This window comes from Nerophis lumbriciformis, linkage group LG04, assembly GCF_033978685.3.
Source record: "Nerophis lumbriciformis linkage group LG04, RoL_Nlum_v2.1, whole genome shotgun sequence".
Lineage (NCBI taxonomy): Eukaryota > Metazoa > Chordata > Actinopteri > Syngnathiformes > Syngnathidae > Nerophis > Nerophis lumbriciformis.
This window is the reverse complement of record NC_084551.2, coordinates 18536740-18608828: the sequence shown is the minus strand read 5'-3', so window position 1 is coordinate 18608828 and position 72089 is coordinate 18536740. Positions and strand designations below refer to the sequence as shown.

At 40.2% G+C, this 72089-nt stretch overlaps 2 protein-coding genes across 3 annotated transcripts; one reads left to right on the top strand and one right to left on the bottom strand.

Annotated features, from left to right (window-relative positions):
- Positions 1-13089: 13089 nt before the first annotated feature.
- Positions 13090-16864, bottom strand: LOC133597130 (prostaglandin reductase 3-like). Its single transcript, XM_061950021.1, has 2 exons — positions 16267-16864; positions 13090-14604 (listed from the first exon to the last, which is right to left on the bottom strand). Exons 1-2 carry the CDS (start codon positions 16554-16556, stop codon positions 13674-13676), a joined length of 1221 nt encoding a protein of 406 aa, XP_061806005.1. The 5' UTR covers positions 16557-16864; the 3' UTR covers positions 13090-13673.
- On the top strand, positions 16096-60332 carry tshz1 (teashirt zinc finger homeobox 1). 2 transcript variants are annotated; one of them, XM_061950010.1, is made up of 3 exons: positions 16096-16194; positions 17708-18212; positions 56194-60332. In XM_061950010.1, exons 2-3 carry the CDS (start codon positions 18173-18175, stop codon positions 59715-59717), a joined length of 3564 nt encoding a protein of 1187 aa, XP_061805994.1. In that variant the 5' UTR covers positions 16096-16194; positions 17708-18172; the 3' UTR covers positions 59718-60332. The 2 variants fall into 2 exon arrangements, with proteins under 2 accessions (XP_061805994.1, XP_061805991.1); XM_061950007.1 differs by lacking the exon at positions 16096-16194 and adding an exon at positions 17159-17545.
- The last annotated feature ends 11757 nt before the right edge of the window (positions 60333-72089 follow it).

The following is a 72089-nucleotide window of genomic DNA, read 5'->3' as shown; positions in this document are numbered from 1 at the left end:
GATATCCACACATTCTTGCCATCTCTGTCGTAGCATAGCTTTCGTCGGTAAAGTGTGCGGAACAAACGACTGACCATTTCGTCGGCTTTCCCCACAGCCTCGTATAGTACAAATTTTGTCCAATTTCTTGCCACTTTCGCATCTTTGGGCCACTGGTGCAACTTGAATCCGTCCCTGTTCGTGTTGTTACACCCTCCGACGACACACCGACGAAAGTGAGAAAATGGCGGATTGATTCCCGATGTGACGTCACAACGTGACGTCATCGCTCCGAGAGCGAATAATAGAAAGGCGTTTAATTCGCCAAAATTCACCCATTTAGAGTTCGAAATCGGTTAAAAAAATATATGGTCTTTTTTCTGCAACATCAAGGTATATATTGACGTTTACATAGGTCTGGTGATAATGTTCCTCTTTAAAGAGCTGCAGGTTGCTGACCCCCGGGGACTAAAGTGGACTAAAGTGTCCATAGGTGTGATTGGCTGTTTATGTGTGTCCTTTGATGGGCTGGAATGAAGACAAGTGGTATAGAAAATGGATGGAATGACTTCTCTTGTGTCAATCAAATTTTCATTAACTTCACAAAGGAAACATTTACCAACACAGCTCCCATAATGAACCAAATGATGTTATGGCGGTGTGTGAATGCGTTTATTCATCCCAAATGATCCAAAGTATCACTTCTAGGTTAATTAAGTTCTGGACACATTCATGCCTTATTGTAATTATAGCCGGAAAGTGGACAGTATTGCCTTCATTACACACAAAAACAATCACACATGTTACGAAGAGGACAGTCGGTGGAAGAAAACAACATCTCAGTTCATCAGCGGGGCCCTCCGCCGTCATGTGTCAGACCTCCCCACGCCTCTCTCCATCTCCCTCTGAACATCTTCACCGACTGCTAAGGCCACTGATGAATTCTTAAGCAGATCACGCTGATAATTGTATTTCATAACTGTCACTTGTATGAAGGCTGCCAGTGTGGCCAGGAGCTATTTGCGTCTCAGTGTGTCCTCCACATGGCAGCGACCACCACAATCACCCCCACCCCGCTGCCCCCCTTACCCTGTCCAGCGCCGCAATCACCAGGGATGTGTTTACTGTCTCTGGCGCTGAATTACTCAATCAGGCGGACGTGTTTGCGGATGACACCTTTATTACAATTAATCAGGGGGACTTGATTAAGAAAGTTATTTCTCCCCTTCATTGAGACTTACACAAGTTGAATATTGTAATTTATGTCCCACTGAGCTCTCAATGCTGATGATGGACCGGAGGAGCCGACAGATTTCTATTCGTTCTTGTTGGAAGAAGGCGAATATAGGGCGAAAAGTGTGTGTGTGTGTGTGTGTGTGTGTGTGTGTGTGTGTGTGTGTGTGTGTGTGTGTGTGTGTGTGTGTGTGTGTGTGTGTGTGTGTGTGTGTGAACTAGTGTTGTCCCCCTACCAATATTTTGGTATTATTTCGATACTTTTTTAAATAAAGGGGACCACAAAAAATAGCATTATTAACTTTATTTAAATACAAAAAAATTCCGGTACATTAAACATATGTTTCTTATTGCAAGTTTGTCCTTAAATAAAATAGTGAACATACAAGACAACTTGTCTTTTAATTTAAGTTAAGTTAAAGTACCAATGATTGTCACACACACACCAGGTGTGGTGAAATTTGTCTTCTGCATTTGACCCATCCCCTTGCTCACCCCCTGGGAGGTGAGAGGAGCAGTGGGCAGCAGCGGTGCCACGCCCGAGAATCATTTTTGGTGATTTAACCCCCAATTCCAACCCTTGATGCTGAGTGCCAAGCAGGGATGTAATCGGTCCCATTTTTATAGTCTTTGGTATGACTCGGCCGGGGTTTTAACTCACAACCTACCGATCTCAGAGCGGACACTTTAACCATTAGGCTACTGAGTAGTAAGTAAACAAACAAAGGCTCCTAATTTAGCTGCTGACATATGCAGTAACATACTGTGTCATTTTCCATTCTATTATTTTGTCAAAATTATTAAGGACAAGTGGTAGAAAATTAATTATTAATCTACTTGTTCATTTACTGTTAATATCTGCTTACCGTATTTTTCGGAGTATAAGTCGCACCGGAGTATAAGTCGCACCTGCCGAAAATGTATAAAAAAGAAGGAAACAAACATATATAAGTCGCACTGGAGCCCGACCAAACTATGAAAAAAACTGCCACTTATAGTCCGAAAAATATGGTACTTTCTCTTTTAACATGTTCAATCTACACTTCTGCTAAAATGTAACAATCTTCAGTTGTTTGGATGCTTTACATTAGTTTTGGATGATACCACAAATTTGGCTAAGGATCCGATACCAAGTAGTTACAGGATCTTACATTGGTCATATTCAAAGTCCTCATGTGTCCGGGGACATATTTCCTGAGTTTATAAACATAATATAACTTTTTCAAGTTAAAGTACCACTGATAGACACACACACACTAGGTGTGGTGAAATTACTCTCTGTGTTTGACCCATCCCCTTGTTCACCCCCTGGGAGGTGAAGGGAGCAGTGAGCAGCAGCTGTGGCTGCGCTCAGGAATCATTTTGGTGATTTAACCCCCAATTCCAACCCTTGATGCTGAGTGCCAAGCAGGGAGGTAATGGGTCCCATTTTTATAGTCTTTGGTATGACTCGGCTGGGGTTTGAACTCACAACCTACCGATCTCAGGGCGGACACTTTAACCACTAGGCTACTGAGGAGTAAGTGAACAAACAAAGGCTCCTAATTTAGCTGCTGACATATGCAGTAACATATTGTGTCATTTTCCATTCTATTATTTTGTCAAAATTATTAAGGACAAGTGGTAGAAAATTAATTATTAATCTACTTGTTCATTTACTGTTAATATCTGCTTACCATATTTTTCGGAGTATAAGTCGCACCGGAGTATAAGTCGCACCTGCCGAAAATGTATAATAAAGAAGGAAACAAACATATATAAGTCGCACAAACTATGAAAAAAACTGCCACTTATAGTCCGAAAAATATGGTACTTTCTCTTTTAACATGTTCTATCTACACTTCTGTTAAAATGTAACAATCTTCAGTTGTTTGGATGCTTTACATTAGTTTTGGATGATACCACAAATTTGGCTAAGGATCCGATACCAAGTAGTTACAGGATCTTACATTGGTCATATTCAAAGTCCTCATGTGTCCCCGGGCACATATTTCCTGAGTTTATAAACAAAATATAACTTTTTCAAGTTAAAGTACCACTGATAGTCACACACACACTAGGTGTGGTGAAATTACTCTCTGTGTTTGACCCATCCCCTTGTTCACCCCCTGGGAGGTGAAGGGAGCAGTGAGCAGCAGCTGTGGCTGCGCTCAGGAATCATTTTGGTGATTTAACCCCCAATTCCAACCCTTGATGCTGAGTGCCAAGCAGGGAGGCAAAGGGTCCCAATTTTAAAGTCATTGGTATGACTCGGCCGGGGTTTAAACTCACAACCTACCGATCTCAGGGCGGACACTCTAACCACATGGCCACTGAGCAGGTTAAAAAACTAAAAAGAAGCTGTTGTCATGGCAAAAATATTGACGTAATCATAGTAGTATCGACTAGATACGCTCTTGTACTTGGTATCATTACAGTGGATGTTAGGTGTAGATCCAACAATGGCGTTTGTTTACATTGTGACGCCGGTGAGCTATGGTGTGAAGAAACTTACTTTATTTGTCGCCGGGCAAGGATTAGTGATTTAGAAGTAGCTAAAAAAGGGCTGGACTTTAGCCGCTCGCTAGCTAGCCATGTCTTAAAGTACCTCTTCCGGTGGGCGTTTCAGTGTTATAACTTCACCTTTTTTTTTCCTAACATGGCGCCGCTGTCGTGGCTGCTGGTGGCAGGAGCTCTGTGCTCTTGTGTCATCCTTTTGTGTTCCTGATGTTTTGTTTTTTTTGCCTTTTGGTTAGGGATCCTTTGGGACTGTGTGACAAGGGGTGGCACTTTCGCGACTTCTGCGGTGCTTTTTTGTGAACTTCTGGATCTGCCTCCCGGGAGCCTTTTGGCCATGGAGACCAGCTGCTGGGTCTCTGCCACACCAGAGTCCGTTTGGAGAGACTGGAGGAGATGCGGATGAAGAGACAGGGCTGCGGAGCTGGCGCTGAGCGCCGGGACGGACAACCTTCACAGTGTCTTGGCTGAATGGGCAGGGATCGGACACCTCGGTCTCCTTGGACGTATCCTCGCTCATCCATGCGGACTGGACACCGGCCGAGAGTTGGTGGGCGACCGAGGGTGGAGTCGGCTCTCTTGGTTGCTTTGTTGGGTCTGCTCCTGTCTCTGGCCATGCTCCCCCCACCCCAGCAGACGACGACGTGGAACACCGCAGAGGCCACCACAGTTTATATGTTTTTGTTGTTGTTGTTTTACTTTTGTAGCTGTGTGTAGAAGTGGCTGGTCATATCAGCTCTGCTCTTTTAATGTATTCAATGTCCTTTGATGTTTTCCTCTTACAACCATGTTTATGTGTGCTATGGCTATGAGGTTTTTTCTTCTTCTTTGGCCTCAGTCTGGACCCCCTCTCCAGGGGCCCAGGCTTTGCCTGAATATTTTTTTACTCCCCCCTCCCAGCATTTACCTGTTTCTCACTTTTTCTTAAAGGGGCACCGGAAGTTGGCAGACCCGTCAGTGATCCTGTTCTGTCTCCCTGTAATGTTTGTCTGATTTTGAATGGGATTGTACTGAAAATCTTAATTTCCCCTCGGGGATTATTAAAATATTTCTGATTCTGATTCTGATTTATCGTTAGTTTTTAGGCCAAAATGCGTCTGTTCTCCCTTTTCTGTCTATACACTGTGTCTGTTTGTAAGTACTCCGTGATTATGCGCTGCCGAACATGCTCGTCTGCTCGTAAAACCACGACGTGACGACGGGGCGCGGGTGTGTGGCGGACCGGTACTTTTCAGAGGCGGTATAGTACCGAATATGATTTCATACTATCGCGGTACCATACCAATACTGGTATACCGTACAACCCTAGTGTGAACGTGTGACCACAACGCAAGCAGGGCCACAACAGGCCTTCTGCCATGCACAACTCAGCAGCTTTTGCAGAGTTTAATAAATGACTTTAATTGGCTGTAGAGATGTGCTCCTTTAAGGAGGCTCAAATATTCCATTTCACCTTCTTTCTTGTCTCTGTCACACACATTCTAGCTCCCACGCGCACACACTTCTGAATGAAGCCATCTCTTTACCTTTACTCACAGTTCCTGGGTCTGCTGTGGCTAATTAGTTGAGTGGGGTTTTAGGTTTGGTAATTAGACAGAGGCGGGAGTGACGGGGGCTGTGGGAGTTGGGGAGTTGAGGGTGTCTGACTGACTGCAAAGAAAGAGAGTGGACTGTCTGGATCCTGGCAGCACCGAGCAGCCAGCGAGTGTCCCTTAGGCATCTGGTGGTGGAGCACCAGTCCACACAACAGCCGTGATGTCTTTGTTTTGCGCCACATGTTACTGCAGGGGAGAACTGTGGGGAAAAAATAGGTTTGTGGGAGTAAAAGGAGAGACCTGTGAGAATTTTGATCACTCTTAGGTTGGACATCATCATCGAGGACTGGAAATTAAAACTAGATCGAAGAGCCAGACAAAGTTGTAATTTTAGAGCTGTTAAATCTGGAATATAAACTATTGTATAATAATAATAATAATAATAATTAGCTTTATTGTCTCCGAGGAGACATTTGTCTTGGACATAAGACACAGCGTTTTGCATACACACATACACTGCAAAAACTGAAATCTAAGTAAGATTAAATAATATAAGGGTGATATTTGCTTATTTTCTGTCTAATACGATAATTCTTCTCACTAAGCAGATTTTATGTTAGAGTCTTTTAATTGTTTTAAGGGTGTTGGTCCTAAATTATGTCAGTAAGATATTACAGCTTGTTGCTGAGATTTGATGACCTATATTGAGTAAAACTGCTCCTCCACATCGAGAGGAGCCAGATGAGGTGGTTCTGGCATCTGGTCAGGATGCCACCCGAACGCCTCCCTCGGGAGGTGTTTAGGGCACGTCCAACCGGTAGGATGCCACGGGGCAGACCCAGGACACGTTGGGAAGACTATGTCTACCGGCTGGCCTGGGAACGCCTCGGGATCCCCCGGGAGGAGCTGGACGAAGTGGCTGGGGAGAGGAAAGTCTGGGCTTCCCTGCTTAGGCTGCTGCCCCCGCGACCCGACCTCGGATAAGCGGAAGAAGATGGATGGATGGATGGATGGATGCTTGAAACTAGAATATTAACTGTTGCAAAGCTGTGTCATCAACACTCACAAGTATAAAACTACTTTTTCAAAGTAATCATTTATTATTTCAAGCATGAAATACGCCTCCCTCGGGAGGTGTTTAGGGCACGTCCAACCGGTAGGAGGCCACGGGGAAGACCCAGGACACGTTGGGAAGACTATGTCTCCCGGCTGGCCTGGGAACGCCTCGGGATCCCCGGGAAGAGCTGGACGAAGTGGCTGGGGAGAGGGAAGTCTGGGCTTCTCTGCTTAGGCTGCTGCCCCCGCGACCCGACCTCGGATAAGCTGAAGAAGATGGATAGATGGATGGAAATAAAAAATCATGACTTTGACACAATTGTGTCTCATAATTAAAACAGATGACAGCCAAATGGACTTTGCTGTTTTATGTTCAATGAAACAATAGAACATACGTACTCATATAGTAGTACAGTTGGCACAGTACAGTAAACTGACAGTTAATATTCTAACATTTAACATGTGATATTTCTAACAATTTTGAACAGAAATAGTTCATGGACATTCAGATAAATTCCTCAAAATTACAATTAAAAATATTTTGGCCGGGGACCGGGCTGTATATATGCGCACTAATTGGCTGAAAGAGCACGCACTTGGCGCGATGATGTCATGTTGTCGATGGCAAAATGCATTTTTAGACCATATGATTTGCCTGAGCGGCTAGGAGACTGAGAGTAACAAGTGGTTGCCTTGTTGCCTTTCCATTAAGAACAATAAACAAGTTTTTAGTGTAATTTTGCTGGTTTCAAGAAATGTAATGCCGAGCGCATATCATTATGTCAAGATAATGGCACTAGCATTTAAGAATATTTTTCAACATATTGAGCAAAAAGGTCTCTTTTTTTTCTATCGAGAAAAATGCACTTTTTATTATTGAGAATATACTTATTTTAAGGTATTTTTGGGTTCATTGAGGTTAGCTAATTTTACTTGTTTTGGAAAGTCTTGACAAGCCAAATTTTCTTGTTCTATTGGCAGATAATTTTGCTTAGTTCAAGTAAAATACCTTTAATTTTTTTTTTTTTCTTCTTGTTTTTGAACACTGACTTTTTGCAGTGTACATACATACATACATACATACATACAGTTCATCCGACAATACAGTGACGGCAGTGAACAGTGCGCAGATATATCAGTTAGTTATGAGATCACACATTACACTCCCCCCGTATATATTAGGTAAGACTATTACTTTTTACTGGGACTGTCAAACAGTGACAATATGTCAACGCTAAATATATCCTGCGGCGTACCCCAGGGATCAATACCGGGAACAAAATTGTTCAATCTTTATATAAACGGCATTTGTAAAGTAACAACGTAATTAAAAAGAGTCCTTACTGCAGATGACACAAATAACAAATCATTGAAAGAGATGGTTTGACAAAAAAGACTTGGATCGCACTAAAACTAAAATAATATTATTCGGAAACAGCAGGTGAGAAAGACAAATACAAATAGATGGAGTAGAAATTGAAAAGGAAAAACATATCAGATTTGTCAGTGTAATGATAGATACAATTAACTCATATGGAAAATATACAACATAAGGTGGCAAGAAATGTTTCTATAATGAATAAAGCTAAATATGTTCTGGACCAAAAATCACTCCATATTCTTTACTGCTCGCTAGTGTTACCATATATGAGTTATTGTGTAGAAAAATGGGGGAATAACTACAAATGTACATTTCATTCACGTACTGTGTTACAAAAAGACCAATTAGGATAATACATAATGTTGGATCTGGAGAACATACAAGTCCTGTATTTATTAAATCCAAAATATTGAAATTCAATCAATCAACGATTTGGTGCATTTGCAAACTCCTAAAATTATGCACAAAGCAAAGTATACTCTGCTACCCAAAATGTACAACAGTTCTTCTCAACTAAAAGGAGAAATATAATTAAAGAGAAACACCCAAGTGTATGCACACACAACCATTAAAACCTTTAACATATAAGTATGTGGAATTGAATTATGGAATGACTTAAGCAAAGACGTCAAATAATGTACCAATATGATCCAGTTGAAGAAACTGTTTAAACTGCAAATGTTTACAAAGTACAAGAGAGAAGAAATGTGATGCACGTTTTTAATTTATTGAAAATAGGATATCATTTATCTCATCAAGTAAATCATAACCGACTTATTTATGTATATAACTATTGTATTTAGAATGCATTAATGTATTGTGTGAAAATTGGGAACAGAAAGTGAACATACGTGTTACTAATTGCTATCAAGTAGAAAAGGGTTAGGATTAAATAAGCTTTGATTATTTCTACTCCTTTTTGGGACATGTTGTAAAGAAATATGAAAATAAGTATAAGATGTGATGTATCAAATTTGAAACTGTATATATGTTCGAAATAAACCAACCAACCAAACAAACAATTACAACATGATTAATCACGATTAATCGCAAATGTAAATTTATTTTTTTTAATGGTAATTTTTAATACGTTTTTAACCATTATTCTGCAACTAACTCTCTGACTTGTCACTAGTTTCTCTGTCAGTCTGGGCTCTGGCGTGTAGTGTCAACTGCGGGCAACCGGGGGCGCGATAAACCAGGAAACCTGTTGAGAAAAGGACAACCTACCTACCGACGCAGTCGCGTTTTGCTTTATTGTGAGCAGAGAAAAGCAAGACCACTACACGTTCAAAAACAAGCCTCCAAAAAAAAAAATGCAACTTGCAACTCACAAACTTTTCAAGCTACTTCAGATTAAAAAAAAAAAGTAATTTGTAATATGCGGATACATATATGGAAATAACGTTGGCCTTGTGGAGAGAGCAACCTGCCAGGGCTTCGAAGCGTACCTTGCCATTCAATATAACCTTTTCTTTGTCCACTTCTGCTCTCTATTCGTTCCTGTGACTAAACATCAGCTGGAACGCCCCGCATGGACTGAGGGTCGCAAAGGACGCACGTGGATAACGCGATAAAAAAAAATGGTGTTGTTAAAGAAAACTTTCATTAACCTATTGTAATCTCGTTAACTTTGACAGCCCTACAATGTATATAAATGCATCCCTGTGGATAATTGAAACATGGTCTTCACTATTTAGGGAAACAAAATACTGTAGTAGTAGTGCTGAACCTATAAGAGAAACACTTTGACATGAGAATAAAAATATTTTGTAAAATGTCAATAAAATTATATATGATGGACACATGGCACACTGACAAAGCTTGACCTATTGTTACTATAACAATCTACAAGGTTAATATAGTTGGCTTCTCTTTCTTCCCCTCCATTTATCTGCTTTCTTTTGTATTTCAAGTTATCATTGCATGTATGTATTAGGGATGTCCGATAATGGCTTTTTGCCGATATCCGATATTCCGATATTGTCCAACTCTTTAATTACCGATACCAACCGATACCGATATCAACCGATATATACAGTCATGGAATTAACACATTATTATGCCTAATTTGGACAACCAGATATGGTGAAGATAAGGTACTTTTAAAAAATGTTTATAAAATAGAATAAAATTAATAAATTAAAAACATTTTCTTGAATAAAAAAGAAAGTAAAACAATATAAAAACAGTTACATAGAAACTAGTAATTAATGAAAATTAGTAAAATTAACTGTTAAAGGTTAGTACTATTAGTGGACCAGCAGCACGCACAATCATGTGTGCTTACGGACTGTATCCCTTGCAGACTGTATTGATATATATTGATATATAATGTAGGAACCAGAATATTAATAACAGAAAGAAACAACTCTTTTGTGTGAATGAGTGTGAATGAGTGTAAATGGGGGAGGGAGGTTTTTTGAGTTGGTGCACTAATTGTAAGTGTATCTTGTGTTTTTTATGTTGATTTAATAAAAAGAAAATTAAAAAAAATAAAAATTAAAAAAGATACCGATAATAAAAAACCGATACCGATAATTTCCGATATTACATTTTAACGTATTTATCGGTATGTATTGTTGCATATGATCAATTGTAGTGTTGATAATAGAGGCAATTATTGTTAAATTCATTATCAATAGTGTTATTTATATTGGTTATTGTATTGCTCCATTTGTAGTGTAATAGTGTTCACTGATGTTGTTCTATTGTTGTTATAGTTGTGCTTGCTGTTGTTGTTGTTGTCTCTCTGTCTTATCCACCTCTTATCCCCACAATTTTCCCATCTGTCTTCCTTTTTTCTCTTTCTATCCCCTCCTGCTCCGACCCGGCTGCACCAAATAATAATATAAATCCATTTTATAAAGTCAAATACAAATAAGGCAACAAGAGAAGTATCCCACACATCTCTTTTGTAAAGTACATTTGTACAGCTGATATGGGCATCTACATCAACAATGTGATTTGCCTGAAAAGCTGGACAGGACAAAAAAAGAATTATATATGGGGTGCTTTATATGACATTTTACGTAAACCTAATTTAACAGAAAAAAATGGCAACATTCACCAACTTATCAGTCAATCCCTCGTGCTGTAATGGTGACGCTTCTGCCTTTTGCAGCTGAGGGCGAGGGTACGATCCCCGGCCAGGCCTGTAGGGGTATTCAGTTCAAATGTAAAGCAAAATCATCATGCAATTGTCTCGCAGCGGAAAACCCTAACGGAACAACTTTACAGTCCACAACATAGAATGATATGCCATATTGGAAATGTATCTGTAAACTATGAATATACATATTATATTAGAGCTGTCAAAGATGACGTGATAATGAGTTAACAAAAGTTTCCTTTTAAAACACAGTTGTTTTTTTTAATCGTTTGATTAACACGTGTCTTCTGTGACCTCGGTCCGGACCATAGCTGTGGAAAAGCGTGACGTTCCAGTTTATGCTGAATCACCGGAACTAATAGGGAGAAGAAATTAACAATTAAAAAGATATATTACATGACAAGCTTAGCGTATTTTGAGCTAGTATCTGAACGTGTGGTTGCTTATTTGGGCTTGCTTTTCTCGCCCCACAATAAGGCAAAACCCAATACACTGGAACGTAGTTTGTCATTTCCTACATGTTCCCTACAGTTGCATGAGAGAAACAAGTGACGAGACAATGGGAGAGTCCGGTGGCGGTAAGTGTGGAAAACCTAATAAAAATACCATTTAAAATATAAATATACACTTCATAATGGGATAAAAGAGAGTGCACTAAAGGACTTCATTAGACCCCAGGTGGAAAAAGTTTTGCGTTTGTGTTGAATATTTGCATAAAATACTGTCAAGACAGACAGTCGTGGTCAAAAGTTTACATACACTTGTAAAGAACATAATGTCATGACTGTCTTGAGTTTCCAATTATTTCTACAATTCTTATTTTTTTGTGATGGAGTGATTGGAGCACATACTTACTTGTTTGTCACAAAAAACATTCATGAAGTTTGGTTCTTTAATTAATTTATTATGGGTTTACTGAAAATGTGACCAAATCTCCTGGGTCAAAAGTAAGTGGCACTATTTAAATATACAAACACTTTTATTTGCGATTAATTATGAGTTAACTATGGACAAAAGGCAATTGTGATTAAATATTGTGTTTGACAACCCTAATATATATAGATATATTTGTTTAAAATATTGAAAATGACAATACAATGCAGTCTAGTCGTGCCACATATTAGTGTTTAAACGTGTTCTTAAAAATATAATTTTAAATTCTCATTAGATTGTGCTCCTAATGAAGCGCCATTTATTTTAAACCATGCGGTGTGAACATTTGCTTTTTTTATGGGCAGTGGAACAATATATAAAAGTAAACGATTGATAATAAGGCAAATTCTTGAAATCATAACAACACAGTTGCACAGAAAAACTGTCCCTAAAAAAAGGCTTTTTCAATCTTTAATGTCTTGTTTACTTCCAGCAATTCCAGGTTTCTTCCCTATGTTGCCGGTAAGAAGCCTCCGACTGCAACACAATCCAATTAAATAAAGAGTGTTGTCTCTCCAGGTTCCTCTGTTCTCTAATTGGGGCTGTGACTGCTCACTAATCAGCAGAGGTACAGGTGGGCCCTGGAGGACGCAGACAAGGCTTCTCCTGTTAATTGAAGAGATGCTAAACCTGGCCTACTCATTGCCATGCAACATAGATGCAAACACAACTCGAGCATGCTAAATTTATCTAAACATCCCTGTGCATCATCTCCCCTCACCTTCTCTACGGCTGCTTTTTTTTTTGTCTTAAAACAATGCGCCATAACAAATAATGGTGTTACACATGTGATTGTGGTAATTACATGATCACAAGCTCAAATAATGTTCTGTTTCTCCCTTAATTATATTTTGTAAACCAGTCAGAAAAAGGACAATTTTGACTTGATGTTAATTATTCACATGGAAGCTATTAAGGACCTTAAGGAACCTGCACTAACATTCCTCATTTTAATTAATTAACCTGTTATTTTGTCTATTTTCAGATTGTTTTCCCCTCAAGGAAGGGCTGAAGCCATCTTGGCCAGGTGTGTTTGTGATTTCCTTTCCCGTCTGGCGATAGTAGCTGCCGTGCATGCTGGGTCACAGCTGAGTATATTATATTGAGGAAATAACATGTCCACAGCACACCAAGTCCACATTCATACTTGCCAGGTAGCAGGTTTTTTATCGTTTTATTCGCTGCATGATTTGAAAACTAAAAACTAAACTTGCATTATCCTTGTAATAAATATATTCAGCATAATGGAGTTTGAATGTGTTACTCTCATGTTCTTGCCCTTCAAATCTCAATTTCATACAAAACATATGAAACTTAATGGTAAAACTAATCCACAGTAGTTCCACCATCATTTTGACAGCCAGTTAGGTGGACACATTTTTTTATTTATTATTATGTGCAGCTTTGGGGCATGTGAAGGCAAAGATTGATTACGCGGATTGTGTTCCTGTCAGCAACACACAGGCACTAAAATATAAGGCACACCTGGAGCAGTACTCACATTTGACATACCAACGTAAGCCCCTAAAAGACAAACAATGAAGTCTATAAAACATTTATGGTAGATAAAGTGCTGTAGAGTGCTAAAAGCAAGCAGAGTGAGGCATCTGGTCTGAAATGAGTGAAAGTGGGTGTATGAACATTAAGAAAGTGTTGCAGCATCCATTGTAAAAGAGGTTAGCGCTATAAATTAATACACATTTATTTCTAATACAAATCTGTGATTGTACAAAGAAAAAAAAAACGGATCTGACAACATTAAAAAAATTAATGACTTGCTTTTTATTTGCAATTACAAAGTCTCAGTAGCACGAGAAAAGTTGTTAATAAATCCTTGCATAGCTGTTGTTAATCTTGCAAAAGTTATGCTGATTTACTTCATCACATGCCATAATTAAATCAATAATGATGTTAAAGTGCAAGTAAGAACTCTTTGGTGCAAAGAATTTCACAATTTACTATCAGATTTAGAGAAAGGCGCCACTTCCACCACAACCTTGCCCAGGTTCTTGCCTGCGTACATGTAGTCTACAGCTCTGAAGACTGACTCGAGGCCAACAAACCTCCCCCCTTGAGCCAAATCCCCATAATCCACCTCGCACACGAGCTTCCCCTTGGCAAACATCTGCATCATGCTAGCCAGAGCCTCCTTGTAGTCGCTGATGAAGTGGGGAAGGAAGAAACCTCGAAGGCTTGCTGATTTTTGGAGAAGTTTTACAGGTAAAGTTGCTCCCCTGAACTGGGGAATCCCGGATGCAGACTGGTATCCTGAGATGAAGCCTATCACAATGAGCCGCCCTTTTTGAGCCAGACTGTTGACCGCCACGTCTAGAACGTTGCCTCCGACGGATTCATAAACCACGTCTATACCTTTTGGGTACTCTGTCTTCAGGGTCTTGACCAGGTCCTCTGCTTTGTAGTTGATTGGCCGGTCGCACCCGATAGATTTAAGGAAGCCTGCTTTCTCATTGGACGAGCAGGTGCCGATCACGTGACAACCGGCCTGTTTGGCAAACTGCACCGCAAACTGCCCCGTTCCTCCTGCAGCTGCCGTGACCAGAACGGTCTCGCCTTGGGCCAGGTCACCCAGTCGTTTCAAGGCGATGTAGGCAGTAGCACCGCTAACCAGAAAGGTTAGAAACTCGGGCTTCACCGAGGGAACAGGCACACCCATCTTGGCGGGAACCACTGTGTACTCCGCAAAGGCGCCATTGTTGAAGTAGGCCACAGTGTCCCCAACGGTGTAGCGGGAGCTGGCACTTAGGCCGAGGCCGACCACCTCGCCGATACCCTCAAATCCAGCGTCGAAGGGAGGCTGTACAGACGGATCATAACGTCCTGCCGTATAATTAATGTCGGAGGCGTTGATTCCCACAAAACTGAAAGACAATGAAACAAAAAGCTTGGAATGAAAGATGAGACAAATACAGTTGAGGTGATGACGCCGACTTGAGATAAATCTTCACTTGGATTTGTTCTGGCGATAATCTGCATTCTCTCTTGAAAAGAAGTAGCAAATTTTCACTGACAGGAAATGCTTGTATGACACCAAACAATGCATGATGTTGTGATTCATTGCTTTCTGACACCAACAACAAACTGCAATTTAGAAGCCATACATAATTGTCTCAAGCCAAGGACGACTGTTTTCATCTTTGGCAATATGATGGAAAGAAACGTGAAAAAGGAAGTGTATAAATAAACCATTTACTGTACTGTCTTTTAGTTTTGCATTCGGATCTTATTTTTGTGCATGTTGCTTGTGCACTTTGAGCTTGCAGATAATGCGTCTGCAGACTACAGCTGGGTCACTAAGAGAGAGCATCTCTCTATTGGACTAAATGACTGTGTATCCTGAAATTTAAAGTAAATGCAACTATTGCCACATAAAAACAGACAATATAAAGGTTAAATTATATCAAATAAGCAGACGGTTGTGGCAGTGTCGTCACAATTATTTCAAAACACACACTTCTCTTTACAGCTTTGAGAACAATATTGTCATTGAAACATTAACAACAGATGTTTAATGTAAGAGTAATTTATGCAGTAGCTGTTATTACAATCACACCATTTATTTGGGGGGGTTTACTAATTTAATGCAGGATTATGGTGCAAGTAAAAAAAATCATACACTTCAGTGGCACTTTAACATCATGCATTTAACATGAATTTGCTTTCTTTAAAAGGGGATTCAATTTGTTGTAAATAATTTAATTATCAATATTTCTGTAAAAGAACGTATTCAATAGGATTCATAGTTGACCGTGTAAAAACTTCTGCTACAATAAAAAATCAAATGCACCACTTAACTGTATTACTACCCCGCCTCCTCACTCCTTTCCCTATGGTTGTGACCAACAACCGCCAAGTAACCTGACGGTCAAAGGTCTTAGTTTACAAGCAAATAATCGCGATCCTGCAAGGCTATAATGTGATCTTCACTCAGACCGGTGCAAAACTACATTTTATTGGGCCGTAAATGCCACAAGATAAAACCTAAGCGCATTCTGAAAGGCGTATTTAACATAAAACCCCAGGTCAAGCATGCAGATCTAATAAAAATCACAGGTAGGCTATTGCTTTTAGCAGGATTTATCACTTTAAACCCTACCAGTGTGTTTAGTTCCTGTCATCTTGTGATCTAAAAACGGCTTCAGTGTTCTGCCACTTTTGCAAAGGAGAGAAATGGTGCAGCATCTCCTTTCCCACCTCCAGCATCTCATCTGCTGGTACTGGTGGGGGCCCCCCATGACTTTGTATTTGCAGGTCGGTGACGTAGACAGACATGAGGACGGAGAGAGAGGGAGGGAGGGAGGAAAGAGAGAGAGAGAGATGCCGAGATGGATTGATAGACAAATGCAGAGAGGGGCGGAACTTGGAATTACAGTACGGCTCTTATTCCTCACGTATTTTGCCATTTTGTGATGAGGATGATTGCTGCTTCTGGTGGACATATCCGAATCGAGGTAAGTAAGGCTCTGCAACTTCTAGATTACATTGTTTTTGTTTTTTTTTTGTATTATAAAACGACAACTTACCGATTCCTTACGAGCAAGTCCGCGTCCCCGGGTGTGGGAACAGGAGCATTCTGCACCGAGGCGGCTTCTCCAAAATTCGGACTCAGCTTGTTTACAACCACCTTTTTCATGCTGCTCGGTATGGAAGATCCCTTAAAATCAATGAAGTGCGCCGAGTAGGACATGTCGATGATAGGGCGTCGCGGAACCGGAAGAAGTCCAGAAAGTGAGTCGGTGCCTCTCCGCCTGGAACCGAGCGAAAACAACAACACCGCCGTCCGAGCATTTCTTGCCCACAGTGGCGTGGACATTGCCCCCCCCGGAAATGTGACAAAGTTCACGGGCAACTTGCTTGCTAGCCTGCTAGGGGGCTCGTCCTACGCGCTGGCATCATTATACAGAACCCCCCCGGTCGTGCTCGAACACGACTATTTGCTTCGAAGCCGAAATAAACAATTTGTAAAGCCAGTCCAAAAAAAGGAGTATTAATGCCCAAAAATGTTGAGAGAGGAGCACAGCCGCGCCACACACTCGCTAGTCGTCCGTGTTTGTCTGCTAAGTCCCGCCCCCTTCTTCTTCTTCTTCTTCTTCCCGGACACAACATTCACTTCCTAGTAAGGTGAAACTAACCATTTCCCTCAACTTAATAATACAAACAACACGATGAAGAATGGACAAAAACGTGTCAAAGCGACGTCTTTGAAGAGTTACGTGACGTTCGCGGGCGCATACCTGTAAGCTTGTATCGCCAATTGGAATGAGATGAACCACAAACATGTATTTAATTACGTCGTACGTGTAACAAAATAAGACTTTTTTTTTCTTTTTTGGACGTGACGGTGTTTTAACGTCGGTGTGCTTTATGGCTACCAGAGGATGTGCTAGGCTGCCATTGTCATGTTTCCCCAGCATGGAGAGTGTTGGTTGGGTAAGGGGACAAGACAATTAAAAAGATTGACAGGTAGCCTCCTCTGTCAGGGCTGACGCTGCCTGAGAAGGGGAGGAGTAAAAAAAAAATGTAGCAGGAAAAGCCTCGATGCGTCTGTCTATCAGTTGAGACGGTCTGAAAACAGCTTGTGGATCCATCGCGTTTCCGTTTTGACTTGTTTTTTTTCCTGCCGGGGAAGGGGGTTCGAACTCGGATCTGTCCCCCTCCCTCCTTTCTTGTTTAAGAGACAAGCGTGTTACGAGTCCATGTCGCCAAAGCTTTTTTGGATGCATGCGTCTCAAGTGTTCCTTCTCGCCGCATCAAACAGACCGTGCTCAAGATGCCGCGAGATAATCAATCCTAAAAGCGTAGGTAAGGTATAAATATGTACATTTGTGTTTTGCTATTTTATCATTTGAATCGGAGTCCGAACTAGCGAGACGGAATCCGGGATGAGGTGGCGTGTCGGTGCCTGGGACTGTGACGTTAACGCATCTAATGGCTGTCTCTCTTTCATCTCTTTTTTTTCTCCAGGTTTCTGACTTTTAAAAAGGGGTGCACAGAAAGGACTCGTTTCTTATCTGACTGGACTTATTTGTTTTGTTTGTTATTTTTGAGTTTTCTAAAGCGCCGCAAACTATCGCCCCGCTACAACTCCAAAGATTTTTTTTTTTTTTTTTCTAATTCAAGCGGAAGTGAAGTGAAAACTTTGGGCATTTTGTTGAAATTATTTCCACGGGGGGGGAAATGAAGGAAGATGATTTTTGATGGACACGAAGGTCTCCCGAGCTGCTACGTAATTTTTCCAACCCTACGTCGCTGGAGCCGATCCAGCTATTAAAGTCTAAAAATATCAGCCGGTGTAAAGAGAAGACTGACATTTTCTGCACTGAGATCAAAACGCGCTCCCCCCCGAAAAGGGATGATTTTTCACCACTGACAGACTTCCAGTTCTTTGTCATTCCTGCATGAGAAGCACCGTGGAGGTTGACGGTCACTATGCCGAGGAGAAAGCAGCAAGAGCCGCGGCGATCAGCAGGTATAACCCGCCCCCTTCTTCCACTGTCATTTCTCATCTCCCCCCAAGCAAAATAGCTTTTTATATATACATATATATAAGTCACTTATGCAGATTATTTGTCACATACTACTTTCTTTAGTTGTGCTGCATGCCTCGAATCATATAATTACATTTGACACACATTTATTGTCATACTTTAACTGCAGGACTATACCTTAACCTGGGTTTAGTTGTCCTAAAATATGTCCAATTGCCTGCTTACCTTTCAAATTAAAGTAACAGTTTTGGGGATTAAAGGGATCATAGGAGGTCCAAGTGTGTGTGTGTGTGTTTGTTTATGTGTGTGTGTGATGAGTAGAAAAGAAAGGGGAGAAAACAGGCGTTTTTTGCCGTCCTTTTATTATATTAGAGGATTGCCATCATAGATTTAACTGGTGATTGATCGCCTGTCATGTGACTATTTCTGATCTATTCAACCCTGATAAGCTTCAATACTTTTCCGCATCAAGACAGGTATGCAAACTATCTCCTGTGATGTTGTCAGTCAGACTTAGGGAAAAAAGTTTTACAGATGAGGTTTTTTTTAATTGTAAAAATCCAAAAAAGCAATGGCGTGTTTATTGTATGAATAATTACAGTAATGCGCCTAAACAAACATCTCAGGTCACGGATTAGGTTACTTACAAATGTGTGCGTTCCCTTTCAGATTTACCCCACATCCACTCCCAAGAACCAGTCTAGTATCCTAATCGATATCCAGTGCTGGAGGGGAGTCTAATATTTACTGTGTGGCCAGCTGATAAACCCAGGTGTTGGCAGAGGGCTGACACCATTGACTTCTAGTGGTTTGGATCTGGACTCCCTCTCTTTTTTTCCTCTCGTCTCCCTGCAGTCTTTAAACAAATGTAAATGAGTGACAGGGGTTTCTACCTCTGTGCTAATGAGGCCGACTCTTTGAAGTTAGGCATTAACAACTGGAGTGAACAAAAGACAGTTACAGAATTTTAAAGAGATTTTGAAATATGAGGTGCAAAGCGAGTCGAAGAGGAGGGCCAGCCGACGAAGACTTTGAACTCGGCAGGTTTTATCTTTTTAAGCGTGGTGCTGCTGCTGGTGATGTTGAAAAGGAGTAGGAGTAGGAGGAGGAGGAGGGGAATGTTGTGAAGGAGTAGAGAACATGCAACCAGTGCTCGCAGTCGACTTATTTTTCTCGTGCCTTTCTAGCAAGTGAGTTCTGATCCACGCTTGTATTTGGAGTGCATGTTTGAGTTTTGGTTGTTGCAATATTTTACCACTCTTGAAAAGGTCACCCTTTTGGAATCAGAGTGACTCTCATTAGCCTTCTGCATGAAAACATGACATCTCTTTGACCCCTCCATTTCCCACTATCCAGCTTCCCTCCCTCTTTCTCCTACCACACACCCCATTGATCCATCACATTGTCCGCTCAGTGCCATCATCTGTTGTAATGGTCTATCTCAACTTGGCATACAGTATTTGTTCTATTACCCTGTCAAGTCAACATTCATATGGGTGGCATCAGCCTTTCCCTTTTAAGAACCCAATATCAGCATATAACCAAAACAAACACACTAATTTTCCTTATTGAAGATGTTGCTGACCTCTGGCTTCTCTTCCATTGCGCTGTTTAGAAAATGATGCTAAATCAGAGCTAAAATGTAAAAATGGTCCCTACTTTTACATGGAATTACCGTGTTTGTAAAGCAATGTCAAAACTCGTAATAATTTTTTTAAAGTTCTGCCGTCTAACATTTTAAATGCGTTCATTACCAGTATTATTTATTATAGTGTACAATATGTTCTGCACTTAAAAGTTCCGTAAAGACGCTCACCAGATTTTCTTATGTTATTTTGCAGGAACATTATCACTGTAAAATAATATATCGCATAGTAGTTTTAAAGCGTTTTCATATAGCTGCACAAATAGTCCAAAAAAGGAGATACTGTTAATTTTGTTATTTATATTTTCCTCAATGAATTCAATATACAAAAAATATAAAAGTGCATCAACAAGTGTAGCAAATAAAAACATGGATGTATTTTCTTCTTTAAATGTGAGTGTGTTAAATAATTTATACACAGGTTGTATCATTAAATGACCAAGGGTTAGTTTGTTTTAAATGTGTAACTAAAAATAACAAATAGGATAGTCACTTATTTCTGCGTAGCGTGGTGGTAATTATAAAACTGTGCGTGAGTACATTTGGAGTAGGTAGCGAAGGTGGTAAGGTTGTTTCCGTCGGCTTCATTAGAGAAAGCCCTAATTATCTGTGTGGCTGATGGATTTGTGACAGGGCCTAACGATTAATGCTGACAAATTCAGTAAGGTGTCAAGTCCGCAGCTGCCTTGATGTAATCAAGCTGATATTATACAGTCCCTATAGCCCCTAGTGCAGCACCAACTCAATTTGCCTGCACAGGTGACAAATGGACTTTGCTACCTGACTAATCACGTCAAGAGACAATGCCAGTTAATGACCTTTAGTAAGCCCTCGCCACCCCTCTTATAACCTTGTAATAAGCAAGCCAGTGCGACCTTAGCACAACACAGTGATCCATTTACTGTTTTCCTGAAAGAGTTTCCATTTACTCTGACTAAAAGTAAAACCGCGTTTATTTTCTTTGATGGGTGAACATTTCCAACTGTTGCCAAAAGTTGTTTGCTTGTTGGTTTATAGGTACTTCTGTGCTGTCCCATGGACCGTGTTTAAACTACAGGCATTCTGTTGACGTGTTTAAACTTTTTGCATGCGTCGCCTTCCTTGGAGTAAATCGCCTCCACATCATAACACGGCCGCCATGTACTTTGGCTGCATGAAAGTAAAACGGCATCCTGACTCAGTTCTGTCGCCGCCTCGCTAAAGGCCTCCTGTTTATTCCCAGCTGGGGGCTCGCTGTGCTCAGGGATTAATGATTTTGCATGCTCGGGGTGGCTAAGATTACACAGCGACCTTTGTGCTCTGACTTGATGACACTGTTATGTGATATTCTCCCCCGAAATAATCAGCAATACAGATTTATGTACCCTCCTCTCATCTGTCTACACCGGTGTCATGAAGAGTGTATCATCAGAAGTTGTCCCTGTTTTTGTTGATAGTGAATATAATAAAGACGGTGCCTTTTTTTTGTGTGTGCAAAATAGCTGTCCTAAATTATAGAGTGACTCAAAGTCATAGTCTTTACAACTTCCAAAAAAAAAAAAAAGTTGTATTAGAATTACATGTTAACATTGTGTTTATGTGTGAGAGAAAGTGTAAATATATGTTCTGAGAGTGTAGTTTAGCAAGGACGGGTGTTAGTTTTCCTGGAATGAATAACTTGAACCGGTGTAATGCTAACCACACCATGTTAGTCATCGTCTGCAGGAGGACCTGTTTACAGAGTCATCCCTTCCCCCCTTTTTTTGTTCCCCCACCGGAGCAAAAAAAAAAAAACAAGCATGGAGAGGAGCTCCATGTATTTCTTACCTCCAACTGTCAAATCTGTTGACTCCTCCTAATCAAAAGAGGAGCTGGAACAGATATTGATCCATTACCGGCTGTTTTTATTTCCTTGCTTCAGTCTTACGGTGTGTGTGTGTGTCCAGCGTGTTCCGTCTGTGAGTGTGTGTGTGTGTGTGTGTGTGTGTGTGTGTGGTATTCAGACGCGGCTCGAGGTTACTATAATTGGAGCGGCCGTGTTGTTAGCAGGTGGCATTGATCAGCTTCATAGATAGCTACTTTTTCCTCCTGGGTCACCTCACAAATTGTTAAATTTACATGTGGGGTTCAGTCCATTCAAAGGTTAAACTTTGTCTTACTTTCATGTCACCAAAGCTGTGTGTGTTTCTTTCTTTGCTGTGCTCGATATATGCACCGCGGGATTTGAGCATTAGTAAAGTAGTGTTGCAGCAATAGTGTTGATTATAAATTACTAATGAAGGGTATTACTAATGTTTTAACCGTGTGTTTTTTCGTCAATAAGTATATATAAAATGCAACATTTTCAATGAAAACCTGTCTTTGTGCAGCTCTTTACCCAGAGCTGCCCCCAGGGCACTCTGCCAACATGCCTAGTGGTTGTGTTGCCCTTGCTGCACTTCACACACACAAAGACAGACCAAAACCCATAGACACGAACACACAAACAAACACGTCGGCTTAACGCTTAAGTGGAGTCGGCACATCTCTGTGGGAGGTCATATAGGAGGTGGGTTAGTATGATGGGAAATCATATCATTAAAGTAGCCAGATGTGTTTTGTTGCCTGCCATGCGGCACATAAAAAACAACATTAAGTCATGGGATCCTGAAAAGAAAGCAGAAAAAAAGGCTGAGAAAATTAAGTTTAAAATAGATAGAAAGCTGCTCTCAGGGACTGAGCTGACAAGCAGCCGTACTCCTGACTGCCATAGAAAAACAATTTCTTCCAAAATAAAGAAATGTTTTCATTTTTCACGGTTGGAGCAAAGCTAAACTTGTTTTTTTATTTATTTGGCCATTAAGATGGAATTGCAATCTTTGATAAATGATCCACGCTTGCTGTCATCAGTTCTTTATTATGACTTACTCTTTATTTTTATCAACAGCAAAAGTGTTTGAATTTAAGATTCTTTAGGAAAAGAAAAAGTGTTGATACGCTACATGTTTTTTCCCGTTCGGCTCTTAATTGAAGACATGAGGAAGATGAGAGGGGAAGCGTTCAAGAAAAGTAGTCATGCAACATTTAAAGTGCAAAAAATGACATCTCAAATTTTCTTAAGTATTACATTTTTTTTTTAGCCAGAGTGCATTTGCTCTCTTGATCAGCGCTTTCGCCTCTCAAGAGGCTATGCAGAAGACAGCTACAGCCACATTTAACATGTTGCTTCTATCAATAAAATATGAGCAATTACAGAATATTTTGTCTAATAAGTATTTGAATTCCTCAGTGCAAGCAAAAAAAACTAAACTCTTAAAAAAACATGTAGCTTACCCACTCATTACATCAGTGAGCAGGGGGAGTGAGAGGCAGCGCTTTGATGTCAACAAACAAACAAGACAAACAAGACTGGTCCTCTATAGAAGAGTCCTATCCAGGGACACCCAAACCCTGCACACTGCTCCGTCTCTTCATCCTCTAATGCTGCTCCCCCTCTCCATTTCTCTCTCTCTCCACCTCTTTCACTCACCTCTCATCTCTTACTTTTCCTCTGCACTTCTCGCTTCTTTTTTATTTCTTGCTCTTTTCCAGTCCCTTGCATGTTTTTCCTCTCACATCCCTCACTCTGCCAGATAAATAGTTGATTTCTGACACTCAAAAGCAAGCAAAAATAAGACAGAATATTGATTAATTGAAATAATGATATTCAGATTTGTAATATTTGTTTTAAAAGTTGAATACAGTTTAGTAGTTATTAGTGGGGGTTATTTTAATACTATCAAATGTATATCATGAAATCAAAATATTGTTCACTTTAGGGATGTAATGATAAATGGTAATAATGATAACCACAGTAAAACTTCCGACAGTGAGTGTTACCCTTAAAATTATCGAAAAATCGTGACTGGTAACTGCACTTTGATAAACCCACAGACTGACTGGCGCCAGTTAGCTAGCTTAAATGCCAACTTGAAAACAAGAGACATTAACATTTTTCTCCATTAGGAAACAACGTATCCCAATCTAAATTTATATAAACACATTGCTGTCTGAGTAACTAACACATTGAACCTACAAGCTGTGCTCTCTTTGAACAGAGTGATTGTTTGATACTTAGAGGAATACGAAACAGAGGTGCTTTTATTGTGTGTTCAAGGACCGCTGAACAGTGTCGGACGCCACAACGCCCGCCAGACTTGATAAATGAAGATAATAGATTCTATTTGTTACGCACTTTTTATATAAATAAATCTTATAAAGGGCTACAGTGCATACCTATGTTAAACAATAACAATAAAAGCTTAGCCGTTAAACAGACAACATACAAATGCTTAAACACCATCAGTGAAGTATAAGAAACAGGAAACATACAAAATGGTTGGTTTTCTAACAGTGTGTTTATTTATTTTAGTTATTTAAAAAAATATTAGGTCAAAATATTTCAGTGTGTGTTTAAGTACTTTTTGAGCACATTTAACAACACTGCAATAATAATGATAACCGTGATGATTTTGGTCACGATACCCGTGATAGGAAATTTCCGTATGGTTACATCCTATGTATACAACAGTTTAACGTTGCCTAATTTAGCATTATTGTTCATAGAAGGGTTCAACGTGTATTATAGAAGATAGTTTCTAGGAGCATCAAGGAGGACTTATGGTTGGATGGCAGCGAAAAGGGTGGGGGGCACAGCTTTTAGGACGGGTATTAGAGCTGACAGATGAATGAGACGATGGACAAATTCTCCCCCAACAGCTGTGACCGCCACCATTATCTTGACAGGTGTCAATTAAGAATTACTGCTGGCCAAATGCCTCCACCCCACACACATACACATGTAGGTCCCTGCATCACAGCAACGCTACAGCCACACACAAACACACACAATGTCCAGCTGTCGACGTGCGAGAGAAATAACATTTTACCCTTGTCAGTGTTGTCACAGACCCTAAAGCCTTACGCCTATTCCTCTTTGAAGCAACAGCCAGCGGCAGACGCTTACTGATCAATAGCTCGGTGTGCTTGTGATCATGAGGATGGTTTTGTCTGTCTCTGGAGGGGTGGGGGTGTCCACTTTTTGACCCATCATGGTCAGAGAAACTAGGGAGTTTCGCTCTGTAGCTCTGCTTACTTTGCTAAAACAGTACACACATATAAACAATTACAAAAACATGTGCGTCCACAATATTATGACCACAATCTAATGAGATTAAAAATGAGAGGTCATAATTCTATGAGATGTGTGCGTTTTCTATTGTGTGTGTAGTTTTCTGTTAAGCATAGCTACACTTTATTCTACTTTATACTTTATACCACTATCCTATCCAACTACTGTATATAGTGGAACTTTGTGTTTGATTTACTTTGTATTCTCATTCATTACTTGTCTATTTGCAATTATTTCATTTGGTTAATTTGTAACTATGCAAACTCTGTTTAAATAATTGTATTATCTAGTTTACCCATTGTGTTTTTTTTAAAATTATATTCTATTGTTTTTCTTCACATTGGATATTGTTATTTTTTCTCTTCTTATGTTTTCCAGAGTGTTGTAGTTATATTTTCTTCTTGTAATTGAGCTACTGTATCAAACAATTTCCCGTTGTTATTAATAACGTTTGTCTAAATCTAATACGTTTATCCTCTTGAAGTTCACATGTGAGCTGGAGACTATCCCAACTTACTTTGGGTGAGAGGAGGGTATACTCTTGACGAAAAACCAGAGTACCCAAAGAAACCCTACCTTAGCACAAAGAGAACATGCAAACTAAGGCTGCACGATTAATCAACATCGACTCGACATTACCGGTTTAATTAGTGCGATTACGTAACTGCAAGAAGCAGAGTTTGTATCATTATTTTTTTCTCCACCATCACTGGCATTTGAGTGGCAGCCATGTTGTTGAGCCTCGCGTTTTTTTGTCTCTTGCTTCAAACAGGAAGAAAAACACCTCACTATGTATCGCCCTCAGCACTCAAACGTGTTCATTAAACAGTAGAATTAACTGAACACAGTGAGCCCTCTTTTTAGTCATTCACAATCTTTGTCTCTGTGGGAGGAGAAGAGAGCTGGGTGCCATCTTACACACACACAGGAACCATGGACAGACAGCCTCCCTACTCGCAACTCGCCGCAGAGTAACAAAAAATTAGGAGAAAACAATACGGTTACATAGCTAAATGTCTCGTTGTGGTAATATCCATCCATTTTTTACCGCATGTCTCGGGGGTGCTGGAGCCCATCACAGCTGCACTCGGGATAGTTCAACACGAACGAACGAGCGAGAATGCCGTAATCACGTAATGGCAACATACGGCCGACCTAGTTTTTCCAACTGGGAATAATGCACTTTAAGATGTTCAATTTTTATTTAAGTTAATTTTTAGCTTACAGAAATGACTCCATTTTATTTGTGTTTATTTATTCAGCATAACAACGTTATTTACCTTCCTATTACAGTACAATGGTAAACCATTCTACAGTAATGAGAAATGAAAGTATATATCCTTTTAAATGATTACTTTCATTATTATGTATACTGGTTATATTACATTATAAACACTGTAGTTTTTATTGATTATTTCTTCAGTTTAAAACTTTGATGTGGAAAAAAGTTCGTAGTCTGTCAGCAGAAAGTCAAATATTTTTTTAAGTACATTATTGCATATTGGTCTGTGTGGCACCTTTAGACAAAAATATTTGGATTGACATTGTAAAAGTAACGTAAATGCGTTCACTCGTTATTTTCGTAGTTTTATGCATTTTTATGTATTATAGATAACATTTTAAATCGAATCGCAATTTTAGAGAGAAATATTTTCAAAATCGTGCAGCCATAGTGCAAACTCTTTACAGAGATGTCCACCACCATGCTGCTCAAAATAAATGAAGTTTGACACTATTAATACCTCTGTCAAGGCAGAACTTTGGCCACAATAGTTGGGCAAATGGTCATGATTGCCAGTTAGTGTATTCTAACACTACCAAATATGTCATTTTTACCATATGTATGAAAATAAACCTGTAGTTAGTTGTGAACTGAAAGGCATTCTTCATTGCTGAAAATATTCAATAGTTTGTAGTCTGTTCACTTCCTAGTTTTGGATTAACTGAGAAGCCACTTGCCTCCGGTTCCCTACCATGCCGGTTTACACATGGCTGCTGTTATATCGCAGTCTCCATATACCATTCTCAACTTCCAAGTTTCAGTTTCTGTGGTGGTTCGGGGGTTTTAGATGTTTTGCTTCATGAAAGTGCAGTGAGTATAAGGCCATGTCCACACCAGCATGGATACTTTGAAAAGTGCGTTCCGCAAATCAAGGTTTTTGTCTTTAAAACGGAGTCTTTTTGAAAATCACGTCAGAATGGAGAGTTTCAAAAACTATGGCTCATTTGCCATTATCTCATCATTTTAAACCTTATTTAGCAACAGGACCTGGAAGTGTTTAAAGTGTTGGTTTCATTTCGTGCACTGGCAGATGGGCGTGCATTTAAACATGCACAGGCAATTAAAAAAAAACAAATGATGTTTCCTGTATACGCTGATTTTGAAAATAATGTAAGCTTTATTGTGCATCCGCTGTATTGCTATATCTTGATGAACCCAGCCATTAATATTTCACCAAGTCAGCTGTGGCTGCTTTTTGGGGCTTCTGATTGTATAAAGTTTGCATGTAGACAGTTTGTTTTGAAATGCCACTCATGTGAATGAAGATTGTTTTAACACTGAAGTGACACACATGATTGGCTAGTGTGGTTGTGTTGTGCGTTAGAAATACACTTTGTTTAATAACCTTTTCTGTCAAACACCGCATTTCTAATTATAGACAATATCACAGACATGTGTGATGTATTTTAAAGGTCTTGTATAACTTTTTGGCATACTGCTGTTGGTGTTTGGGTTCTCTGATTCATGCTGTTCAGTTCCAGTACAGACTTAGCATGAGGCTGTTTTGCAGAAATAAGACACATGAATGGCACAGTAAAAAGGTGACACGACTACAAAAAGTTCTCTAGGAATACACACATACATTTACATACTCTCTTGGGAGTATTGGATTTCAGCCTCAAATAAAAATTCCACACAAAAGATAGTATTGCTGTTATTTTGCTACTTGCGCTCGATTTTGCATATCACATTTTAAAATAAGAGAAGCCCTTTGGGGGAAATTTGTTTTTAGAATTCTATTCTGCATCCATGCTTTTGCCCCCTTAGAACAAACCAAACCTTGTCCTTTCATTTTATTTAATGCTTTCTTTAGGCCTCGCTCTTATTTCTCAAACTGGCAATGGCCTGCTCTGGGTGATTATCAGACCTGAAAAAATTCGCCATCTCCATGCAAATCACTTAGCATGCATGCTCTCTTATCATTCTTGCCTTGCTCCCGTTCACCCTAAACGTTTGTGTGTAATCAAAGTAAACGGCAGCTAAAGCTAAAAGGGAAATGCTCTTTGTGGAGATGGATGGAGGGATTAAATATTAACCGGATGCGGCTGACTTAAGGCAAGTGTTTTACATAGCTGCTCTTGCCGCAGATGCCGCGCATTGATTCCATCTCCCTGGCGCCCCTTACCCATTTGGCTGTTCGCTGTTCATTTTTCACTATCATGGTACTAGCTGAGCTTTTAGAAGAGAATATGAGACCAATGACTGGTTCACTCGTCCACCTCGAATCCCCCCTGCCTCATTGTGTAGGGGCAGGTGAGATGGATGATAGCAATTTGAAATTTTGTTTGTGCGTGTCATCATCGAGATTGTTTTTGGTATTACCATGGTGTAACAATTCCGGTGATTAATAGAGGTGAATGTGTGCAAGTGGGAACACAGAAATAAGGGAGACGCGACGTTTGCAAGTTCTGCCTTTTTCTCCCTCTTGAATGTGTTGTTTATAAGCTGACCTTGAGGTCTATCACCGCTGCCTCTGGCCTTGCAAACTACCACACACTGCCCTTCTCGTCACGTTACTCCCCTCATTTCCTCATGCCGCTTTCTTCATCTCATCCAGCTGTGATTTTAAGAGAAACATCAAACCACTTAAGACAATCTTTAGCCAAAGAGGAAATTAAACGAAAAAAAAAATGTCCACAGTAGTTTCACTATATACAGGTAAAAGCCAGTAAATTAGAATATTTTGAAAAACTTGATTTATTTCAGTAATTGCATTCAAAAGGTGTAACTTGTACATTATATTTATTCATTGCACACAGACTGATGCATTCAAATGTTTATTTCATTTAATTTTGATGATTTGAAGTGGCAACAAATGAAAATCCAAAATTCCGTGTGTCACAAAATTAGAATATTACTTAAGGCTAATACAAAAAAGGGATTTTTAGAAATGTTGGCCAACTGAAAAGTATGAAAATGAAAAATATGAGCATGTACAATACTCAATACTTGGTTGGAGGTCCTTTTGCCTCAATTACTGCGTTAATGCGGCGTGGCATGGAGTCGATGAGTTTCTGGCACTGCTCAGGTGTTATGAGAGCCCAGGTTGCTCTGATAGTGGCCTTCAACTCTTCTGCGTTTTTGGGTCTGGCATTCTGCATCTTCCTTTTCACAATACCCCACAGATTTTCTATGGGGCTAAGGTCAGGGGAGTTGGCGGGCCAATTTAGAACAGAAATACCATTCTCCGTAAACCAGGCACGGGTAGATTTTGCGCTGTGTGCAGGCGCCAAGTCCTGTTGGAACTTGAAATCTCCATCTCCATAGAGCAGGTCAGCAGCAGGAAGCATGAAGTGCTCTAAAACTTGCTGGTAGACGGCTGCGTTGACCCTGGATCTCAGGAAACAGAGTGGACCGACACCAGCAGATGACATGGCACCCCAAACCATCACTGATGGTGGAAACTTTACACTAGACTTCAGGCAACGTGGATCCTGTGCCTCTCCTGTCTTCCTCCAGACTCTGGGACCTCGATTTCCAAAGGAAATGCAAAATTTGCTTTCGTCAGAAAACATGACTTTGGACCACTCAGCAGCAGTCCAGCTCTTTTTTTCCTTAGCCCAGGTGAGACGCTTTTCGCGCTGTTTCTTGGTCAACAGTGGCTTGACACGAGGTATGCGGCAGTTGAAATCCATGTCTTTCAAGCGTCTCTTGGTGGTGGATCTTGAAGCACTGACTCCAGCAGCTGTCCACTCCTTCTGAATCTCCCCCACATTTTTGAATGGGTTTTTTTTCACAATCTTGACCAGGGCGCGGTGATCCCTATCGCTTGTACACTTTTTCTGACCACAGTTTTTCCTTTCCTTTGCCTCTCCATTAATGTGTTTGGACACAGAGCTCTGAGAACAGCCAGCCTCTTCAGCAATAACCTTTTGTGTCTTTCCCTCCTTGTGCAATGTGTCGATGGTTGCCTTTTGGACAGCTGTCAAATCTGAAGTCTTCACCATGTTTGTGTAGGCTTCAGAACTGGACTGAGAGACCATTTAAAGCCCTTTGCAGGTGTTTTGAGTTAATCAGCTGATTAGTTTGTGGCACCAGGTGTCTTCAAAATGTAACCCTTACACAATATTCTAATTTTGTGACACACGGAATTTTGGATTTTCATTTGTTGCCACTTCAAATCATCAAAATTAAATGAAATAAACATTTGAATGCATCAGTCTGTGTGCAATGAATAAATATAATGTACAAGTTACACCTTTTGAATGCAATTACTGAAATAAATCAAGTTTTTCAAAATATTCTAATTTACTGGCTTTTACCTGTATGTAGTTGGATATTAGTAATAGGAATGTTCTTTCAAGGGCAGTGGCCACTGGTTGTGTGTTTTCAATGTGTTTGTTGTCCACATGTGTATGGCAATATCCTGTTGGTAACAGAAGCAGCTTGTTAATAGGGGTGCATACCAGTGGTGGTACAACCCCCTCTCTCTACTAACCACACACTTGCAAACACTGCTGTTGACAGCATTGTGAGGGCATTCTAGTATTTTTTAAATGCAATGTTAGTGCTGCTATACCCTGCAGTCGTCTGACATCGGCACCACTCATCACTCAGCCCTAATGATGCCTTGTTCCCCCCTCCACAGAATCTAACCCTACCAGAGAACACATCTGACGGGGTCGTGAGCAGGTCATGACCTCCAGGTGGCTGCAGTCCGGACAATAACTGAACTCCATGTTGTGTTTTTTTTCCCCCGTGTTCTGTTTCTCCATTTGGCTTAGTTTCTTCTACCTCAGTTGACACTGTCTGGATACAACACACATGGTCTGGAAAGTTCATTGCACATTATACATTTAACTGCTATTCCACCAAAAATCCTATACAGTATCAATGTGTTTGAAGCCAATTAACCACTAACAGTCCATCCATTTTACATACTGCTTAATCAGTGTATGGTCACGTAGAGTAAGCAGTTGTTTAAGTGTTACTTTAAAAGCAAACACAAATGCAATATTAAAAATGTTGATTAGTTGGGAAAATACCATAATTTTAAAGTCATTTTTTTAATGAAAGTTTGGAGGCAACTTTTTTGATTTCTTACATTTTCCAATCATTTCTGCTCCCCAAATATTATTGCTGGATGTGACTCAGTAATTCTCAGTCATCATTTTTGGGCATGTTCTTCCCCCCCAAATCATATTGTTGTATCGGGTGAATTGCGTATGAGATGAAAATTTAGAGGCGTCCCTAAAAAACATCCCCCGGTCACGGTTGACTTGTGCATGTTAGTTTTTTTTATTCTCCCTTTTTGGCTGGTAAATCTCCAGGGCACTGATAACAGGTCAGCCGTTGAGAGAGAGAGGCTGTGTGCGTGCGTGCGTGCGTGTGTGTGTGTGTGTGTGTGTGTGTGTGTGTGTGTGTGTGTGTGTGTGTGTGTGTGTGTGTGTCTCAGGAGGGAGTATATGATCAGAGCATGAATAAGAAAGTGTGTACAAGAAGAAGAAAGACCAAGATTGGTCCTATTATACTTTAGCCCACCCATTGTGTGGGCGATATATGCAGTGGAGGGGTCAATCGGATGCTGTGATAGGCTGTCCGCCAGGAAGGTGGGTGGGGGCAGGTCTCACGGGAACAGCTCATTGGCTGGAATCCTTTTGCGCTGCAAAATAACATCTCTACATCTTTTCAATGTTTTCATCGTTTGAAGATTGATGGTGCAGGCTTCTTGCTTTTCAAGTGCTTGTGTTTATACTGCGCGTTTGCATGTGTGTGTGAGTGGCTTACTTTTGTAAGTTCAACCCCAGTTCCTGTGTGTGTGTGTTGTGTACAGTTTAGCTGCATGTGCTCATCCTCTAGTCAAACACATGGATGACAGATGACCCAGAGGGAGACACTAATCATCCTGCATAACTGGAATTTTGTCCCCCTACACACGTTTTCCCTGTTCGCCTCCTCTCTACCTCCTTTCCTGCAGAAATTGTGTGCATTGTTTATTTCTTCAGTTTTTAGCCACACATTTCGATTCAACTCTAAACAGGTGTTGACCCCTTTCCTGAAGTTCCGGCTTTTCACAGGGTAATAATAGCAACGTCACTTGTTTGTCTTGCGTGCTTGTGTGCAAGTGAAAATAAACTATAGCTTTAACCTGGCATCATGCACTTTCACTGTACAGATAGAGAGGAGGTGGGAGCTCACTAGACCAGGGGAAACCTAAATCCTCATATAAAAAGGCCATGCACTCAGCCCAGGCTGAGAGGAGGAAGGAGAAAGCAGAGAGGGAAGGGACGAGAGAGTCAGACAGACATGGGGAGAAGGAGAGAGAGAAAGAGGGGAAAAAAGTTGATTTCCTTTTTCAGCAGAGCCATACATCACAGGGCCTCCCAGCTGCAGTGTCACAAGCTGACAGAATGACATGTGTCATTTATCAAAGGGGCCAGGCGGGGGCCTTGGGAAACGCGCACCACAAAGCCTGAGAGAGTTCATTCCAACACTCAACCCTCCCTCTCTCCCTCGTTCCCTACCTCCCTCATCTCTGCTCCCTCAGCCCGCCCCCGCCGTTCACTCTTCTCATTTTCTCTCCTCGTTACACCCGCCCTCTTTCCCAGCGCCTACCTCAACCCTCCCTCTTCACTTGTGCCAAAAATTGGCCCTGTAATGTTTTTGTCTTGTCAGTATTTGCTCCAGCTGTGTGTACCTGTGTATTGTTGTACCAGTAAATAAAACAAGAGCCCACCAGTATGCATAGAGAGTTGCCTGCCAGTGTAACTTTCTGACAAATATAAAAATAATTATTGAAAAACAGTTCATATTTTTCACAATTGTTGAAAGATCTTACAATAGTCAACAATACGTCATTCCTGAAGTTCCTGAAAACAAACAAACCTTTTGGTTTACACTCTCCCTGAGCTTACATTGAAATTCTGCAATACTGCCACAAAAGTGTTGTTTGTCAAAGTGATTACTGCTTTACTAAATGGCTAGGCCCCCTTTGGTGGTCTGAAGGGTCACAGAACCCTCATAACCCTGTTAATGAACACATTACATTGCAAAACAGCATGTAAACAGGAACGCTTGTTCGACCATAATTGATGTCAGTTACAATATTGCTGGGTCGGTCTAGTCTAGCATGCCTATTTAAAACTTTTTGAGTTCAGGTCTTGGTGTTGCATACTTACTCCTCTTCCAGCTTCTTCTAATTCATCATCGGCTCACCTTACATGTAGCCCAAATTCGCCCTCATCATCAGTCCATGCCAGGTTTAACTCCATCTGAGCAACTTCCACAATCATTAAATCAGTTCACCTGCATCTGCCTTTGTTGGTTTTGTGTTTGGATTACTGCTGCAAATACTTATTTTGATACACCTCAAAAAGATAGTATGTTAATAAAAAATCCTATATTTTGCATAATAGTAGACAATTGTGTTCTGACAGGTCACGCATGAGATTGTTCAATAACTTTGGGCAGAATGAAGTGATAAACAAACAGAAAACCAAAGACACAAGACACGACGGAACCTTCCTGACAGTATTTATGTTTCCTGACTTTGTCTGCAAGGGTTAACAAACATTACATGTCATGAAAGTGAATATTCAGTGGCGGTGTCACTGAGGGGTGACCCTACTATGGGTCATAGATAGTTCATTCTTTTAAACTCCCCAGTTAGTCCACTAAATCCTTCCCGCCCCCTCTTCTGTACACACAGCCCAAGGTAGAGTGTCATGTGGGAGTTCCGATGCAGAGAATTTTAGCCGTACAATGGCCAAGAAAAGTGTTTGCTTTAAAGCAGTGTTGAATGTTAAGCTGAATGGTGGAGCTATATACTTTCTGTGTATCAGACACTACTGTTAAAGGGGGAACTGCGCTGTTTTTGGAGTTTTGCCTATCATTCACAGTCCTTATGTGAGATATGCACACAAGTTTAAAATTTTGTTTATCCATCCTAACTCATGAACAGTGTTGGGTTAGTTACTGAAAAGCAGTAACTAGTTACAGTTACTAGTTACTTCATTTCAAAAGTAACTCAGTTACTAACTCAGTTACTTACACCAAAAAGTAATGCGTTACTGTGAAAAGTAACTATTTAGTTACTTTTTTTCCTTTTTTTTTAAAGCTCCAATTAATGCCCTTTTAGCCTTCATTTCAGTACTGTTATTGTAGTGGAGAATAATACAATCTGTTGATCAACTTGACATGCATTTGCATCACTCAACTCTGCTAAGCCATGTGTTCTACATACAACACACAAAGACAAAGATATGTTACAAAGGCCAATTTGTTTCTGGCCAGAACAAATTGACAAAACTATTTTAAATAGCTGCAACATAACATACATAAGTAACAAACAGCATAATAACAGCATAGATGTAAATCAAGAAAGGCACACACTACATACACAAAGTCTAACCAGGTATTTTCTTCCTCAAGTAATTCTTATACAAAATCATGTCTGAAACCCAGAACACTACACATTTCCCCAGTTTTAGTTTAGAGATAAGGAAAGATTGGCCTGGCCCACTAGGATCCCTCTTTATGTTTGTGAACTTTATAGTCTATACATTTAGAGTGATGTGATAATCAAACACTCTAGAAGTCTAGAATGAAAGAGTATATAAGAGAATTGACAGCAACGTTCCCTCTCAGGAGCGCGCATGTGCAATTGCGCACTGCTCAAGCGTCCTCTGCGCACGGCAAATATATGCCATGCACAAAATCAAATAAAAAAATAAGCGCATAACAATTTTCGACACGACACGGACACGACAGAGAAAACCGTTTTCGTCATCATTGTTCAAATATTGTAACGTCTGTCGAGACGCTTTGAGGACATGAATTCCATCCATCACTTTACTGAGCAAAACTCTTTACTGTCGGCCATAAACACATCACCAAAACATTAGTAAAAAAAATGATATCTAGCAAAACTGGTCATTTTCTGCAGTACAAACCAGACCAAAAGCAACTTTGTTATATCAACAGCAGCCGCTCGCTCTCTCACGTGCGCCAACACTTGCACATATGGCACTTAGCCAGTGATGCGTTTACAGCCACACAAAAAGTCGGACAACTCCAACACCACACATAAAGTGTCATTCCAGGTCGTTACACTATGATTTACCAATCAAATGTGTGCTTATTCTAGTGTCATTTATTAGGAATCTTAATTTATAAATATTAATCATTAAATGCTGTTAGTATATTAAATAAATACTAATAAAAATATATTTTTTACAAACAGGAAGTTGCAGGAATGTACACATGATCCCCTGCTTACATCTCATTGTGCAACATGTGAATGTTTTAATGGGAACTAAATGCAATGTCTGAAAGGGGTACAAATTATTTCCAAAGCAGGACCTCCACCCAGACAAACAATACAAGTACACAGTTCATGAAAAACAATATTTTTTGTTATTGTCATTATAAGTGGGCCTAAACGCTTATATTAGAAATGGAAATGACTGCTGTCATTTGATTATAATAATAAGAGAATGTTGTCTGTCTATCTGTGTTGGCCCTGTGATGAGGTGGGGACTTGTCCAGGGTGTACCCTGCCTTCCGCCCGAATGCAGCTGAGATAGGCTCCAGCGACCCCGAAAGGGACAAGCGGTAGGAAATGGATGGATGGATGGAGATGTAAGTTGTTATTTAGTGAGGTTTGGGACAGGTGTGCTGCTGGTGTAGCCACAGTGTGCACGTCTAAAGTTGCTCACATGGACTCCACTCAATGCTCAGGGAGTTTTTGCGTTTGCTCACACATGAACAATTAGAGGGAACATTGATTGACAGAGTGTGTACCTTCAGCGGTGAATGGTGGTGGTGGTGGAGGTGAAGTGGCATCAGAGTCTCTGTCTCTCTTTACTAGCTTCGTCGAAGCATGTTGCTATGTAGCTTGTTTCAGCAGATTTGAATTGCTGTTTTGGGCAGTAGATGGCATCTTTGATCCAAAGCACAATTTACATTTAACTAAAATGTTATTTTGTTTGTGCTCGACAAAAGAAAAGTAGTGAAAATATCTCCATGTTAGCAAACTCGACTTCTGGCTCCGCCATGATCAGACCCCCCCCCCCCCCCCCCCCTCGCTCCCCACACTCACACTCAGACACACCCACACAGAGTGCATGTCTCTCTCTCTTCTCCGGCTTGTGACACAAGAAGAATCAGAACGCAGCGCTCCGATAAAACACACTTTATACTACATAAAAAGTAACGTAAAATAAAGCAGTAACGCATCATGTTAAAAAAGTTAAAGTTAAAGTACCAATGATTGTCACACACACACTAGGTGTGGCGAGATTATTCTCTGCATTTGACCCATCACCCTTGATCACCCCCTGGGAGGTGAGGGGAGCAGTGGGCAGCAGCGGTGGCCGCGCCCGGGAATCATTTTGGTGATTTAACCCCCAATTCCAACCCTTGATGCTGAGTGCCAAGCAGGGAGGTAATGGGTCCCATTTTTATAGTCTTTGGTATGACTCGGCCGGGGTTTGAACTCACAACTCACAACCTACCTATCTCAGGGCGGACACTCTAACCACTAGGCCACTGAGTAGGTAGTAACGGTAACTGAGTTACTGAATATAAAAAAATAACGCGTTAGATTACTAGTTACCGCCGAAACTAACGGCGTTACAGTAACGCGTTACTAACGCGTTACTCCCAACACTGCTCATGAATACATGTCAATTAAAGTCAGCTAACAATGGACCATATGGGAGTCTCTTTTTTCCGCGTCTAAAGCGCTCTAAAACCATTCGAACACCTCTATCAATGTTAAATACACGTACTGTAAGTATATATGCAATGTAGTAACAGGCACCTTCAGAATAACATGGAATATTTATGTATTTTGCTCATTTCAAGAATAGGGCGGCACATTAGTTTCATAGACGCATCACAACGTTCGCTTTTTCCTTCAACAACCACAACACTACTACTCATGGCAGACTTCATGAGAGACAACAAATATAATAAAATAAACACGTACTGTATAGCGTCTGCTCTCACTAGGATGCCTGATGGGATGTTACATTTTTGCCGTTTAGATGAAGAATTAATTATAATGTTTGCAAAGGGTTAAAAGAAAGCCAGTGCCGCAAACTGGCGTTGTTTTGTGTCTTTCTCGCCATCGCCGGTTATAGGGTGAATGCCACAGATGACCAATTTCTCAGTTTATGTACACAACCTTTTTCTATCCAGGTGAGAGGCATTATTTAGAATTTAGAATGTAACTTTCACGAGCTAACAGGCTATCATGAGCAGAGCAGCTCAGAATGTCAACACTGCAGCTACATAAGCTAGTTAGCGCTCTTAGATCACGCTGTGGCTAAAAATAGTCTGCGTAAACACTTATAATAACAATATTGCTAATACTTGATTAATAGTCAGGTCACAAGATGTAAATGGAGTATTTTGGTACTTTTTGAATGCATTTTTCGAGTAATTTAGAGGCTAAATGTATTACTCCCATTTGCACCATTGCTAGCCACCAAGACTGACCCGACACACACACATTAGAATGAAAAAAAAAAACCCTAACAAAAAATACATATGTGTTCTTGTCTCTTATAAAGATTGTGAATGATGTGCAAAATTCCAAAACAAGTGCAGTTTTTTTTTAATGTTTTCAAAGGTCCTTGCACTCTGATTACACCCAGTTCTATAATATCTGGACACAATTATTGGGGTCTTTGACAATTACTGATAATAGTAAAATATTGGGTTGGGTCTCCTATTTGCAGCTTCCTATCTGGAAAGGCATTTTCGACTGTGTCTTTTTGTTGGTGTTCATTTATTGGTGTGGTCCGCGGTTGCTTGTTTTTCTGGAGTTTAGGAGAGCAGCTATTTTCCCCCCTTTTTCACTAAAGACAAATACTAGTCTGGAGCTGCAAACATAATACAATGTCTCAACATTTAGAATTGGATTTTCTTTTGTAATTTTAACCTTTACAACAAACCGAAGTGCACGTGTAGCAGACACCAGCTAGTATGGCTGTGCTAAAGTATGTTGGCCAAATTCTTAAACACGTCTTAAGAAGTGCGCCGCACAGTAAGTTGGCCCTGGCTTTTAGCTTGATGGATAGCTCCACTCGATTTAACTCTCATTCGGTGGGGATATGAAGTCGCTAGTTCGAGCCCAGCATGTGTAAGGCTGCTCTGCACGAGATGACCACTATTACTCATGTGTAGGCCTACTTTGAAATAAATGACTACTTTTCCAGGAAATAGTGAGTACTTGTTTTGAAAATGTACTTAAATGTTAAATTTTTTGTTTACTAATTTCTCACCACATATCAATTTTGTCGTTGGCAACAGAGTCAAAGGTATCTGTGCATGCAGAATTAAACTATTTTTTGTTCGTAGATTTGTCTATGTACATTTGTCATCTTACTGCGGGGGTCGCACAAAGAAGCCGAGGTCTCTCGTGTCTCACTGCACACAGCCGCAAAGACTCACTTCTCAAAGACTCACTTCTCACTTCTTTCACTTATAATTTTTACGAAGGAGATACTGTAACATCACATGCTGTGATATTTCAATGTTTTTTTTTAAATATAAAAATACATTCGTACATAATAGAAAAATAACTATAACAGGGTCTCGATTAAAAAAGTCAATTCCAACAAGGCAATTTTTATTAAATGTACATTTTTCAAACAGGGCACTATACATATCCGCAGCATAACACAAAAAGTACACTTTGCAATTGGCAGCATTGTGAATTGATGTAAATAAAATAGTAAAGTAGTTAACATGTTGATCACTCTGTCATTTGTTAAATTCAAGGAAATTCAAGTTTCCCTGCAGATTGGGCAGGTAGTGACGGTCGATTGTCACCTTGGTAACAACTGACCGTTTTGAAAGAGCGTATCCTTGATATGTATATGTTTATGTAATGTCCAACATTACATTGTTATTGAAATAAAGATTATTGGAAAACATACTTCCATGGTAAGAGCATGCACTAACATGGACCGATTGTGACAGAAATAACACAATGGCTTGCTTTAATATCAGCCATCAAAACGCACCAGCCCAAATGCATCCACCTCCTTTTTCCATCCTTCCAGTCTGAGGTCAGACAAAAAGCCCCTTCCTCCTCTCTGCTCCTCCACCAACCCCTCTCGCCTCACCATCAGCATTTCAGAAGATTGATGTGTCTTTAAACCAGAGATTGATTGTGGATATCTGAGTTATGGCACCATACATCACCGCTGATGTGATTCAGACGAGCAGGATTGAACAAAAAAGGTGGGACTCTTGAGCTCATGTGCGGGTCCTAGTGGGACAGCATGGACACAGTATAATAGCTTGGAGATGACAGCGAGCGCCTTGGTCTCTGTCCGCTAATGCATATATACTCGCCTGTACCTCCATAAGTCGGCCTTGCTTAGGAATTCTGGCATGTGTTTGTTGCGTCTGGCTGTTTCTCATCTTTATTCTTAACTGTATGCGTTTGTGTGTGTGTGTATGTGGATGTCCGCATCGATCTCCTGTGATGTGATCTGCCTTCAGAGTCCTTTCTCATCGCAGTCTGATTTACGGTTTCATTAGAATCTTAGCACAACCGCCCCTTCTTTTTGTCTCCCTCCTTCTGTCTGGTCACTCTTGGAGACACACACACACGCACTGACTATTTCCATGCACTAAATGAGTCTGATTTCTGAAATAAATCGGCTGAAAAGAAGCATTCTACAACCCATGGAAACACTTTAATCTGATCTTGTTTGGCTTTTGAAAAGTCAGACTAAAACACTTAGATTATGCGATTGAAAACCCGATCTCTCGAGTGGGTGTGTGCGGCCGCAGGAAAGCCTTCATATCGCGCATGCACCATTTTCACTGCGTGAGACATAACCCAGAAGCGGATCCCGTTCAGTAAAAACAAAGGCAACAACTGGAATGAAAGAGAGACTCATTATTTGCTGTACAAATGAAAAGAACGGAACATTTTGAAGTGCATCGATGGGAGAAAAAAAGAAACCTTCTGACTCCCGAATAAAAACAAGTGAGATGAAAAAGAAGGTATATGAGGCAAAGAAGAAAGCGTACACACACCTCTTCAGGCTGCATTTGTGTATTTCAAATTGGTTAGCAATAACTCTGTATTCGACACAACTGGCAAGCTTGTCCAGAACAATAGCAACCCTCATTTGAAATGGTATCTGGGCACAAACAGTCTTATTCTTCAAACTTAAAACTCCTTCCATCAATCCACAAAGCTTATTTAATGAACTCCAAGGCAATCAAAAGTTTTCTTTCCATTCTTCTCTCGAAGATTTCTTCAAAACATCTGTCTCCCACAAGTCTTTGTTCAGAACAGCATCCACTTCCGAGACCTTCTTAGTAGTAGTGTCATGTTCGTTGCACAATATAAGACTTTTTTTTTTTATGCTGTCTGCTATTTAACATCAGCATTGCCATTTGAGACGTAATGTTTGTAATACGTGGCAGCGGACATCAGTTAAAACAACAACTGGGCTGTTGGCTTGTAATCTGCCGCAAAGATGTCTTGTTTTGGTGTGACGTCATAGGTCAACAGTAAAAGCAATACAATAATCCACGCTAAAAGGAAATAAACGCCCCCCAGTGTATGGGAGGCACACAGTGTGTGCCCAATAGTCACATTAGCGATTGTGCATGGACACTGGGACCTCACATGTAGGTGTGAAAATGCAAAAAAAAACCTGAACTATTTGAGAAAAAAACAATGCATGGAAACTTAGTCAACCTGGTAGGAACATTTGCAACGAAAGGACATTTTATCCTACACTTTGTGCAGTTACTCTCTGTTCTGTTTGTCATCTTTTTTAGTAATATTGCATTATTCTGTAAGGCTTTGCACCTCATTGTCCTCTACAAGTTAAAGCACTGTGGCGGTTTTGGAGTTGCTTCCCTACCCCCAGGCAGCCCCACTCGACTCAAAAGAGCCCTCATTGTGTGTGTCTTCTTTTATGGTGCTCTCTGAAAGAGAGGGATGCACTCCAGTCCGCATTCAAATGCACGTGGTAAAGCAGCCAACAGAGCAGGACAAACACCACAGGTTGTAAATGCTTTGAAAAAGGTGTTTTTTGTGTGTCAGGGCTGCACGCGAGGATGTGCTACTCTGAACGTGTATGACTGCGCAGGCTTCAGCAGGTTTTCACTTTCAGTACATAGCCAGCTACTTTACTGCTTTTTCCCTCAATCCATCTGTCGTCTGTAGTTGGAATGACTTTCTTTCCACCTCCACTAAGAGATGAAGTTTTGCTTCTTATATTTTTTTCAAACCTACACCATTATCAGAAGTCAAGTCATGCAGAAATGTAAAAAAAATGAAAAGAAGAAGGTAATCACACTTTGTGCGGGTGCTTTTGTCGTCAGTCTGTGATGGAAACGGGTCTAAATATGAGATTAGAACCTGCCGGTGACTGATGCTATTAGGCAGATATGCCATAGACTTTACTATCTCCCATGAAGGATTAGTGCAAATTATACTGGGAGACAGGCCTGATTTCTCCTCTGCCTGCCTCGATGTGGGCATTTGAGGCACTCTAAGTTGACAGTGTCTGTCTCTGCTTAGTTCTCCGAGACAGGTTGTGTGACAGCTGATGCCAAGCAAGGGCTTAAAAAGTGCGTATGTGTGGGTGTCTGTTTGTGTGTTGGAGGATGTTTGGTCTGTGTGTGCGCGCACGCTTGAGTTTGTGCCACTGTGTGTGGCTATGCAATTTAGAATTAACTGACGAAAAAGTGCGTTGTGCATCAATGACATTTTCTGTACCTTTTTTTAACGAGGCAGGTTCTCTTTGAGACAATCGGGAAAAGCTCATTTTAAGCTTGGTAGCATCCTGTTTTAATTCTACACACTCTTATCTGGCTTTCTTTTCAATAATTAACATGCCTATAGGACTCTTCAATGTTTATTTCACTATGAAGGGGAAAGAAAGCTGACCAGGTGTTTGATTTCAATGTTAGATTTGGAGTCATGCTGAAGGAAAACACTGATTCAATAGCTTTATTTTTCATTAATTATTTCCTTCATAAAAGTTCTCCATGACAGTGAGTCTGTGGCATGTATTAATTTGCATGTAAATCAATATTCTTTATCAATCTAAAGTGTTTAAACTATAATTGATATTCCTGCTCGCTTTGTTCACCTCTGTGGAATGTTTGAAGAAACATGCAAATGCTTACCGTTTGAGTCGCGCTGTCTCCGCTTGGCGTGCTGATTTAGTAGGGTGACCTGCCCTTTAGTGTTTGGTTGTAAACTAGAATGGAGTTATAGGCCTTCGCCTTGTTTTCTCCCTACTGTTTCTGCACTTTTGACAACAGACAAAGCTGCTCTTTTCCTGCCCTCAAGATATGTCCATGCTACAGCTGTTAGTCATTGTACTTGTGACTAAAGCAACCATTGCAAAGCTTAAATGCAAAAACAACAAGTAACCTAAAATGAAGTAAGATTTTTTTTCAATCCCTTCTCTATAAACACTTGTATTCTTCATTTGGCCTTTTCTCATTTAGTCTATCGTTCCTTTAATTTCTAGTCCATATCTGCTCTCACAACATTCCCGTCTGTGCCACCTCTGTTTAGTTGGTGAGTTGTTATGCTCAGGTGTGCAGAGTCAGCAGAATTGGTGTTCAGGAGTAGAGTTACTCCGACTAAGATGGGGCTTGATTACGTGCACATGCGGAAAGCAAAATACTCTTAATAAGTCCAATCAGTTAAGATTTCTATTTATATAAATATTTATTGTATTTTTTTTTCAATGTTTTTTTGTCAATTTTATTCAATCTTTTTAATCCAATAATCACATCTTGGAAATTGGATTAATCATGATTAATCAAAGGTGATTACTGTCTTGCATTGTTGAAATTAGCATAAGAAAAGACCCCAGTATTCGTACACCAATACAATTTTATTGTCAGAATGTCCTCCAGGACCTTGGTAACAGTTTTATTTAAAGCTCTTTTAGACTGTATTTTGGACTGAAATTTGCTAGCGAGCATTTGTGTACTGATGTACTGGTTTTTGTACTGACGTATGCATTGATCTGATCACTGTACAGTGGTTAAAGAGAAACTGCACTTTTTTGGGAATTTGGCCTATCGTTCTCAATAAATATGAGACAAGACGATGGATCTTATTTTTTATTTTATATTTTGCATTCTAAATATTAAATAATTGCGATCTTTGCTTACAATGGAGCATATAGGAGACGCACAATTCCGCCGATGAAGCCCTTAAAAACATCCATACATCTCCATTGAGGTTTTGTATACATGATGTAAGTATATATGTGATAGTAATATTTAATTGAATATTTACGTATTTTGATAATTTTAAGCATATGCGGCGCATTAATTTAAAAAATGCATCACAGCGTTTGCCTTTTTTTCTTCATTACTGTGAACTACTTACTGCACACTTCATGAGAGCAAACAAACATGATAAAGCATCACTTACTGTACAATGTCTTCCGTCATTAGGATGCTAAATTTTAGGATGTTTTTATGTTCCCATTTAAATGAAGAATGACCATAATCCTCATGAAGAAAAGAGGTGGGGGGAGGGGGGGGTCCAACAGTCTTTTCGTGTCGTTCTGGCCATTTCCGGGCCCTAAATGGCTGTCAAAGTGTACTAACATGTCGGAATACCTACTCAGACTTCTTCTGTGCAGGTGAGATGCATGATTTATAATCTACAATAAACGTCCAGGGAGCAAGAAAGCAGCAGACCACTCGATGATGTAAACATTGGCACACAAGTTAGTGATCACGGCGCTGCTATAAAAAGTTAGTCTGCGTTAGCGTTTATAATAATAATATCATTAATACTTGGTTAATATTCAAGTCACAAAATGTAAATGGAGTGTTGTTGGCAGTTTTTGAATGGTTATTTACTGGACAGTACGGGCACAATGGAGGACCTCCCATTGGTTTCGCTTTAAGTGGACTTTTATTTACGTTTATTTACAAGTTAGAATGCATAAAAAAAGAAATCCATCCGTCATCATGTCTTTCATAATGATTGTAAACGATAGGCAAAATTCCAAAAAAGTGCAGTTCCCCTTTAAGATAAAAGAGCTTGTACAGTCAAAATAAATTGCATGATTGATCTAAGTATATGATTACTGTGATATGTTTTGTGATTAAGCACATGAGTTAACTCGTTAATTTTGACAGCCCTAGTTTTTTGGCATTGTTGTAAATATGCACTGCACATACAAACAGGTGTTTTTAATATTTCTAACTATCAGTAACTTTCTCAGTTTTATTTGGTATATGCTACAAACAGAATAATCAAGTTAAAATTAATACACATAACAAAGGATGTGAAATTAGCTTTTGCTTTGTATGATTACTGTATGGTGTTAGTAGGTGAAGTGGAATGTCACGTTGCGAAAGGTGTTTTAAAGAGGTTGGAAATCTTATCGGATTTTTGATTGTAGTCTTTCAGTTTGACTCTGTTCTAGAAATGGTAAAGGCGGTGCTAAGGTTACGGTGTCAGTGACATTTTGTGGTTACAAACACACTCCCATAATTTATTACTCCTGTACAAAAAGCAAGAGGCAAAGTCATAATAGTCATTGTGTCTCCTAAGCGCGAGGCAGACCATGTTGTTAGTAGCGTGTAAAGGAAAAGGAAAGTGAAAACTGAGGTGAATTTAAAGAGGGTTGCCAACTCCCTGAAAAAAAAAAAGGGACACCTTCTTGGTGAGAGAGGTGTCCCGAAACAATATGTTGCTTTATTAAAAAAAAAAAAAAAGGCGACCAACTGCGTAATCTGAGTTATCAACATAACTCATGGACGGATTTGGATTACATTTTTAGAAAATATCCAAAATAGGTCCTGGAACAAGTGCTTTTGCAGTTTTTACTATTGTCCATTTATATGTTTGTAAAAATACTTATTGTTGACATTAATTATGTCACCATAGAGTTGAGACAAACAACCAGCCACGCATTTAGGGTTAATCAAGGTTTATGCCGTTAATGTTTAGATTTTTTTCCTGGAATGTAAAATAATGCTAAAAATAACCACAATATAGCAAAAATCTTTACCTTAATTCCTATGGTTTTGTTCGAGGAAATGTTAAGCACTATTGCGCATCCGTGAGCATGTTCAGTAGCGTTAGGTAGCAAACTTTTACGGGTAGCCTATTTTCTCAGAACGTCTTCAGTCCTACCAGTGTGGCCAATTTTTGGGAAACTATACTATTTGACTCGGACTTAAATTTAATTAAATGCATGTTTTTGAATAGACTGCCTGGGAAAAATGTTCCAACAACTTAAAGTTTAATGCAACATTTAAAAAGATAGAAATAAAGTTCTTAATTAAAATGATATTCTGCTTGACTCCTGGTTGGTTGTTGGTGTTGCCTGGTTGACAACAAACTGGTCAAGGTTTCCACTGGTATTTTTGTCTTTGGTATTTTTTATGACCACTGCTAGCAGCATGCTGTTTAACGTCACACAGTCCACCATGGGCAATAGAAAAACGCAGCGGCATACCACGCAGTGCTCTTTGTAGTCATAATTGTTCACCTTTTCCAGCCACATATTTTTCTTTGCGCTATCCAGTTTGTATTTCTGCAGCCTTTTCATTTTTTTTCCTTGGACGAGAAAGCTTATTGAGGCTGATACACGTATGCTTAGCCTAGCATCGGTCTTGGCGTCATCCCTGTCAGCAATGCTTTTGCGTTCTCGTGTGTTTTCTTCTGGTATCTTCGTCGCACTAGCCAGTGCCTCAACCAATGAGATTAGTCGAATTCGGTGTTGTAAAGGTCACGTTTGAAGGTGATGTCAGCTCATTGGTCTCGGAGTAGGTAAAGGCTGCCACTTTATCGTAAAATGCAGTATAAAGCGCCCTGTCATGCAATAATTCCATTGACATTTCGAAGACTGTATTGATTTACACGGTAATACGGGACAAAGTGCGTCCCTTTACAGATTGATAAGGGACGCGCTTTGTTTGTCTCGAGCGTTCCAAGCCAAAACAACTTCGGTCAAGGCGCAACGTACCGAGGGAAAGTTCCTGCCGCACACCGAAGCTACTTTATAAGCTACCATTATCTGGAAAAGAGGGAAAGCCAGTGAAGCCAGTCGTCAGTTTGTGAGGTATTTACATGATTAAAAGTTAAAATGTGAATGAACTTTTCTGAGAAACTGCATTTTCTAAACCGATATAAGACATGTCCACTGTAGAGGACACTCCTTCTCAGAAAGTTCAAAGTTGAGAGACACAGTGGATGTTCCCGCACAATTATTTTGTCCAGCCACTTAGGCAAATCATATTGTTGATGTAGATGCCCATATCTGCTGTACAGATTTATTTAACATAAGAGAAGAGTGGGATACTTCTCTTGTGGCCGTATTTGTACTTGATTTTATTAAATGGATTTATGTAATGTTTGGTGCAGCCAGTCCGTAACAGGAGTGGATAGAAAGAAGAAAAAAACAAAGACAGAGGGAGACATTTCAGGGACAAGAAGGGGTTAAGACGTCAGCAAATACGTTATGTACAAATATGATACGAAAAATTATATCAAAGAAGCAGTTAGTGAAGTAAATATTAATAACACAGAAATGACAATGAACATTATTGCACTACAAATGGAGCAATACAAATACCAATAGAAATAGCACAATTGGTAATGAACAATAACAATAATTACCTCTATTATCAACAATACAATTATTTGAAATGCGACAATACATATTTGTAATTAAAACTTGAATTACAAAAGAAAGCAGATAAATGGATGGGAAGAAAGAGAATCAAACTATATTAATCTTGTTGACTATGGCATTTTAAAGTCTCTTTTTGGACATATACCACAATAATATTGCACCGTTGTCTTAATACCGTGATAATATTGTACTGTGAGATTTTGATATTGTTACGTCCCTACTAAGCAGCGTTGTGGTCATATTATTGAAGCTTCCTCCTCCCAATAATCTTGTTTCTCCCTCCCTTGCAATGCCCCTTGCAATGTTCAAGACAGCCGCATGGATACAAGTAAATAATTGTTTCGTCTTCATACCTGTTTTGTTTGAATCTTGGACACAATTTTTGACTTAGTGTATTTATATGCCCTTCACTGTGTACTGTGTGAGAGACTTAGGTGGAAACTTAGGTTATGCTACACTTAAAACTCAACTTATAGCACAGTCATAGGAACGGAACTTATTTGTAGCCCAAGGACAACTCATAATTTCCTTCAATATTTTTTAGCAGTATCTGCATATTTTTAACCACTTTTGTCTGCAGAGGATGCTTTAAATCAGTCTATGTTTTCCTCCGCCAGCATGGGATTCACTTTTCATGTATCTATTTATTTCCGAGCTCTGTGCTTATATTTCCCCATATAGAAACAGTCTATGTCCGAGTTTGTCACTGCTTGATGGATTGCATAGTCCTCTTCGCTCAGGAGGAAAAAGGGGGATGGTGAAAGTAAGAAGAAGGAAGGAAAGGAGAGGAAGCATTGAGTTAGAGGATGAGCAAGAGTGGTGCGGTAAGGTGCAGCAGTGAAGGACATGGCAGCTTAGTGCTGGCCAAAAAGACTGTGCTGAACACCTGCTCCTGTCTCCAACGACCCTTCAACCTCCTCATTACCTGTCAATCTATCACAAGGCAGCCAGATCAAATGTCTGCCGAAGCCAGGCCTTGCACAGGGAAGGAGGGGAAATAGGGAGGAGCAGTGATGAAAGAATGGAAGGAGAAAGACAGACGGGAAGTAAACAACCTTTTGAAAATCTGATGATGATTTAACAACAGCCTTATTTTCAACAAATGCAAACAAGTTCTGTTATTTGTACGCACAGTGTGTTATTTGATAAAATCACAGTGGAGGATATTTGTGGCGGACTGAATACATTTAGGAAATGTAGGCAGTAAAATGAAAAACAGTAAAGCCAATGTATGGGTATAGTACTTTTTTTTTTTCTTAGCAATCTAGCACTTTCTCTTGTCATCCCAATCCACCCTTCACTACATACTAGCCTTTTGATTGGCGCGTCAGTATAAAAGCATTGAATCTTCTGACAGACGTGCTGGTGTAGGAGGTGGAGCCTGCAGTTTCAGATTACAGCGATAACACAGCCGGAGTATAGCTGCAGGTGGACGTTTTTGTCTGTTTTGTACACTACTGAAACTCAGTATTTTCCTCTGTGGTCATGAATAGATTTATTTTCTGTGGAGTGTGTGTTGACCGAATGCATGTGTTTTTCAAAAATCTAATGAATTTGAACTCTTCAAGGTGCAAGAGTGCATACATGACTAGTGCTGGCCCTCTATTTCTGACCCCGCTGTCTACTCCCTCCCTACTATATCCTTCTTTTCTCATTCTTTCCCCAGCTCTCCCACCTCTATCTCCCTGTTAGTGTGTGAGCTGTGGTGATTTACGGTAATTATCCATCGTTGGGTCATGTATCAGGCTGGCCGTTGCTAGGAGATGGAAGCAGCTGCTACTGGCTGTTGTCTTGTCCTGGATTGTGTGTGTGTTTCAGTATACCTATTGTTTGTGTGTGCGTTCATGGGGATTGGAGTGCGCGCTCGGGGGTGTATTTGTTGTCTGTGTGTGTGATCAGGTGATGCGGGGATTTAAAAAGTGCGGGTGGCTCTGAAGAAAGGGGTGCATGGGTGAGAGGGGAAACATTAGGAAGGAGAAAGACTTGGGCGATGATGGGGCCGGAGGTTGAAAAAGGCAAGCTGGAATATGAGTCTGTGTGTTTAGGGAGGGGTGTGGAACTTTGAAGACACAGCTTGAGTGTGTGGGAGCTATAGTTTCAAAAATACTTTTGTATAATCGAATACGATCTGTCAATATCTGCTTTTAGAGAGATAACTAAGCTCAATTTGGATTTACTAATTCATTAAATAGTTCAGTGTTCTTGTGAGTGTAGTTTGTTTTCTACATCCCTACAAACTAATACCAAAACAATACACAAATACCACAAAAATGCAGATTTTATACACCACTGGATGTGCACTTGTGTCATATTGAAGTGTACAGTGGTGGGTTTATGCTTAATCAGTGAAAGTAGATTGTAGTTTAAAAAAGAAGTCAAACCAATAGGGAGTTGTTTTGATACGTAAGACAGAGAGGGGTGTTAAGGAGCTAAAGTGGTGTGTACCTTCTATTGGCAGGCAATCATCACACAGATGGGTGCTGGATCAGGTCCCCCCGCTAAGGGACCTATTTTACTTCCATTTGGTGTTGTAATCCACCATAGCCCATTGTGTTCAAGCGGTTTCAGGTTTCATGACCTACAAGGAAGCAGACATGAACTCAGGTATATAGGCCACCCAAATGTTACAGACATAAATAAAATAGCAGGGACCGGGGAACGATTTTAAGTGCATATAACAGGTTTGTGTTAGAGACATCTGTGTTTAAGCCACATGTCCATATGACAGAGCAACTGTAAATACAGATTCCACTCTCCCATACCGGCCTAATTAGCACCAGTTAGCATTTGTCATTGTGTTTAGGGGAGAAGATTAGGAACACTTCTCAATTAATCTGCAATCAGTCTGTTTGTTAATTAGTTAACCTGTTCTAAGTGGCCTTCAGGGCTCCTGTGTAATTAGCTGAGCCGCTGGGAAGTAGGCCTGCATGTTGACTTGACCTGAAATGTACACACATGCATGCAGACACACAAATACAGTACATTGTATCTATAACCCATAACGGAGACAAATGCTTAAATATACGTCTAAACAGAAAGCATGTTTTACTCAAGGTCGCTCTGAGAAAAGCAAAGAGTAAATACGGTATATACTGTACTCCCAACTTTTCAGGTGCAACAACATTCACAATCATTCACACCAAATCGAATATCTTTGTCAAAGTGTTTTTTTTTTAGCTCACTTCAAAGCCATTTGTTTACTCTGCTGCCTCCTGACATTGTCTATGGTAATTAAAGGAGCGCCCCGAAATTTATGGTTTAATTATACAGAGCTTGTTATGCTGAGAAGACCAGGAAGGGCTGGTATGCTCAATAAAAATAAATAAATTCCTCACAGGTTTATTGAACCTTCATTCGTATAGAGGCTGCGGTCCTTTCAGACATTCAGGTGTGTTACTGAGTTTATGTGCTTCTGGGTATGCCTTTGGTTGTGTGTGTTTATTTATTTGTTGTGCCGTGGTGGTTCTGTACATTGTGAGAGTGGGTGAGAATGAACATGTAAAAAAAAAAGCCAGATGAATTACTATCGATTGCTGCTGGTTCACTGTATTGATCCCACGGCATGTTAAAGCCTCCTGTACTCCATGAAGAACGCTCAGTCAGTCGGTGTGGGCAAAGTACACACTCGCTCAACTGACACACAGCTGTATATACTGTAAATACCTCCCTGTTATTGTAATCATGTGAAAAAAGAAGACAATATTTCTTACAGTACCAAGCACTCAGCACTGTAATAGAGAGTGATCTTGGCTATGGCCCACAAACTGCTTCTCTGAACCGATCTTTGAGGTGGGTATAAATAGTGCTTACTCTATAAATAAAACAGCTGTACCTTAACACTTTCTTTCTGTACTCTCTCTCTCTCGCTCTGTCTCTAAAACACACAAACACATGCTAACCATATGCACAAGCTTCTTGGATGTCCCACCTTTGTCCACACACAGTCACATGGACAAATACTCTTACAAAGGCAGACCTTCCGTTAATCCATGAATCACATTTTAGAGGTCAGGTGGAAGGATGTCTGCGGGACTTATTGATGTATTTACATTAGAGCATGACCTCTGCAAGCTGAGCACTGACTACCTGTCTGCCCTCTGACCCCTTCTGCATGACCTACAGTCATGTATTCCCAATGTTAAGCCCCCAATAGATACATTAAGGCATGATGTTTTTATTCAAGGTGAGCAAGACACTGATTGAGGATTTCCCCATAGCACTAATAATATGGCAGCTGTTAAATACATTGAACATGAGCCACCCAGGGAGATTTTGTATTTACTTTCTCAAACTGACTTTACTTAGTTATATGAATGAATATTTGTCGGTAGGGCAGAATTTCCAAAATAAGCCCATTTGCACAGCGCTTTATTCACATTCACACACCACTTTCTGCTTAGGTCCATTATGCAGCTATATGTATCTGCAGAACAACATGTCCCATCTGCTGCTATCTGCTGAGCTCAACTCAGGCTAGAGGTGTTTTGAAATGGGCTGTAGAGAGGGGTGAGAGATAAATTGGTACATCGAGCCGGAATGCTGCTGCAGTTATTTAAGGCCCTGTAGGTGCTGCCTGGGCCATATGCTCCCATTATTCCGCTTGGGAGGGGTTCATGTGGGCATGTGAGCACGTCTGGGGGAGAGGAAGAGGATGATGGGAATAAAAGAGAAAGAGGGACAGGATGATGGGAGTCAACCGCGGAAAGGTAGCAAAAGTGTTTAAGGTGAGCCCCTTTATGGAGCATTTTTTTTTAAAGAACGGAGACGGCTGCGATGAGATGAACGAATTAGTAAATGATCGCCTTCACCCTCAATATCAGGCTCTTTCACTGTCGTCTTTGCATAATTAATCTCGTCAAATGTTGAGGTGTGACAAGAGTAGAACTCCTGAACTCCTAAACTTGTAGCTTGAAATCTTCGCTGTGGTTGGTGCATCTCAATCATATTCATAATATCAAAGTGTACTAGAATCTATACCACCCCTACATTCACCTCAACCATTTATATATAAGGGAGTGGAAATATTAATACATATCCATTGGTGTTGCAGATATTTTCCACTTAACAAAACAAAGCCCAGGTACAGAGCTTTGTTATGAGCTTCATATCCCCATCTCCTTTCTCTCCGTCTGTCCTCTCCGCCTTCCCAATGCAGTCTCCTGTCAAAATGAGGCCTGTGTTCTTGAGTAGGGCATGGCTCTCATGTTAGTCGCTTCATGGGAAGCACATCCCAACATTCCCTCTGACACGCCGGCAGCAGCATTACCATAATTGGCTTTTCTACATGACGGGACAGAGGAAATAATAATGTCATTTTATTTACAGCCCTCTTGTCCCGGTCCGAGAGCTATCACCCCCACCCTCCCTTCGCCTCCAACCTTCACCACGGCACTCTCTCCTATCTGCCACACAAAACTCCTCCTCCTCCTCTTTTTTTTTTAATATCACATCTCCGTCTCACCCCTCCTTTTTCTCTCTGTGCAGGGCGCGTCTCTTTCTGCCACAGCGTGTAGGTCAAGTGATGGCTTTTTGATCAGCTCCTGTCTGAAGCCATCAGTGTTGAGAGGCACGTAATGGAGAGCAGGGTGACAAACAGAATCTGGGGAAGGAATAAGACTGCCAGTTTCCTATTAGGAGCCAGCCTAAACGGCCCGGGCCGACGCCCCCCGCCCCACACACCCACAACCATCTCCAGCAGCATTCTCCACAGCAAACGCACTCTTGCACTGGCTAAATCACATGAGTGAAAGGGCCTGTGATTGGACATTAGTGCTGCAAATGACTGCCATGATTGCCCCCTCTTCCCAAACGCACATCAAATAAATAAAGAAACGTGTGCAAATAAATAGAAGAAGGGGTGTTGGAGAATTGGGAATGGTGAGGAGAAGCTGACTGGTTTCATCTCTTCCTTTTCACTCTTGTTTCATCGCTCCTCTGCCTTTCTTATCTGGTTTGTTTGGCTTTGACAGCGGCCAAATGGTGAAGCTCTGCGAGCCTGACAGAGAGTGTTATTGATTTAACAACCAAGCAGACTCTCTGCAAAGAAGAGGGAGAAAGCCTGGAAAAAAAAAACGGATGGGTGGAAAACAGATAGCAAAGTTTTGAAACTGAGTGATGTGTTGTTTCTTCACTGCTTGCCAAAATGCAGACGTGTACTTTTGTTGGATTCAATGTGGTATCGTTTACAGAAATCAAGTCATAAAAAAGTCAAACTGTGTATGAGAGAGAATGTTTTAGAGATGATCTTTTCGTAGGTCACGCATGTTGTCACTCTGTGAGGCCCAATGTTTTATTTAGGCAGGATAAAGGATGCTTACTGCCAAACTTAATCAACTGTCCTCATCTGGTCTGCTCTGCAAGAACCAGTTTTAATGACAAAGCATACCACAATGCACAATATTTTAGGCAATGTCCATCCAGTTATAACAGGCATCTAGGATTCCTTTCCTTTTATTTGGAATAATCATCGCCCGATCTTTCAGCCTCTTATTACCACTCAAGAGTCCTTTAGCCCAAAGAACATTTTGTTTTCTGAGACATGAGAACCTACTTTATAGCACCATAATGTGTGTGTCAATCCTTTTTTTGCATTATGCTGTTCAAAGAGTCTTTTATGACATCCAGAGGGGCTACTAGAAACCTTTTTAGTACTTAACATATTTCAGAACCCGCTTTGTATGAACTGTATGCGTAGATACTGAGGATAAGTGATTCACAGGGATGCCAATATCTTGACTCTCTGGTATGCGTTGTTGGTGATCTCGTATGGCTGGTGGTGGGGGCTTGATCGCAGCAGTTTGTGACAGAGAGTCTGTGGCGCTATCCTGGCCACGCTACCGCCTGTCTCCTTGATAGCAGCACGTTCTCGAGCAAAAGTGACAAGTGCTTTGGTGCCCGTGCAGATGGCCCTACTCACAGCCATCACCCACTCTGCAAACCAAACCGCCAGGGATGGCAGCCTTAGCCCACCCTACGCCCGCCCCTTCCTGATGGTGTAACGTTTCATATGCGTGTCCAGAACACAAGGGCGGGGGGTGTTCGGTGGCTTAATCTGTTTGCCAGTTAGAATCACACATCTTCAAGTAGCAGTGATTGAAGCGACACCTTTGATACGAAGCACTTAATATTTTTACCTCCTCATTGCCAATTCAGATTTCAGCATCCTGTCAGATGGGCATTTCAAAGGAGAGACTGAGATAATTTATTTGAGGCTAACTTTAACCACGTTTCATCACTAATGTACATTTATGGTTTGCAAAACAATCTGGTTGCTGCCTATGATTTTTACAGATGTCTCTCTCTGCCACTCTTTTGTCTGCATGCTTTTGATAGCTCCCTCTTTGTTGTTTCCATGACAACATGGCAGGACAGGCATTGATTGACAGGGATCGTCAATGGGTTCCCTGGCGACCTGCTCATCGCTCGAAGCCCCTCCCTATTGCAGTCTGTGTTTTGTCACTCATCCGCAGATTTTTCTGCTTTTTCTCTTTTCTGCTGCAGTCTCTGTATGCGTGTGTGTGTGTGTGTGTGTGTGTGTGTGTGTGTGTGTGTGTGTGTGTGTGTGTGTGTGCGTGTGCGTGTGCATGCGTGTGTGCGTGCATATTGCCAAATATTGGGGTTTAGAATTTTTTGGACTGCAGCTGACGTCAGTGACTCAGCTGGGTAATTCCTACTGTACGTTTGGGTGCATGACAAATTGATAGCCTCTCTGCAGGATGCATTGAATATTAGATGGCTGATACGCATTGATGGCCACATTCTCTGGAAGCAGGTTAGTGTGGGAAGGCACCCTAACAGAAGACGGTAAAGACGTGCAGATGTGATGTAGAGAGTACATCACATAATGCTAATCTGCTGTGTTGGGGATTTTCAGGAGTTTTAGAAACTGTCTCAGTCTCACTCTGTCAGTAGGATTGAATGTAGCCAGGTTCTCCTGTAGTGCTCTCATTTCACTGAAATCTTGTCAGGCATTGGGCGGAGTAAGTTGCTCATTTGGAGAGGCTGTATCAGCAGCACACAGCACACTCAAATTTATAGACAATATTATGGTCGGCGGTCTGACGTTTGCACTGTAACAGCCAGCAAAGTATGAGCTGCATTGTGATGGTGAGCGTGCAAGCAAACGTGCGTTTGCAAACAGGCACTTACCGACGCGCTCACATGCACATCATCACATAGTCACAGTGCATGGTGCAGCTGCTCACCTCCCCCACCTCCTCCACCCATCTCCTCTCAGGCAGCAGTAAATGGTGCCAGTGTATATATATCAGGTATTATGTCCACTTAGATTATGATATGACAGGTTAGCGTGCCGTTTGAAGCTGACAGCACATCTGTTTCATCAGGAAAGATTGATACTGGCATCTAGGACACACATCTCACCATGCAGGAAGGAGATAAAGGAAGAAGCTAGGGGGCTGTCTTTCCTGTCTCCCTCACCCTCTCTCTCTTTTCTTTCTCCCGCATCCCCCTCTTGTCGCCTGGAAAACCCACCACTTCATTCTTACTTTTCCTTCTTCCCCAATTTGTACTTTTCATTCAGTTGTTTTACTAACCACTTCATGTCTTTCCAACGTACGGAAAGTTGTTTGTGTATTCTCTCTATACACTCACACAAACACACACATGTCCTGTTCCTCGGCCTGATGTTCTTTTACATGTTTCCTGTCTGTCTGCCCCATATTTCTATCCTGGACAATCACTTGCAGCCTGATTCCAAACACCATTGTTTTGTCAGTTTCTGTGCTTATTGTCTCAAATGGGAGTGACCTTCTGCTCATTTTATTGGGTTAGGAAAAGCTGCAATACCATCCAATTAGTGTTTTTCTCCCTATCCAGATCAGTGGCATAATCTTAACATTTGAGGAGTTGAACTTCACGTACTGGATGATTGAGAGGCAATAAAGCTAAGAGAACAGAAAAACAAAAAGGAAAAAGGGAGTTAGACATGCAAGCATGCAGCTGGCTAACAAGGCCAAACAGCCAGTCATTTCCCGGGGAACATGAGGGATGTGTGAAGGAGTAGGGAGTTGGGTAAGAAAAGGACAACTGTCAGAAGCGCTGTGATTTATATTTCCCTTGGAGGCTTTTTTCACCACATGCTTTCAGAGCCACATGTGTGTAAAGTATAACTCGTGCAGGCATACATGGAGACACAGACGCACAATTGCAATGGTTAAGAATAAAAGGCCACATTTCCTATCGAGTGTTGTTTATCCAGTAGTTCTTTTTAATGTACTGTGAATGCTGAAGTTTACTTTACCAACGCCCATTCTTTTCTATTTTTGTCTTCTAGCGTACATGCCCGAAGATGAACTTAAGGCACCTGCTCACGATGATGAAGAGCACCTTCAGGATGATGGCCTCTCATTAGATGGTCAGGACACTGAGTTTCTGGGCAATGAGGAAGAGGAAGATGTAGGAGGGCAGCCACCTAGTTACAGAGACTCGCCACTCAGCAATGGCACCAACCCTGATGCTGGATATGGGTCCCCGCTGAGTGATGCCAGTGACCGACTTACAGACTTCAAAAGCCCTTCCTCTCGGGATGGTCAAGAGAAGGAGGGTGCAACTTTGCCCTACACACCAAACAACGGCCTCTCTTTCCAGGATAGCCTGGCTCAGATGAAAGCCGTCTATGCAAACCTCATATCAGATGCCTCTTGGTCCAGCATTACAATGGACATCATGAAATCCAAGTCTGCTGCAGCTGGCAGTGTCAGCACTGTCCTCACCAATTCAGAAGCTGCCTCTACTGCCCCAGTCTCTACAAACACAACAACTACAAACAAGAGCAACGGGATCAACATGATCAACAGTCACCACAATGGCAGGAGTTCCAGCGCCACTGTCAACCACACCGGCACTACAACTGTTAACACTAATAGCACAGCAGCTAGCACGGTTAATAGCCACACTGCAACCAGCAGCAATGGGAGCAACAGTGCAGGGGCTAATAACGGTAGTGGCGTGGCCTACGACTGGCACCAGGCAGCACTTGCAAAAACTCTTCAGCAGACTCCCTACCACCTTTTACCAGAGCCTAGCCTTTTTAGCACTGTCCAGCTGTACCGCCAAAACAATAAGTTGTATGGCTCCGTATTCACTGGTGCAAGCAAATTCCGCTGTAAAGACTGCAGCGGTGCCTATGATACATTAGTGGGGTTGACGGTCCATATGAATGAGACTGGCCACTATCGAGATGACAACAAAGACAAAGAGGAAGATCATGGAAAGCGCTGGTCTAAACCTCGCAAGCGCTCCCTAATGGAGATGGAAGGGAAAGAAGATGCTCAGAAGGTGCTAAAGTGCATGTACTGTGGGCACTCATTTGAATCACTGCAGGATCTCAGCGTTCATATGATTAAGACTAAGCATTACCAGAAAGTGCCTCTCAAAGAACCGGTGCCAGCATTGGCAACTAAACTCGTACCAACATCCACTAAAAAACGAGCAATCCATGATGCTATAATATCTCCATGCTCCCCAGACTCTATTCATACTGGTGGTAGTGGTGGAACTGTATCACTTGGGGATGCTAGCAAAGATCCAAAAGCAGCAGCTAACCCTTATGTAACAGCAAACAACCGCTATGGCTACCAGAATGGTGCCAGCTATACATGGCAGTTTGAAGCTCGCAAAGCTCAGATCCTCAAATGCATGGAGTGTGGTAGCTCGCATGATACGCTACAACAACTTACAGCCCACATGATGGTCACGGGTCACTTTTTAAAGGTCACAAATTCCGCATCCAAGAAAGGGAAACAACTGGTGTTTGATCCTGTGGTGGAAGAAAAGATTCAGTCTATACCACTACCACCAACCACCAACAAACTGCCTGTTCCTAATAGTGTCAAGTCTCAGCCTGTGTCCCCTGCCCTTTCGTCTTGCTCAGAGGAAAAGCGGGACGTAAGTGAGGATGAGAAAGTGGAAAGTGGGGAGCCAATGGACAGAAAAATCAAGGAGGAGAAAGATGACACGGGTGAAAAAGTTGAGGCAGATGCCACATCATATAAATATCTGAGAGAAGAAGATCTGGAAGAAACTCCTAAAGAAGGTCTAGATATACTTAAATCCCTTGAAAATACAGTTTTAAGTGCCATTACCAAGGCCCAGACAGGCACTCCAACATGGGGTGGATATCCTAGCATTCATGCGGCTTACCAGCTCCATGGTGCTTTAAAGAGCTCTGCTACTGTTCTGCCCCCCACAATCCAGAGTGTCCAGATGCAACCAATGTTTAACAGTGGGATTCGAAACTTTGTGAGTGACCCCAGTTCAGTCATCCACTCGCCTCGGAGCCCCTCTTCCCCCACTCCCCTAAGAAGTAACGTCACTGCTATGGAGGAGCTGGTCGAGAAAGTGACGGGTAAAACTGCCACTGTAAAGAAAGAGAAAGAGGAGAAGGTGGTGAGTGTGGAGCGAAGCCGGCCTCCATCATTAGTAAAATCTCCCTCACCGGCCCTGAGAGAGCAGCGAGATCAACTGGTCTCTCCAAGTGACCTCATTGGCAGTAAACCATCTGGTATGAGGAGTACCAGCCCAGGCAGTGAAGATTCTGAGTTTATTTGCAAGAAGGAACCTAAAGAAAGTATTGTGGATGTCCATAATAACAATTCAAGGAATGGCCCCGAAACATGCCAGTCTCCAGTAACTAACGGCAACAGTCTCGGCATAATCACTGATCACTCACCAGGAAGTCCTTTTATCAACCCCCTCAGTGCACTCCAGTCAATCATGAACACACACCTGGGTAAGGCCTCGAAACCTGTAAGCCCAGCTGCAGACCCACTTTCTATGCTGTACAAAATCAGTACCAGCATGATGGATAAACCGGCCTTCAACACACCTACTCAGGGCAAAACCGCTGAGCCCATCAACCACTATCCTTTGTATGAAACCAACGACCAACCCATGGACTTGAGTAAACACAAGTCTTACACTAACAGTCACAATAACAACAGCAGTAGTGTGGCGAAAACTCTTGTAAATGGTAACAAACCTCTCATTACCCTCGCTGACACAGTTTCTTCCCCCCTGAGAGAAAATGCTCTAATGGACATCTCTGATATGGTAAAGAACCTCACCGGGAGACTTACTCCCAAATCCTCAACTCCTTCTTCTATCTCAGAAAAGTCAGATGCTGATGGCAGCGCATTTGAAGATGCTCTGGAGGATCTCTCCCCAGTGCAGAAGAGAAAAGGGAGACAGTCCAACTGGAATCCCCAGCACCTCCTTATCCTGCAGGCACAGTTTGCATCTAGCTTGCGAGAGACCTCAGAAGGCCGCTATGCCATGACCGACCTGGGCCCTCAGGAAAGAGTCCACATCTGTAAGTTCACAGGCCTCTCAATGACTACCATATCTCACTGGCTAGCTAACGTCAAGTACCAGCTGAGACGGACTGGGGGCACCAAGTTTCTCAAGAACATGGACTCATGCCAGCCTGTGTTCCTCTGTGGTGACTGTGCTTCCCAGTTCAGGACTCCCTCCTCCTACATCAACCACCTTGAGTCTCACCTGGGCTTTAGTTTGAAGGACCTGTCCAAACTGTCAACTGAGCACCTACGGGAGCAGCAGGCTGCCTCAAAGGTGATCACGGACAAAATGACATTCGGCAGTCCTCTGTCAGCCTTGACCACGTCAGAGGACGACATTGGCTCCGTGTACCAGTGCAGACTTTGCAATCGGACATTCGTCAGCAAACACGCAGTCAAGCTGCACCTCAGTAAGACCCACGGGAAGTCTCCCGAGGACCACCTGGTGTTTGTCACAGCTTTGGAGAAACTGGAGAAACTAGACAAAATGGAAACTGTTTAAGGAGGGTCTCAGTGATTGACAGCTATGGAACTGACTAGAATTTCATTGCACTAAAACAACATTGTTCACCGTTACTGCACTGGGCCGAACTGAGCCAACAGAAAAAAAAAAAAAAAATGAAATAAGTAAAAAGAAATGTTCTGTTGTGATTAATGCCTGACTGGACCATGTTGATTTGTTGTTGTTTTTTGTTTGTTTGTTTTGCCAAACCTTTTTTACACTTATTTTGTAATATATTTATATGCTATATGTCCGATCTGTGCATGTATTTTAGTGACGCAAGGTTGAAATGATTTTAATATTCTCATCGCAAAAATACGACTACTGTGTCAATGGTAAAAGCGAAAATGCATTGGAAGTGTGGAAATTTGTAAAATACTTGATATGAAGAAGAGGAGAATTAAATGTATACACCAAAATAATTAAAGAATACCCCTGAAAGACTGAAGTAGCACCTTAGATATTTGAATTTTTGCATTTGTAAAAAGTACATGTCTTGAAAACGTCCTGCATTTGAGATTGATACCTTCCCCCGATCACATTGGGTTCCTTTTTGTTGAAATGTTTTTGAAGAAGAATGGCTTGCTCATTATGTATAAAAAAAAAAAAAGATTATATGAACATTTGGAACAACTGAATTGCTGCTTCCAGTGAGTCAAAAGTGGCCATTGTATGCAAGTTTGCTCAAAAAACAACTTTTGTTGTGAGGTATCACCTATTGTCACATTTCTTTGCTGTTTTGTTCAACTCTTCAGTTTTTTTTATTAATTGTATTTTTATTTTTTTTTACCGGTGTTGCTTTCAGCTGTAAAGAGAACAGTTGTAAATGATTACCAGTGAAATGTCAGTACTCCCATCAGACATATCTCATCATTTAAAATGACTCGGCAGTCTTTGTATCTTAAGGTGTGCGCATTCTCTAACTTTTATATTGTCATTTTACGTACTAAAATGATTTTTTTAAAAACCCAACAAAAACAAACAAAGAACAGATTGTGTACATAGATATATGCTCTAGAGCTACAAAATGTCTTTTTTTAAAGAAAATACAAATTTAGCTTCTTTGGCTTGGTTTACAGAAATGATTTTAATTGTACGTGCATCCAATTTGATGCATGGAATGGTGTGGAAAATAAATAAGCGATGCACAATGACTATACATTTCAATGTTTTATCGACATTATTGTAAAAGAAACAACAAAGAAACATTTTTAGCGCAGATTAGATTGTTTCTTTTCCTTTCTCAATTGTAAAATAAACCCCAAAGCAGTTGTTAACAGTCATGCATTTGTGGTTGTGTATTCATTTGTCATAATGAAGCATCACGTTTCATATGTATAAGACACTCTGGAGCATCATCGTTGCTGCAAATTAAAGGAATGACGCTAAAAACTGCTAGCCCGGTGTAATACATTTTTTCCCTTTTTTTTTTTTTTTAGATTTTAACTTCCCTCCTGGCTCGTACTATTTGTGTTATAGACCAAATCTGCTTTGCTCTTTTCAAAGCTAGAGAAAATCAACTGGTGTGAGACAGCTGCAGCATACCACTATTGATTATGATAATGTTTAAGATGACAGGAATGATAAGCCTGTAAGAGTGCCTATTGTGCAGTAAGAAACCCATGCTAGGCTTGTGACTGGCCCTTGGAGGGCATGCTCTAAAGGGCCAGTGTTATATTAATTAATGACAGCAGTGTACTCTAACCAGTGATCACATCAGAAGGGTGTCTGTTCTGCTTGATGTAGTCTCCTGACTGGTGACACTATAAAAAATGAACTCAAGTTTTTTTTTTTATGACACACAGAATACATGCTGCCTTTTTGCTTACTCTACTCAGTTGACTGTAATGTGTTTTCATGGCATGGACACAATTCACACTAAATAAACACAGGTGAGATAAGCCATTATCATTAACAATTGTTACAGTCCCTTAACAAAATCTGCCAAAGACCATGTTATAACTCACACATGAATGGTATAAAAAAATGTATGAAAAATCTTTGTGATGAAAAAAAGGCAAATTTGGTTTGTTTTTACAAAGCGTCATGAATAGAAGCATTTTTATTCCAGATGTGATTTAAGTTGCATTTTTGACACAGGTGAAATGTAACGTCACATTATTGAACTAACTCAGGGGTCGGCAACCCAAAATGTTGAAAGAGCCATATTGGACCACAAATACGAAAAAGTAATCTGTCTGGAGCCGCAAAAAAATTAAAAGCCTTATATAAGGGACACGCGGTAGAAAATGGATAGATGGATATAATAATGAAAGTGTCTCTATTAGCTATATTAGCCTACTATCAGAACGACTATGAGTCACAGGCTGACGCAAATCTTTGTTGACAGAAATGTTGAAATATAATGTTTATTCTACACATTTTTATAACATTGGAAACCTTTAGTAAAACTTCTCAAGAGAGTGAGATAACTCCTGGAAATGACTGGCTTAGAATGACCAAAGGTATAGACTTAGACTTAGACTTAAACTTCCTTTCTATTGTCATTCAAATTTGAACTTTACAGCACAGATAAGAATGCAATTTCGTTACATAAGCTCATGGTAGTGCAGGATAAAAAAGCAATAAGGTGCATATATAAATAAATAAATATATATAAATATATATATAAAATAAATAAATATATACAAATACATATAAATAAATAAATAGATTACTGTACAGATAAATATATTGCACTTTTTCACATGCGTCCACGTTTATGGATGTATGTTATATTGTCTTTTTTATTCCAGCGAGTTAATCCATTTTGGGGGGAGTTGAGGGGATAATTTAATTATGATGCGTTCAAGAGTCTTACGGCTTGAGGGAAGAAGCTGTTACAGAACCTGGAGGTTCTGCTTCGAAGGCTGCGGAACCTCTTTCTAGAGTCCAGCAGTGAAAACAGTATAGATGTGTGTGTCCAAGTTAAAGGAAATGGCAGTCTGTCTTCTTTTAATAGATTTATTACAATCTTTGCGAGGTGATTAACGTTTGCTGTGGTCTGGAACAACATGGCACACTAACAACTATCAGAAATGCAGACAATATTACATGCAGATAATGTGTCATGAAACATGGACAAATAAACTAAATACACATAAGTAAAGGAAATTAAATATACCTACAAACGAGGTATAATGATGCAATACGTACATACAGCTAGCCTAAATTGCATGTTAGCATCTATTAGCTTGCAGTCATGCAGTGACCAAATATGCCTGATTAGCACTCCACACAAGTCAATAACATCAACAAAGCTCACCTTTGTGCATTCACGCACAGCATAAAACGTTTGGTGGACAAAATGAGACAAAGGAGTGGCATAAAACGTGTCTTTCTGTGGCAGTGTCGGAGAAAGTTGTACATGTAAAACTGTTGAGAGACAGTCCACGCAACGGTGAGTTCAAGGGCCGCTGAAATTAGTAGGACAAAACGGTGCTCGCCAAATACTCTCATCAGTGAAGCATAAACATATTAAACAGTGGACTTTCTAACAATTAGGAAGGTTAGTGTCGTGTTTGTCCTACAGAAACCATATTGCAACAAAAAACATATTTTTCACTCAATCTTTTTTCCATTTCTATACATTTTCGAAAAAGCTCCATGGAGCCACCTGGGCGCTGCTAAAGAGCCGCATTTTAACTAATGTAAAATTGCATTTATTACTGGCAGTTTATTTTGGTTGACCTCGTCATATTAGCGTATCACCTCAAGGGGATTTTTTTTATGCATAGTTCACATGTTGCGTTTTTTAATTTTTTTTTTTATCATATTCAAATAGTAAAACAAGTATTTAAAAAAAAAAGCAGATTCATCCCACTTTTGAATTTTGATTGATTGCGATTTATCACAGTTGACAACATTGCCTTGGGTATACTTCGCCGCAGTGTTTTTTGTCGCCCGCTGCTTGTTGTCGATGTACTCATAGCGTTGTTGCCAGTGTCTGCCTGAAACATTTGCTTGTACAATTTGTGATTCCCTGCTAAACATGCAAATTACTTGGGTTTTATCTAAAGTCCCGTTGGGGTGAATTCTGAAGCGAAATGTGCCAGTTGGAGTCTCTTAAATCAGCGTTCCTTAACCCCGTTGTTGGGCCAGGAGTGCCCCCTATATGTGTTTCTCAGCTGTGGTACGTATGGGCCGCAGCGGTACTAAGTTGGAAGACACTTTTCCACCACTTGTGGCAGTGATGACAATATCAATACCAATATCAAACAAAGGGAAAAAAGTCAAGCTATAATCATAGAGAAGTTTGTTAAATGCAAAATGTATGACTAAAGTGGTGAAGCTGTATTTTCATTTGCACTTTTAATTGTAATGATAGTTTAGTTAAGAAATATATTCATTTATTTATTTTAGCACAACATAATTGTTATTTATGATTCCATTCCTATGCAAAATATTTGCTTAGTACTTATATTTCTAATCAGCCTGACCTAGGTTTATGTGTTAATTAACAACATTGTGTCATATCATTTAACAAGGTTGTGAACTGTAAGTAGGTTAGATATAATTATTGAATACTAGAGATGTCGATAAATGCTTTAAATAATAATGTAATGTAATATCGGAAATTATCGGTATCGTTTTTATTTTTTATTTTTTATTTTTTTTATTAAATCAACATAAAAAACACAAGATACACTTACAATTAGTGCACCAACCCAAAAAACCTCCCTCCCCCATTTACACTCATTCACACAAAAGGGTTGTTTCTTTCTGTTATTAATATTCTGGTTCCTACATTATATATCAATATATATCAATACAGTCTGCAAGGGATACAGTCCGTAAGCACACATGATTGTGCGTGCTGCTGGTCCACTAATAGTACTAACCTTTAACAGTTAATTTTACTCATTTTCATTAATTACTAGATTCTATGTAACTGTTTTTATATTGTTTTACTTTCTTTTTTATTCAAGAAAATGTTTTTAATTTATTTATCTTATTTTATTATTATTTTTTTTTTTAAAGTACTTTGTCTTCACCATACCTGGTTGTCCAAATTAGACATAATATTGTGTTAATTCCACGACTGTATATATCGGTATCGGTTGATATCGGTATCGGTAATTAAGAGTTGGACATTATCGGAAAATTGGATATCGGCAAAAAAGCCATTATCGGACATCCCTATTGAATACCATTAAGATTACTAATTCAGTGTTGTAAACATTTGACTAGTGCACCCTCTGTAGTGGACAAGTTGGGCACCGAGCTCAAAAAGGTTAAAAAACCCCGTCCTAAATTATCTTTTCACTGACCTATACATTGACCTGATCACTGACCGTATAACAATCCCTCGGTTAAAGTAAAAGAACGTGCGATCAGAATAAATTGTGTGATTAAATGATATATATATATATATATATATGATTAATGTGATAATTGCCTTAACCTGCTCAGTGGCTTAGAGTGTCCGCCCTGAGACTGGATGGTTGTGAGTTCAAACCCCGGCCGAGTCATACCAAAGACTATAAAAATGGGACCCATTACTTCCCTGCTTGGCACTCAGCATCAAGGGTTGGAATTGGGGGTTCAATCACCAAAATTATTCCTAAGCGCGGCTCCCGCTGCTGCTCACTGCTTCCCTCACCTCCCAGGGGGTGAACAAGGGTGTGTGTGTGACAATCATTGGTACTTTAACTTTACTGCGTTAACTTTGTCATTCCTAATTCATATGTCGATTTAAATACATCTACTTCCTAGTTTACAGGTACTTATATAAGTATTTAAGCGATATCTCTGTATGGTTAGTCAATTAATAATATATTTTTATTTGCAATGTGTGTGAAGCAGCAGTATTTACCTGTTAGAGATGTTGAAGTGTGATAATAATCTCTCACCGTCTCTCATTTATCAGCAAAAGTTACTATGGATCGCTCTCAACAGTTGACAAATTCTCTTCACATGCGGGGATAAATGTGTGGGAGAATAAATAAATGTGTAAAATAGACAAAACATTTTTCAAGCATAAAATAAATACAGAGAATGTCTGCAAATTGTAAGTCCTAGGTGACGTTTCTTAAAATAATGATTATTGTTTCTATTACTTATCTATTTTTCTTTAGAGTTTACAGCAGTAGTCCCAAAACTACGGCCCACAGGCCGGATCCAGCCCGCCAGCGCCCAAAATCCGGCCCGCGAGAAGTCCCAAGTTAATAAAAATAAAAACAATTTTTTATTTGTTTTTATTATTCCTTTTTTAAATCTGTCCTTTCTAATCCATGTTCTACCGCTTGTTACTCTCGGTGTCTCCTAGCCGTCTAAAAATGCATTTTCCCATCGATAACGTGACATCATCGCGCTCGGAATATTTATATATATATATATATATATATATATATATATATATATATAGTTGAGGTTACTGTTTATCCGTTATACAGTGCTCAATACTGGGGTAGAGCGGAATATACATTAGGTCAGGAAAAAACACAGGGGCTATTTCATCCCTACAAGCCTGTTTCGCAGGTTTCCCTGCTCTTCAGGGGAGTTTATTGTTTTATATTATTGTTTGTTTATTGTAGGAATGAAATAGCCTCGGTGTTTTTTCCTGACCTAATGTGTGTATATATATATTTCTATATATATATATATATTTCTATATATATATATACAGATTTTTTTAACCCAATGCGGCCCCTGAGTCTACAGTATTATCATTATTATAAGTTACAATAAAGTAAAAAAGAAGTACAGTAATAATCTCTGAGTATGTGCTTTAACTGCTATCTCATGCCTACTTTTAAGACTGTGTAGTATTAAAAGGAGTAAAACATCAATACAGTATTTTAAGTTGTTTAAATCCTGTACTTTTGAAGTTAACACTTAACCCTCAGGGGACAAAGGCTGAGGGTTTTTTTTGTCCTTTCAGTAAATATTTGCTGTATTTTGACCATAATTTTTGCTGTGTTCCAATACTTCATTATACATGACTTTTCCTAAGAGGGTTTTCATGTCAAATTTGACAATTCCAAACAGGACATAAACGTTTCAAAAGGCATATACACAGTTTGGATTTTTTTTTTTTTCAATTTTGTTGCTCAAATCTCTCAATTGTCTTCAGCCTCAAACAAAAATACCAAACATATGATGTTTTGTTAGAATGTTGAAGGCCTTTTAATGAAGTTATGTCATAGTTTTCAAATAGTGTACATTTGCATAAAACATTAAAGTGCTTTCAAAAGGCTCAACACATTTTTTTTTTAGAAATTTTTGCAAAAAATAAATACAAAAAATGTAAATACAAAATCTTTTTACGCCCTTTGAAACTTTCACATTTTTTGCTCTGTTTTTATGTCCTGTGTGGCTTGTAAGATCATTTCAACAAATGTCCCAAGAGGGTTAAAACATTGATGAATTCATAAAATTACAGGTTGACTTTTGTCACAACTTTTTGAAAAAGCTGCTGCAAATTCAGACATTTTATGTCATAACAATAAATTAAAAAAAGGCCTGCAAAAATCCTGGGGAAGCGATATGTTAAACAAAGACAACTTGAAAATTGCATTCATATTTTGTTGTCTGGCAGTATTTTCTCATGTCTCCTTTATTTTCAGTTTCTGTTCTTGGTATTTATGACTGTGAGTGACTTAAACACTCAAAGGGGATTTAGGGCCTGATTTACTGAAGTTTTCCGTGTACTAAAACACGTGCAAAATTGATAGCACACGCAAAGCTGATCTACCAAACGTGTGCAAAGTGGATTGCATTTGTAAAGTGAGCAAAATAAGGCGAGCACTCCCTTTTTGAGTCTCTGTCTTCATTAATATGCTAAATATATGCTGATCATCAAAACGCCCACAATACTGGGAGGAGAAAATGCAAGTTTATTATACAGCATTTGAAATGTGATTCATCAACACATCACCGTTTTGGGAGCACTATTTTATGTTTTATTTACCAAACGTACGCGCAAACTGACACATTTACACACACGGCTGTGAGAGAGGAGTGCTCGTGCTGTAAAGACAGGGGATAGACAGAAATAAAAAAAAAATATTAGACACATCATTTATTCAGCATAGTGAAGGGAATTGATGATTGGGAAAAAAAGACAACAATATGATGGATTCGCATCAATTTTCTTTAGTTTAGAGCAGTGGTTCTTAACCTGGGTTCGATCGAACCCTAAGGGTTCGGTGAGTCGGCCTCAGGGGTTCGATGGAGCCTCCGCTGCGGAGGTCAAGACACACCCGACTCATCGTGTAAATAAAAAAACTTCTCCCTATCGGCTTTATGGGTACGGCAACAGCAGAAGTCAGACTGATTTGCAGGTGTGTAAGTTGTTGTGAGTTCATGCACAGTGTTGGTTTTGTTCTTTGAACAAGGTGATGTTGATGCACGATTCATTTTGTGCACCAGTAAAAATACATAACTTTGTCTTGAATTTGAAAAAAAAAAACATTTTATTTTTCACCAAAGAAGGATTTGGTGAATGCGCATATGCCACTGGTGGGGTTCGGTATCTCAAACAAGGTTAAAGGGGAACATTATCACAATTTCAGAATTGTTAATACCATTAAAAATCAGTTCCCAGTGGCTTATTATATTTTTCGAAGTTTTTTTCAAAATGTTACCCATCACGCAATATCCCTAAAAAAAGCTTCAAAGTGCCTGATTTTGACCACCGGTCCATTTTCCTGTGACGTCACATAGTGAAGCCAACACAAACAAACATGGCGGAAAGAACAGCAAGCTATAGCGACATTAGCTCGGATTCAGACTCGGATTTCAGCGGCTTAAGTGATTCAACAGATTACGAATGTATTGAAATGGATGGTTGTAGTGTGGAGGCAGGTAGCGAAAACGAAATTGAAGAAGAAACTGAAGCTATTGAGCCATATCGGTTTGAACCGTATGCAAGCGAAACCGACGAAAACGACACGACAGCCAGCGACACGGGAGAAAGCGAGGACGAATTCGGCGATCGCCTTCTAACCAACGATTGGTATGTGTTTGTTTGGCATTAAAGGAAACTAACAACTATGAACTAGGTTTACAGCATATGAAATACATTTGGCAACAACATGCACTTTGAGAGTGCAGACAGCCCAATTTTCATCAATTAATATATTCTGGAGACATACCCTCATGTCAGCAAGCCAGGGAAGCTAGGGTCGATATTCTTCTCTTGATCATCTTCGGGACGGTGTGAGCCAAGACATCCAGGGGGTTTAACTCGCTCGTCTGCGGGAACAAACTGCCGCCGTTGCTTGCCGTGCTACCGAGGTCCTTTGTCCCTGAATTGCTCACACACTCCGGCAGATTCAATGGGGGTCTGGCGGCAGATTTCTTTGACTTTATCGTTGGAAATGCATCTGCTTTGAGTGTCGCAGGATATCCACACATCCTTTCCATCTCTGTCGTAGCATAGCTTTTGTCGGTAAAGTGTGCGGAACAAACGTCCAATTTCTTGCCACTTTCGCATCTTTGGGCCACTGGTGCAATTTGAATCCGTCCCTGTTTGTGTTGTTACACCCTGCGACAACACACCGACGAGGCATGATGTCTCCAAGGTACGGAAAACAGTCGAAAAAACGGAAAATAACAGAGCTGATTTGACTCGGTGTTTGAGAAAATGGCAGATTGCTTCCCGATGTGACGTCACAACGTGACGTCATCGCTCCGAGAGCGAATAATAGAAAGGCGTTTAATTCGCCAAAATTCACCCATTTAGAGTTCGGAAATCGGTTAAAAAAATATATGGTCTTTTTTCTGCAACATCAAGGTATATATTGACGCTTACATAGGTCTGGTGATAATGTTCCCCTTTAAGAACCACTGCTTTAGAGCAAACATGACCTTACAAAGCCAACATTGAGGTCTTAAGAGGCACATAGCACAGAAAAAAAAGCTTTTGAAAATAGATTTAAAAAAAAAACCCAACAAAATTAAAGATGTGGAAATTACACAAGAATTTAACATTTTGTAACATTTTTAAGTTTTAAGAATCTTTGTCATCGACCTACAAAACATACTGTGCAAAGGTTTGTTAAGATTTACAAGGTGAAACTAACTTAATGACATGGGCTCATTGCATGCAACATGAGATATTTTGAACCTTCTTTTGGTATAAAGCCAACATTGAGGTCTTAAGAGGCACATAGCACAGAAAAAAAAGCTTTTGAAAATAGATTTAAAAAAAAAACCCAACAAAATTAAAGATGTGGAAATTACACAAGAATTTAACATTTTGTAACATTTTTAAGTTTTAAGAATCTTTGTCATCGACCTACAAAACATACTGTGCAAAGGTTTGTTAAGATTTACAAGGTGAAACTAACTTAATGACATGGGCTCATTGCATGCAACATGAGATATTTTGAACCTTCTTTTGGTATAATGTTGATGTTTATTGCTTACATCTTATGAAAAACTTAAATTGAAAATCTTAGAAAATGTGTTTTAAAAAACAACAACTGTAAGCCATGATCATCAAAGTTGTATTAAATAGAGGCTTATGTCACGTTGCAAGCAATGAGTTAATATCACATATTAGTTACATATTTGATGTTGAATTGCTGACATGAATGGGCTTTTACGCCATATTCTACAAACCCCGTTTCCATATGAGTTGGGAAATTGTGTTAGATGTAAATATAAACGGAATACAATGATTTGCAAATCATTTTCAACCCATATTCAGTTGAATATGCTACAAAGACAACATATTTGATGTTCAAAATGATACAAAATGTTTCTTTTGCAAATAATCATTAACTTTAGAATTTGATGCCAGCAACACGTGACAAAGAAGTTGGGAAAGGTGGCAATAAATACTGATAAAGTTGAGGAATGCTCATCAAACACTTATTTGGAACATCCCACAGGTGTGCAGGCTAATTGGGAACAGGTGGGTGCCATGATTGGGTATAAAAACAGCTCCCCAAAAAATGCTCAGTCTTTCACAAGAAAGAATGGGGCGAGGTACACCCCTTTGTCCACAACTGCGTGAGCAAGTAGTCAAACAGTTTAAAAACAACGTTTCTCAAAGTGCAATTGCAAGAACTTTAGGGATTTCAACATCTACGTTCCATAATATCATCAAAAGGTTGAGAGAATCTGGAGAAATCACTCCACGGAAACCAACATTGAATGACCGTGACCTTCGATCCCTCAGACGGCTCTGTATCAAAAACCGACATCAATCTCTAAAGGATATCACCACATGGGCTCAGGAACATTTCAGAAAACCACTGTCACTAAATACAGTTTGTCGCTACATCTGTAAGTGCAAGTTAAAGCTCTACTATGCAAAGTGAAAGCCATTTATCAACAACATCCAGAAACGCCGCCGGCTTCTCTGGGCCTGAGATCCTCTAAGATGGACTCATGCAAAGTGGAAAAGTGTTCTGTGGTCTGACGAGTCCACATTTCAAATTTTTTTTGGAAATATTCGACATCGTGTCATCCGGACCAAAGGGGAAGCGAACCATCCAGACTGTTAACGACGCAAAGTTGAAAAGCCAGCATCTATGATGGTATGGGGGTGCATTAGTGCTATGGGTAACTTGCACATCTGTGAAGGCACCATTAATGCTGAAAGGTACATACAGGTTTTGGAACAACATATGCTGCCATCTAAGCGCCGTCTTTTTCATGGACGCCCCTGCTTATTTCAGCAAGGTAATGCCAAGCCACATTCAGCATGTGCTACAACAGCGTGGCTTCGTTAAAAAAAGAGTGGGGGTACTTTCCTGGTCCGCCTGCAGTCCAGACCTGTCTCCCATCGAAAATGTGTGGCACATTATGAAGCATAAAATACGACAGCGGAGACCCCGGACTGTTGAACGACTGAAGCTCTACATAAAACAAGAATGGGAAATAATTCCACTTTCAAAGCTTCAACAATTAGTTTCCTCAGTTCCCAATAGTTTATTGAGTGTTGTTAAAAGAAAAGATGATGCAACACAGTGGTGAACATGCCTTTTCCCAACTACTTTGGCACATGTTGCAGCCATGAAATTCTAAGTTAATTATTATTCGCAAAAAAAAAATAAAGTTTATGAGTTTGAACATCAAATATCTTGGCTTTGTAGTGCATTCAATTGAATATGGGTTGAAAAGGATTTGCAGATCATTGTATTCAGTTTATATTTACATCTAACACAATTTCCCAACTCATATGGAAACAGGGTTTGTAATTTTATGAGTTTTACTCGTATAATATAATGACTGAGTAAAAATGTGTTTGGAGGAAAACATGCAACATTTTAATTTTCCTGAGGGAACTCTCCTGAAGGAATCAATAAAGTACTATCTATCTATTTCTCTGACTACAATTGAACATTTACCTACAGAAACAGCATCGATGTGGCAAATTGTTGCAAGCTTTTGACCACAAACTAAGTCACTGCTCGA

What these genes read in the sequence shown, in the direction of transcription:
- tshz1 (XM_061950010.1), top strand. Translation starts at nt 18,173, where the DNA reads ATGCCGAGGAGAAAGCAGCAAGAGCCGCGGCGATCAGCAG. An exon ending in AGAGCCGCGGCGATCAGCAG is followed by an intron (nt 18,213 to 56,193) that starts GTATAACCCGCC and finishes TTTGTCTTCTAG; the next exon opens with CGTACATGCCCGAAGATGAA.
- LOC133597130 (XM_061950021.1), bottom strand. Translation starts at nt 16,556, where the DNA reads ATGTCCACGCCACTGTGGGCAAGAAATGCTCGGACGGCGGTGTTGTTG. An exon ending in GACTTGCTCGTAAGGAATCG is followed by an intron (nt 14,605 to 16,266) that starts GTAAGTTGTCGT and finishes ATTGTCTTTCAG; the next exon opens with TTTTGTGGGAATCAACGCCT.